The following is a 72,089-nucleotide window of genomic DNA, read 5'->3' as shown; positions in this document are numbered from 1 at the left end:
AAGTTACCATGTCAACCCTTACTTGAGTTATTCACTACTTACCATATTTCTATTTTGACCTTGACCTAGACCATAACTCTCGGGGTCAAAAACACAATCTCAGGAAAGGTCTCTATAAACTCTTCCTATATACCAAATTTGGTACCAGTATGAAGAATCTTACCTAAGTTATTCAAAACCAACCCTTTTTCTATTAATAGCAACCTTGACCTTGATCATAGGGGCCTCAAACGCATTCCCCCAAAAAGGTCTCCTTAAACTCTTTGCATATACCAAGTTTTGTCTCTTTATGTCAAACCTAGCTAAATTATTCGATACATAAGGTGACTTTGACACGCTGCCCTAACACCAGCCCGCCCGAACAATAACACAGGTCATTCAAATAACTTGTTTTCCCTTTATGAAAATGTGGTTAGGAATATAAGAATGTGCCTTTCAAAAGGAATTAAAAGAAGAGTTAAAAAGAAAAAAAACACATTCAAGGTCAATGATTTGTATTTAGGGCTAACATAAAGTTATGTTCCTTGTTGTAAGATGGTTGCCAATAATTCTGCGAAGTATTAAGTGCATTGAATGAAGATATAGACGTTTTTTTATTAAAATCCCAACTTGCCCTTTTACTTTAACTTGCCCTAAAACGTTGACCTAAGTCAATCAGGGGCCATAACTTGTATAAAGGATAATATGGAGTTATGTAACCTCATTGTGTGATGGTCCTGAACAATTGTGTGAAGTATTAAGTTAATTCAATGAAGGGTATAGAAGTTATCAATAAATATCCCAACCTGCCCTAAAACTTTAACCTTAGTTCCATAGTCAAACAGGGGCCATTATTTGTATAAAATATGATATGGAGTTACCTTACCTCATTATGTGATGGAACGGAACAACTGTGTAAAGTATTAAGTCAATTGAATGAAGGGTATTGAACTTATAAGTGAAAATCCCAACTTGTTCTAAAACTTTAACTTGAACTAAACCGTTAACCTAAGTCAATCAGGGGCTATAACTTGTATTAAAGATAATACAGAGTTATGTAACCTCATTGTGAGATGGGCCTGAACAAATGTGTTAAGTATTAAGTTAAATGAACGAATGGTATAGAAGTTATTAATAAATATCCCAACCTGTCCTAAAACTTTAACGTAAGTTTGATAGTCAATCAGGGGCCATAACTTGTATAAAGGAGTTATCTATTCCCATTATATGATTGCCCTGAACAACTGTGTGACGTATTAAGTCAATTGAATGAAGGGTATTGGACTGATAAGTGAAAATCCCAACTTGCCCTAAAACTTTAACCGGACGCCGATGCCAGGGCGAATAGTATAGCCCACCTCATTCTTCAAATAGTTGAGCTAAAAAAACACAAATGTGATAATATATTTATAACATGTGTTTTCTCTTCAAAAACAGTAAAACAATGTTATGACATCACCACAAAATATATGTATCACTTTATCGCAAATACTTAAGGCTTGCTATTTCATCGATGTTATGAATCAAGAGTCATTTTCCTTCTTTTTTTTAGCCAAAATAACCTTGACATTGATCTTACCTACATACACTACACACAATATGAATAGCTTTAACAAATACCCTTTTATTATATGTTCAAATATTCAAGAATATTTTAGGTAACTGATCAAACAACTTGTATTTCTATATTCCCACTCTTGACCAGTGGTTGTGTACAATTTTGATCAGATTCAACATACCGGTCAGGTTGCGAGAAAAACAAATTGCCTTGTGTTGATTTGATGTAGTGTCAGCTAAAGCATTGAGGCAGGTTGTTTCGTTAAGAACCAATTGGTCTTTTCACGCTTGCAATGACAAGTTTTCCATTTTCAAACTTTCCTCTAGCGTTTACAGGGAGGAGCTCTGTGAGGTAGAAGTGAAGCGCAGGATCGTCACCGATTGTTTTCAGTTCAGGAATTGTGATGAGGAGTAACTCAACTGTTGAAGATCAAGTTGGAACAGTTTCCGCATTTTATACCTACTGCTGCGTTTGATAGCAACCTCAGCTGTGCAATAGTAGGCCACTTGTGTAAGGGACTGGCTCTAACATAGAGGACAATTGTCAAGGTCCATTTACTTGTTGCCTCACTCTAAAAAGATATGAAAGGAATTTGTTATGATATCATGATAAGTGAATGTAGCACTGAAGACCTGATAACATGAAACATAAGAAATAAAATAACTCTAAACATTGAACTGAGGTGAAGTTGTTAGGTTTCAAGGTTGATTTCATAAGCTTTATTCGAAATGTGAATTGACAGGTAATTTGCAATTTGATGTCAATTCTGAATCAGATTATACAAATCAAAGATTGATGCATGAATTGCAGAATAATAATAAAGATTAAGTATTTATATACAAGTAATGATTTTATTCATTTATTCAGCCATTGAGTTAAGCAATTTTGTTAGAAAAAGTGAAAAAAATGTTATTAATTTTTAGGAAGGCTTGTTTATAGGTCATGTTTTTTGTGCGAAATAAATATCAAAATGATGTCTAAAAAAAACTTATATTGTGAAATAATGTAAGCCTGTAGAGTTAATTTATTTTAAACATTATATTAAATTGGGAATAATTGTAAATACATTCCATTATTTATTGAAATGCATCGAAACATCCATGTTTTCGTTTAATTAAATGTTGAATGTTAATACCAAAAGCAATGCTATTTAAAGTTGCAGTTAAAAACTTAGCAAAAGATTTGCCTAGCTTTAGTTGTGTTACATAACAACACAAAATGCAGAATGTTTTGGATTTCATGTTCAATATGAATGCTGGCTATTGTTCGGAAACCATAAAGTTAACAGGAAACTAAGAAAGAGAACAAACCAGGTTTTGGGCAGCGGGGCAGTACTGATATTTGTGGGCTGAAGAATACTCATTTCTTGGAACTCCTCAGTCCTGGCCCATCATTGTTGGTGCTGTTTTTTGTCGTCTTGAAGATGAAGCCCTATCTGTTCAATATATAACAACTCTTGTGGTAGAAACTTTAATGTAGGATGATAAATATAAATATACATTGTATTTAGACAGAATCCCGTAAAACATGTTTATTATTTTAAACTAATGCACCAGTCAATTGTAACCACGGCCCCCAAGGTCCGGGGGTATACCGGGGAATGGACCATGTTTTTAACTTTCAGGTGGCCCTGCAGTGCCAGGTGAATGGGATGGTTATGTCTTCGATTAAAATATACCGGGGAATGGGCCTAACCTAGAGTCCCTGGGATGCGGGGGCATTTGGCGAGATTTAACCATCTGTTCATCCCCGCAGGACGGGATTTTAGCCGGGGTTGGCTGGACCTATGGTCAGGGTCCTCGCTAATCCCCGGACCGGGGGGTCGTGGTCTCAATTGACTGATGCATTAGTCTAAAATAATATCTGGTGCATAATGAAAACGATGCAAAAGTTTAATGACTACGCACAAATCACCTTAAACTCGTTACATACAGACTGACATGCAAACTTTGCGCATGCATTACAAAGAGGAGCTTGAAATATCATCCCTACCATTGTGACTCATTGAGTTAGGCGCGTAAATGTCCAAATCGAACGTTTTTTGTTGCGGTATTTCACTTCAAATTACCCTCCCGCAATTTTGACCTTGGCCGCACACTCGCCTATGTCTGAAATGCAAGAAGCGTTTTCATTGGACGGCTATCATCCCTGGTTTAAATGACGCAATCTGGTAAAGCCTTCAAATATTGTCCAAAATGAAAGTAGAAATACCGGAAAAAAACGTGCTACTGTTTAAATCGAAAGACACGAAACCTGCTTGTAAAATGATAATTATAAAAAAACAATGGTTTTTCAGTTCACTATGAAAAAACGAAAATAATAATACCTTTCTCAAACCGCCAGCGTGTTGACCTCGATATCCCTAGTCTACTGGACGCTTGCATCTGACCCGTGTCATAACCGGGTAATCAGATAATAGACTGGTTCACCGATTTTCTAAGATTATTGTAAGATACATTCTGCGCATTCGTGGTTTGTTCTTTTATGTAAAAATATTTAAATAAAAAAAGAGAAGTTTTCTCAACAACCGTGCATTTATGATATTTTTTCTCTAAAAACAGTTATTTAAAAAACTCTCTGGTTTTAATTTCCATTTATTTTCAAAGCTTCACATATTAGAAGATTACCAATCTTTATCTTCTATTGCAAAATTGAACAGGAACTAGTCTAATGGCGAACTGCTTCGGAATTATCCGAGAGCGGACTGTAAGAAACGGCGCATGCGCGATCAAAACAATTAAAACGCCGCATGCGCAAGCCCATTGCACCAGGGACACTTCTAAAACCATCAATATATGCGCCGGGCGCCGATGCGCCCGCGCAATAAATGTTCATTGTAGTATAATGTAGTCTGCATTACTGAAAAAGTTTGATGATAACACAAGAAAGGTGGTGCTCGTATCTTGGCCAAACTTTACTTTTATATTACTGTACATGCATTGCATATGAATTAAATAAACACTATACTCTGATCTGTAGCAAAATAAAAACAAACATGCATAAATCATGAAATCTATATTTTAAGAAAACAAATAATACAAAAAATACATCATATTTGCTATATATACAGCAAAACAACAAAGAAGTTAAAATACACACCTGAAGTTTATACCTGGACAGGTGTAGTGGGTTAAGATGACCGATTGGAAAATGTCTTCACTGTAACGGTCATCCCAATTCCCGTCAAATATGTCCGAACCAAATTCAAACTTTGGATAATCACTGTTATTCACGATAAAATTTAGCACTTTTTGCACAGTATATATATGTTTACTTTTAGCGGGAGCCAATTTAAAACAAACACATTTGTCTAAAATTTAATCAAACTTTAAATGGTGGTAGAATTGTCATTTGTTGACGTAATTTTCAATAATCAGGAAGTGAAATAAATGTTTTCATATTGCCAATTTAGTCTCGATCATCTAGACGCTTGTATCCGGGTCTATATCTTTTATTGACTCTAATTAGAGCGGCTGCATGATTGAGCCGTTGATTTGATAATTGTAACTATCAAAAACGCGGTTATAATGTTAAAGAAAAAAAAACGTAAAAAAACCCAACTTTTTATAGATGTTGCGGGCGCAAGTGATTAAATAAAATATTTATTTTGTTTTGATTTTCTGAAGAAATAGGTTCGGGAAATCCGATGAACAAGTTATTAATTTGGTGTGGCCTAAAGTAGAAATATTTTGTAAAAATCAGCACAATTTACTTGGAGTCTTCACCTGTCATGAATCATGAAGGCAAATTCCAAACCTGAAACAATAACTGACTGATTGACAGCGATAAATAATACAAGGTCTGTATGTTTTCAGTATAGTGGACTTCCCTGGAGTCGCGTTACTGAAAGGCGCGGTGGATTTTCGTAATGATGTTTTACATTGCCAGGTCAATGACCTACTTAGCATTTTTACTTAAACCATTTTAATTTGTATGTGCTTCAAAGTAAAACATATGACCTTCACAGTTGCTTACAATGTTTACATTTTGTATGCCTTACCTTCTAGCTTTTATCCAATTAACATTTGACAAGGAATACTCATGTCCAATATTTTTCTTAGGTTCGACTCTATTTATACTTATTTTCCAGTGAACTGTAGCCAAAGCATATGATAGTAAGTCTGATAGAGGGAACCTCAAAGTGGCCTATAAAGCCATAACAATCTACCACTGAAAATAAGCAGCAAAATATAAAACATTCACCCAATTGCCTGACCTACTTAATTAATATCTTAATTGTGACATAATATGAAACATTGTTTACAGAAAGCAACTAGAAATATGAATATGCCAGACACTATCTATCTGGTCAAACTACAAACAGAAAGTGTTCAGCTTAAAGCAGAATGGGTCAATTGCAAATACTATTATTTTGATACACAATAAGCATACATTGGCGATGAAAAAAATGCAATCTATTTTTATTCTAACTAAGATAGAAAATTCTGAAAGTCTCCTAACACAGTCTAAAGCAGCTTCTGTCTTATAAATGAAACAACAATTTTAAAACTTTAAGAACGGCAGAACATGAACATGCATGGAATCAAAGTTGGAAGGCGCCCATGCATTTAGGAAAGACATTCAAAAGCCCCCTTTCCGCAAAGCAATAATATTTAATATTACGAAATATTTCATGTTGGGAAAGCATCATGCAAAATGAAGCTGTACATAAAAATATTATACATTCAATTTTATTTAGAAAAAGCTTTATATATATATCAAATTTGAAAACATCATATCAAGACGTTCATCAAGAAGGTCAATAACACTAGTCAAAACGTTGATGTATACTGGTATATACAACAATGCAGATGAACAGTGATATCTACCGCCAAGATGAGCCACCCCGAATCACCAGGAGATGCAAATATATGCAGGCCCGTGTATGCGGTAAGTGTAAGCTTTATCATGATCCTCATCCTTGATAAGTACATGATTGTACAATTAGAAAACATAAAAAGCAGTGTCCTTACTTCAGTACATGTTTTCCCAGAGAAGCTAGGGTTAAAACTAATTGCTGGTGTTTCTAATTTTAAATACAATTTAACTATGCTTGCAGGCATCTGATTCGGACGATGAATAGACGAGTCGCCAGCCACCGTTTGGGACCACTTCAAACATTTACATCGTATTACACCCCATCACCACCAGCTTCGCATCGGCCTTGTCAATCCCTCACAATAACAACAGTTCAACAGTATCCACCACCAGCTTTAGCCAGACATTCAGAACACAAAACAACAGCTCCAATCATCTGACCCCAGCTTGAGCCCAACCTTATCAACTCCGCAAAATAGCCCAACACAACCCAACCTCAGTCTCAGCCTATTCCTAAACACAAGCCATAGTCTGACTTCCCCACATAATGACAGCATACCACCAAGTTGCAGTCTGACAGCCCCTGCTATCAGCCCTGATAAATGGCCAGTCGAGGCATCCGCCGAGAACAGATTCAATGGTAAAGAAAAGAAAATATGCATGTAAATGTAGTTCAGAAACTCGAAAGAAAATTATATATGTCATGCGAATGTCACGCCATAGTTTCTCATGCGTATGGATGAAATTTACTGTTATTGTCAAACTTATCATATTATAATAATAGCTGAATTTTGAAGAAGGGAAATATAAAATGTTAGCAATTATAGAAAAAGCAGAACGGCCCTCCTTCGATTTAATCAATAACTCATTTGCAGGAAACATTCTCAGTGGGGGAGATGAACATACCAAAGTTTACACAAGATTCACTGTCTATTACCTTTTATGAAGAGTGGAGTGCAGGAAAACTACTAGATATTCTTATCTCTATGAAGTTCTATTGATTAACCTTTTTATAGACAGTACGTAATGAAAACAAAACGTTGTTGGGAACATTGCAATTTATTCAAACAATTATTAAACATACAGATTTAAGCATAAAGAGGATAATTTATCTACGCTATCAGATTAGACATAATAATGTCCGTGAATAAGGGCAAACTGCAAATTATCATTATATTCTTAGCAAAAAGAAAATTTAAATCTATGATAAGGTAATACTGACACATTATTTTATACTGGCACATGTAAATACACTTAATATATTGTGTGTGTTTTTTATAATTACAGGAAAATGCTTCGGACTGAATTTGAATATGGGTGTACGAGGACACTTCATACCACGAATGTAACGAAAAAAGTCTCAGAGTGAAAAACATAATCTTTATTCACATTGTTTATGAATATAATATATTTATCTATAACATGCTATTTCATTTGTGAGCACTTGAACTGCTTTTTGGAAAATGAAATTTCTCATGACTATGCTATTACTTTTTTATTTTTAACAAAACTGTTCTAATTACATATGCATGCATGCCATCCCAACAGAAATTATTTATTGCTTTTAAGTACCCAACGGACAAAATACAACAGACTTTAGAAATATATTTGCGATGGCAAAGAAGTGTCTATAATTCAATTACTATACACATTGAAATTTGATGAGGAGGATACATTTTCCTTGATAGCTGCTTAGGCACGGTTTACAACAATGATTTATATGCTAATTGTACACTCTTGTTTTAAAATGAATACAACTGCTTGCAAAAATATACTTGCCAAAATTTGTCCAAATATCTTAAATCTGCATTATTATGGGCATGTATCTTTCTTTGATACTGTACAGGAACTGACTTTGTATTGTATGTACACAATATGTTATGTTTTTATATGTCTTCTCACAAAATAAAATATTAAACTGAAGAGAATATTCTGTGTCATTATGATACATTATAACGCCCCTTCCAGTTCATCATGGCATAATTCAAAATTTATTTCAATGAATGCAGCTGTAATATACTTGTATAGCATAAAAGAATTCATTCCGGTTACTTATAATAGCAACACTTTGCTTAAAATCTCTTGCCAAAGCTCACTCCTTTTTGTACATTGATCTGAATGGATGTCTTTCGATACATCTATTGGAGTTATCTTTGGAGATCGTTTAGTAAGCCGGAGCTTTTTACTAGGGATGCAAACGAATGGCAAAAGTGATATTCGAATATTCGGTAATTCTTTCGATCGAATATTCGAATATTCGAACACCAAAATGAACCTTTAAGAATTGTAGTAAACTATTATTATTCACTAAAGTAATAGTGGGGGCCCTGTTACCCTTCCTGGTCGTATTCGGTACACGCGACGGACCCTTATTGTTCCACAAATTAGCCTCTGAATTTCCCATTTACAAAATATATCCCAAGAAAAAGCAATATATCTTTAACAAAAAAACAAACCTCTGCGTTCATTTTTGTAAAAAAATGCAAAATAAGATCAGGGAATTGCGTTTGTCCCGGTTAAATGACGATATGCGCCAACGTGGGACTTGCAGCCTCGTTCTGGGATTGATGTTTACGAAATATATTTATAGAAAACGACACCATGTCTAAACGTCGCTTTTGTCTTAGGTATTGTACAACAATACAGGACATATATCCTTAAACGTTAAACCATACACTTTCAGTTAATTTTTGTACGCAAGAGCGTTATATTGAAAACATGGAAACAGTAACTAGCACATGTCCTTCGTATCATCAAGGCGATTTGAGCAATATCGCCAAGCTTGATTAGCAGTGAAGACAAAACATTGGTATAAAGGCCGATCTCTTAAACCCTTAATTGGCATGGTCATTTAAATGTACCCAAAATAATTGGAATGTGTTTTATGTCACTTATCTAACAGCCAGTAAATGCAAAATTACGGGGACTGTTTATAGTTCCCGGCGATATATCCGATATGACGCGTGTATAGTGTCATCAAGTTCACACCTATGGCATTAGGGGTCGTTGTAAAAACAAGACAGACGAAGATGACAGTTGTAGGCAAAAAGTGTATTAATTTATTATTTCAACAAAAACATCGAATATTCGAATACCTATTTTGACATTCGAATACCAAACGTTCGATCGAATATTCGAATATTCGAATATTCGTTTGCATCCCTACTTTTTACATTATTAATAATACAATCAATAACTGAATATACTAGAATTTAATAAAACATCCTCAAATACTTTTTAATTTTATTATTTAGTATTCTGCTGAGGCTTTTCTAAATTTAAAAAAAAATACTGTCAAGAACTGTTCGTACTAGAACTACATAAACATGTAATAGGGTAGTCTCTTATGGCCACGACTATATTAACGGTCTAACTCAGCAGTTAGGGTTCAGTGTAGTTGGATAACACGTCGGAAGTCTTTAGGGGCTTTTATTACATGTATTATAAATCCACAGCTCTGAAAGTATATAAACATCAACTTAAGCATGTCACACAAGAGTTAACAATTAATTCAGTATATTTTCTATAATACTTTGAGAATCAATATTCCTCATAATTAATACTATTTTCTAGCGGCCACACTATTACATAATATAATTATATTAAAACAATACAAACATCATATACAAAACAGGTACAAACACATTTCACATCATATTACATATAATCTAACTAACCAGCTGTAGGCCAAACTGCCTTTATATTCTTCCTGACACATACATTCAACTGGTGCCGCAATTCTAAAATAAGTGGATTTATTAATATTACTTATAATATTAACAGGCAAGGTTGAATCACTATCTTGACCTTTTAGAAATATTATAACTATCATATTTCCAACTTACTAAATACTTAGATACAACTGATCAAATGTAATTAAAACAATTACACTTCTTAATAAACAATATTCTAGAAATACTAGGTTCTAGAAGTTTAATTAATAGACTAACCTTCAATATCTTTTCCCGCCAATTCCAACAATTACAGACAAAGTAAAATATTATGTGTTCGCCTTGAAAACAAAGAACGGAATGATCCAGTGTTCCCACCAAAAATGTCAATTTAGGGATTATAGTCACAGATGACCACACAGCAATTATATTTTAAAATTACTAAGAAAGACAACTCTGTACATAACATCAAAGCTGATTAGCTTGTTTTCTCCCTTGCATTACATCAAACTCACTTAAAAATAAAATGTAATAATTATGAAACTTGGACTTTGTTACAAACATTCCTCAAATGATATTTAATTTGTTGTGGAAGCTGGAATATTGTACAGTCGAAACTCGTTATGTCGACTTTTCGGGACCTAGTGAAAAAAGACGAGATAAGGAAAATTCGACTCATCAGAATTACAAAAAAACACGTGTGAGTTATTTTGATGTCCGATGTTTACATAAACAATTGATCAATCCTGTAACATATTTCCGTCGTGAAAACAGCAAACGTATTATTGAAAAATGAAGTGAAACAAAAGAAGAATTATTTGTGTCAAATTTATTTCTTTTATGTTTATGGATCACATTGATGTGTGTGTGTGTGTGTGTGTTTTTGTGTGTGTTGTTTGTTTGTTTTTAATTATTATTCTTTCCTTTTTTCCTCTTCATTGTTATCATGGATACTTCGGGGTTTAAAACGTTAAATTATAGAACAACTTATTATTTAGCGATATTTACTAAAATCATAAATAACTCAAAATAAAATCACCAACTTAGAAATTGTTGAAAACATATAGTTGTTTTGTCTATTCTTTGAACTGTACACTGTACATGTATATCTTTAATGACTATAAAATAGACCCTATCATATTTTTTTAAATAACTTGGAATGTATAACTACAATAATGTGTTTACGTATAAATGTTACTTTTGCTTGATCTGTATATACTTTGAACTTACTGTTTGAAGCAAGTGTTTACGTATAAATGTTACTTTTGCTTGATCTGTATATACTTTGTACTTACTGTTAGAAGCAAGTGTTAACGTATACATGTAACTTTTGCTTGATCTGTATATACTTTGTACTTACTGTTTGAAGCAAGTGTTTACGTATACATGTTACTTTGCGTGATCTGAATATACTTAGTACTTACTGTTTGAAGCAAGCGTTAACGTATACATGTTACTTTTGCTTGATCTGTATATAATTTGTACTTACTGTTTGAAGCAGGTGTTTACGTATACATGTTACTTTTACTTGATCTGTATATACTTTGTACTTACTGTTTGAAGCAAGTGTTTACGTATACATGTTGCTTTTGCTTGATCTGTATATACTTTGTACTTACTGTTTGAAGCAAGTGTTTACGTATTCATGTTACTTTGCTTGATCTGTATATACTTTGTACTTAATGTTTGAAGCAAGTGTTTACGTATACATGTTACTTTTGCTTGATATGTATATACTTTGTACTTACTGTTAGAAGCAAGTGTTTACGTATACATATTACTTTGCTTGATCTGTATATACTTTGTACTTATTGTTAGAAGCAAGTGTTTACGTATACATGTTACTTTTGCTTGATCTGTATATACTTTGTACTTACTGTTAGAAGCAAGTGTTAACGTATAAATGTTACTTTGCTTGATCTGTATATACTTTGTCCTTACTGTTTGAAGCAAGTGTTTACGTATACATGTTACTTTGCGTGATATGTTTATACTTTGTACCTACTGTTTGAAGCAAGTGTTTACGTATACATGTTACTTTTGCTTGATCTGTATATACTTTGTCCTTACTGTTTGAAGCAAGTGTTTACGTGTACATGTTACTTTGCGTGATATGTTTATACTTTGTACTTACTGTTTGAAGCAAGTATTTACGAATACATGTTACTTTGCGTGATATGTTTATACTTTGTACTTACTGTTTGAAGCAAGTCTTTTCGTATACATGTTACTTTTGCTTGATCTGTATATACTTTGTACTGAATGTTTGAATAAATGAAATGTCCATGAAAAAAATGTTTGTGGATCACACAAACCACGTATAAAACCACAATCGCATACACTTGTACATTGTAAGAAAACGATATAGCAGATATGACAACAACTTTTATAAAATAGCACATTCATGTTTCGTTTATACACAGCAAGATAGCACGTTTTCAAAAAACATTCAAGTACTATTATTTATTGGTCGCACGGAGCAGTGGAACTAACATTTGACATTATGAAATTATTCTTTCTCTGCCCATTCGGGATTGTTATCAAATAATTATTTTTTTATGTTTTAAACAATACCAAAAAAGCTTGAGCAATAAATGTCGCTTTAATCAAAAACATAAACAAACAACTTTAATTATTCGCACTTACCAATTACATTTTTGTATCCTCCAATTATGACAGATTGTAATATTTACACGCATGATATTTTGCGTCATGCCGCAAACCGTCATGAATATTTTTAACACCTACGACCCGATCTACAGTTCGACAAAAAAATAATAGGAAATGTGTGAAATTTGACAACAGGGACTGAAAAAAGATGTTGACATAGCGAAAAAGTCGAGATTTAAAAATCGACACAAACAAATTTATTTTATATAGAATTTGAAGGAATAAATTGGGGACCGGAAAAAAGTCGACACAAACGGAAAGTCGACATATCCGACGTCGACTTAGCGAGTCTAGAATGTATATAACATTGAGCACTTAGACGTGATTTTAAAATCTCAAATAAAGGTTGTTTATGAAACTTGATTCAAGGCAATGAAACCAAAATACTGTTGAATCTTTTTAAGGTGTCAGTTGATTTCATAATGTAATAATCATATAATCGAATAAGAAGTCCAGTATCGACACATTACGCAATATGGTCAATGTATGCTACGTAGTAACATTATTTGCGTAAATCATGCATGTTTAAAAATTATTCTGAGGTTATTCGCTGAAAGGTGACATTCCAATATAACCAAAGAAAACATGAAATCGTCTAGGAAACACTAATGATTCATGGCCTAATGGAGTCATTGATCGATTGACAGTCACACCACTATGTGTATTAGTATTAAATAATAAACACAAACACTTACCATAAATTTATTTTGGCTTATCTGTTTTGCAGGACTAAAATGACAACTCGCGGTTTGAATAACAGTACAGCATCTTCTTGCATCCTTTACACACACACATTTAATGTCTAATTTTATAGGCAGTTTAGTTGCTAAAGGTCTGGTTGAACTGTTAACGGCAGGAATATGTGCTGAAGAAAACTTGTACTGTCCGGAAGCTCATACGAGCATCTCAAAGATTATATATTTATTACTTTTGTTTTTATAGTCTTTGAATTCATCAGTTTTTCTGAAATACTTATTAAATGTACTATAACCTATATAGTTGTGTGTGCCAGAAATGATTGTTAAGGGTATTTTTCCCTATGCATTTATTAAACAGTAGTAGATGTTAGTTTTCTTTTGTGTAAAACATTGCTTTATGTCATTTTTGCAGGTTCTGATGTGCCAAGAAGCTGCGGTATGGCACTGCCATGAGGTGACACATTCTGAAGCCAGGAGATGCAGCTCTGAATCCCATATCGCAGGAGAATGAAGATGTTAGTCACACCTGTAGGACATACTTATGTGTAAATGATTCAAAAGAATGACATTAACAGCAAATCATTAAAAATAAACCACATATAAACAATCTAAAGTGTTGTTTTCAAAATGTATGCCATATCATGCCCTTAACCAGGTATTTGAAGTGAATTAATATTCAAATCTTGGCATATAATATTTTTAAATCATGAAGCTCATCATATATGAAAAATAAACAATTTTCGAGTGTTTTCTATTTATCTTGTTGCGCCATTTGTCCGGGGAGGGGGGAAGGCATCAATCTGATTTATTTTGCGGTTTTTTTGGCTGTCAGTTCTGTTTATTGGACCAGAAACCGGCAATTTTGCTTCGCTCTGAGTCACATTTTATGTTAAAACTTAGCTGATTCAGAGAAAACATTTTATTTTGTCCCCTTCGGTGCCTTCTTCTATTTTGTCCGGAGAAGAACTCAAAATCTACTTGGCGTTAATTAATTAAAACTTGGAACATAGCTGCCAGGGTGTGCTTCTTGCAAAAGGTAAAACTCTGGGACACGTTTTTGTAAAGTTACCTCCCTTTTCAGAATACAATTTTTTTAAATGCTTCAAAAAAGGATTGAAGCCTTTAAAAATTCGATACCCAGAAAGATAGCAATGTGGAGTTGTGTACTTTGCAATAATTATAGCTCTGTTACTTTTATTGTAGATTAATTCGACGATGTCCATTAATGTGTAAAGAGTCTCCTTGCACTCACTCAAATGCTACTTGGAACAATTTATTGAAATATTGTACATATAAATATAGAAAAGTGAAGTTGTACACTTTTAAGACTAATAAATCAAGGGCACTTTGTTTGGGAGTTATATTCTTTGTTTATTTTTGTATAATGTAAACGTCGTCCTGGCACATACTAAAAAACTAGTTCCAGGAGTTCCAATTCATTTAAATATGGAACAAATCGTTTCAGATTCTCAAAATGACGTTAAACTGTTTGACAATCTCCTTTAATATAATACTTTTTCAAAAAAGCCCCCTCTTAAGGGGAGACAACAGTTATTGAAAGCGGCGCTTTTAAAACAACAGTTATAGCTTTGCTTAGACTTTGTTTAGATACGCCTGTGGAGATCTATATTACGATATGAATTCAAATTAGAAAGCAATATCGCAAGAAGGAATGAACGGCATGGCTACCTGTACGTGTACGTATAACTACATGTAAAAATACATATACTAATTGTGTTTTGCAACCCGCTGCTTATATACCAAAATATCTAAGAAAAGATTCTCGGTGAGAAAAGACGATTTAAATGCAATGATGCAGGACATAACACACGCCGGGTAATCATTGGAGCCATAACATTTTGTTATGTGTTGAAAATGCTCCAACGCGTCTTCCGTTATAGTGCCAATGAGTGGAATATGGATGTAAACAGTGAGTACGGTTTCTTATTTTTCATTTTTAGAGGTGTATACGAGTAAATTTAAAAAAATGAAGAATGTAGTTCCACATAGGAATGGCCATGAGTTGTTCTAAAGGTAAACGTTCTGAATAAAATTTAATATCTGATCGTCTAGAACTTGCATAACTTGCTAGATGTTAGTGTTGACAACGTAAAAATCTGGATTTCCGTGAGAATTGTTCCTATACCTTAGGTTTAAGTATTTTCTCTACATGTGTGTGGCTTTATTATTGACAAAAGGTTGCATATTCAACACATAACAAAATGTTATGGCTCCAATGATTACCCAGCGTGTAACAGAAGGCCGAATATGTTTTAATATGAATATACATTTATCATATTTTAAATAAGGGTAAACAATTATTTATCCATTTTTATTTATTTAAAGGGATTAAAATAAGCAAAAATGACATGAAAAATTTGTAGAGATTTATACTAAGATAGCACCATGTTCTCGAAAACCCGTTAAAGGATAAATAAATCATGTATCCCCCACCTTCCGAACGGCAGCAATAAGTCATTTTGCAGTAAATGTTTCTGAAACACTTTAAGGAGATTCATGTATTTTTAAATATGACACTAAATATGAAATGGTTCATGTCAAAAGTGAGAACTATAATGCAATAAGGCTAGATACAATAATTAAGATGAGTTAACATACTTATGTTTACAGCAATAATTAATATATTTATAAAGATCTTCCCTCGTCCTATATAATGGCTAAATAATGACTTATCTGCGTAATCACCTAGAATGAATAAATAATAAATGCGGTAAACAGCTGAATCCTGTGTTTATTTATGTTAAAATTTCAGACAGGTATACGCGTGAATATATATGTCATCGTCTAAAATGTGTTATGATACTTGGCTTATTCGTAAAGTTTCATTGTCATCTAGATTACGTTTTCAGCTTGACTTGTAAATGTGTTGTGACTTGTTTGTGTATTTACATCGTTATATGTATAATACACTTTGCAGCTTAACCTTCGTTTTGATGTTTTTGATGACGTTAAATAAAGCACACCCCTTATCTCTACAACCCTTTAACAACCTTAACCATGATCACGCTTTTTGCACAAATCAGGACAGCTGTGATCTGCCTTAAATCAACATCGTCGAGAAATTTGACTACTTTTAAACCGTCATCTAGCAGGCCAAAGGTATGGACATTCTTTGTTTGCTTTCAACCAACCTATGAACCATTCAGAATCTCAGAATCTCGACCATTTCGAAGCCATTATCTTTTTTCTGCAGTCAGGGAATGACCCTTTTTCTTTAATATAAAAAAATCATGTCCTTAATTAAAACTTTACCGCTAACGCACCGTTTTTCCGCAAAATTTAGGTCCATATTCAAAGTTATCATCATTTTGAAAAACATTTTTACAAACGTGATACCCGTTTACAAAAGAAAACATCATACATACCTTGAAAATTCGCTCCCAATGGGCTTACGATTTTCAGTGTTCCATTATGGGGGTTGTGTGCTTTTATCTAAACTCAATACTCGATTAACTGGATAGCTACCATTCTGCAGTGCCCTGGTATGAACATTTTTATTCGCGTTCACCCGACGTACGCACCGTTCAGAATCTCGTCCACTACTGGGTCACATTTATCCGAAAGCAGTCCGACCTCTTTCCTATCTTGCTAGGATATTCATCACAACAATTGAAATTTCAGTATTAAAGCCATGTCATTCCGCAATAGTCATGTCCTTTTGAGTACGCCTGAACTTATATTATTTCACTTTCAAACACGCGAAAAGTAGCGAATCAAAATATATTTTATACATGCAACTTGTTTTTGTTGTGCTTTTCTTCAGCTAAACTATCCCGATTTTATTGGATTAAACTACGTCTTGCATCGCAGTGTACCAGCTTTGTTCCGATAAGCTTTCTTTTTAAATCAGAGTACCCCGATTATGCTCAGTCGATCTTCTTTTTACCTTGTAAGGGCTCACAGTGCCCACCGTTTTCATTCGATTAGTCATCTTCTGAAACAAATATTCTTTGCACTTTTAATTTATGATTCAGATATCCGTTTTAACCCCTTGTAAGTTCTAACTTAGTGTTGCCGGACTGTGGCAAGAGGGTTCGACAACCCTTATCAATGACGATATACTGGTAGTATTATAATGTTTGTAGATTTGCTTCATTGTGAAATTTTTTGGTCTAAATCACTATGCCTTCAAATATGATATTGGTTCAAATGTAAGCTACTTGGCCTGGTCGCCTCTGTATATTCCATTGTTTGATCGAATAGTATGGCATACAGAAAAAAACTAACGCGTTAACGGATCTAACACTGTCAATGGTATGACTTTCTGCAAGTCACACAATGTATATCTTAAGTATTCAACGTCTGAAACCAGCTGCAAAAGCTGACATAGAAGATGTGGGGTTGGACTTGGAGTTTTTTATATGACGTATTATCAATTTTACTACATATGGCTAATACCAGCGCGGGATATAAGTTTTAAATTTTTAATTCGAAAGATACGTTAAGCATTTCCATAAACGGAATAATTCATCATTGTTATTATTTCGAAGTGTAACAATACAAAACGCTTCTATCAATTTGTGCCTTATTATGTGTGTTCCATCTGACATCAGGGTAAAATATTATAGCAATGGTCATATGACGGGAAATCCTTATTCAGTATGCTTTAAAAAACGATTGAAGCCCTGCTGTAGTGTACCTTTGCTATTGTCGCTTAGCTACGACTCAAATTAATACATCTGAGTAATTTAAGTAACATTAACCTTGAAATCCCTTGTCTCACTCAAATTAAAAATAAATATATGTTTTCGCTGACCTTGCAATCTTGACTGGATTTGACGGACATCAGATGAAGAAGCAATTCCTATGAGCCACTGCGATGGTGGTTTCTGGGCCATCTATCGTCCGAATGAATGTGTCTTTCCTCAGTGTCTGTGGATGTAGTATTTGTATGAAAAAAGGATTGATGAATATCATTGTGATTAATTGGATGTCCATGCTATATGCAAGAAGGATAATTGCGTCATAAGGCGTTTATGTAGTACGGTGCCAAAAGGGGTGCTGGCCATAGGAATATGACTTCACAACGCTGTGGTTAAATGATGTCAAAGAATGTGTCCTTGTTGACATCTAATTGACAACTGCTTTTTCTCATCTTTGAATGTAAAAGAAAGTACAAATTTAGCAAACATTGGCATTGAAAATTTGGTAGGAATATAACAACATTCAACGTTTATTACCTGAAATTGATAACTGTTCCAAAATCAGTTACGGTATCGTATTAATTAAAATTGAATGGTCACAAAAGGTCAATGTTTTTTATTTGTTAAAAAGCAAAGATTAACCCGATAACTGATAGTGAAATATTATGCTTTAAAATTTAAATTTTGAAATTAAATTAGTGTACCCAAAAACGTATTCGCCGTCGACATTAAAGAGTAGGATATTTAGAGATAGAATATGAACACCTTATAATAATACTAGCAACAAGTTGTCGGGCTTTAGCACATAGAAAGGTAGGTCATATTTACGCCATTCCAGTTGATGTATAAATATCACACCTAATAAAAAGCTTCTATGAAACGCTCTGCATACTCGTATGTAAAACAAAGTGTGTTTTTATTATAGCGCCATCCATTTCAAGAAAGGATCAATACGCTATGAGAAAGAGACTTATGAGACAGTTTGGGCAGCATCAACATATTTCTGAATTCCATTCTATATATCGCAACCTGGCAGGACGAAAAAAAGATTAACTAGCTGCTGGATCTGTAATCGGCCTTATCATAAAAAGTACCGTGTGTTGCTCGAGTCCCGTCGGTCGCTAGGCAACGAATACGGTATAATGTTTTTTTTGTCATATTTAGAAATCATTAGGCAAAACTACATGAATCATTAGGCATCCAAATTTAACATTACCTTGAATAACTAAATAAAGCCACACGATTATTTGTTCATCGAATACATTGAGATTTATAGAACAATATTGACATCAAGCTAACCGTCTAAAGTGCCTGTCTGGTAAACATGGACCAATGTATGAGGCTAAGTGCTATGAGCTATTATACTTGCGCAGAACAAACTTAAATACCCGTCAGACAATACCTTTTCATTCATCTCGCAGTTTTGAAAAGCCTTTTCAATATTCAACCTCTCCATAAGCAATCGTATTGTTGCAATGCATTAAACTGCATTTTTATTGCAGATAAAAATAAGTATAAAATAGAAAGCCTGTGTTTGTTCACGCCACTAACTTCGTGTGATTTGTTTGCTCAAACTTTTTTTGATTTTGAAAAGCAGTTTGGTATTGATAATAATCATATAGCACATTCAATATTTGATCTACAATAATTCTCACTCAGTTTACAGTGGTGACGACTTCATTTATTTGTCTCTATAGTAAACTGTATGTGTCTTCTAAAATGGTAAATTCGGACATCATTTTACTATGTAAGTGTTTAGCGCTATTATTTTGTAACTGTTCCATATGAACCTATGTGTATGTTAGAGTTCATTTTGGCGTTCTACAGAAAATGGAACAGGCCAAGCGAGGCTGCAGGCTGAGAAAAAAAATCACCCCATTTGCTGTAGAACGCGAAGATGGTTAAGAATGATTAACAACGAAAAAACAAACATTCTGGTACTGACTTGTGCCTACTTCGTTGTATATTAGAAAGTTAATACTATTAAAAGTAGAAGATCTAACTAACTAACTTTATTTTTGCCAAATAAGTTACTTCGCGCATGTGCAGAGGGAACAGCGAACCATGGAACATGGAGACCATAAAATACTATCTACGAAAATAAATGTTTGTTTACAACAAGATGACATAACCACAACGTTTCAGTATTGAATAAACATGATAAACACACATGCAACATAAATATTTAAACAAAAATATGGAATTTGAAAAAAAACACACACTTGTAAACAGTACAATTTTGCAATACAATTTACTTTACTACATAAGGAATATTATGATATAACGCTTTCCTGGTGAGCTCTATCACGTCGAGTTCGGTGTGTAAACACGTATCCCTCGAGACGGCAGGAGTATAAACAAATCGTCATTTCCTGAAGACGTAACGCGGCGATTTTAACAAAAGTGAATGTTCGAAGGATTTTTTGAAGACCATTATATTCAGAACTGAGGGAAGTTCGTGAGTTATTCGCTTTCACTATTTGCGACGCGCTTTTTGGTATTGGCGAGCTGCCCATGTTTATGATTATGTTACAATTTATGATCTTCGAATTGGTAAACAACTAGTTGTCTGGATAAATCAGAAGTGTTCTCTGCTTCGTGCTTATCCACATGTTTCTTTGAATACCATGTTTCTGAATATGTACATGCTACTTTAGCGACGCGAAGGTAGCTCCTAGACTACACACGGTACTAGCATGAGACGGAATCAGAAAACGACATGTATGGTGATTCGGATGTTTTAATACGGCGTTCTGTATTTTCACTGTTGGATATTGAAAAGAACATTGATAGGCATATAATAAAAGGATGAACTAGTTTCAGGCAAGATTCGAAAAATGCACAAACAATACGCAAATTGATAATCAGATTATTTCACAATCGGAAATAAATATTAGCATTTAATTATGGGATAAATACTAACACATCTAAAACGGCCGTATTTGCTTAACTAATTCTTTATACAAAGGTTTTCGTTTGAGAGATGAGTATGTCATGGTATAATTTGATAGTTAGTGTTAGTATTTATCCCATAATTAAATGCTAATATTTATTTCCGATTCTGTTACAAACTTTCGTTAAGTATGAATATATTATACTTTTTACATATGTTTAATAGTCTATGCCGTCTGTTATTGACATGATTGCATACGGTTATTTGACATGATTGCATACGGTTATTTGACATGATTTCATACGGTTATTTGACATGATTTCATACGGTTATTTGACATGATTGCATTAAATAGTTGAACGCTATTAAACGATTCTAGCCTTTGAGCAACAAAACTTTCTCTCCTTATTTCATAGTAAAGTGGACAAATTAACAGAAAGTGAAATTCGTCCTCAACAGTGTATATATTACGACTTAAACAATATGGACAAAACCTGTATTCTCTCTATATATTCATTTGTCGACCTTTTTCTATCAGCCTTTTTTGGCCTGCATAACGAAAGCTTGATAGAGCCTTTTAATGTTAACATGGCATACTCATGGAAAGGCACTTAACAATGACTTAAATTCTCTATAATATTTGTTTTGGCAGATGAGTTTATATCAGCACTAAATTTCTGTAAGGCTCAATCTTTAAGTCTAAGTCTTAAGTAAATGATTTCATGAAAACGTTAACATCCCAAATCTCGTCTGCAATCCATGCATATCAAATGCCGAAAAAAATAAAATTATTTTAACTCGGGTTCTCCAGTGCATTTGTCCGGCTTCTTCTTGTCCGCGGAACATCAAATAACACTGCCGTTGATAATGTTGTGATGGCATTTGAAGAAGTTTTGTCTAATATTTCACACATCTTGTCATATAAATTACCGATAGCGGCATTCGTTGGCATGCACTGAGAGCAAATAAATTGGCAACATTGGTATTGAACGCACATATTCCCTTGCAAAATTTGATTAATTTTGTACTTTTCTGTGTTTTCTGAAAGTTCATATCCCCATATTTCAGACGCGTAACACAGTATTGGTACCACCATAGCGCCAAACAGTTTGAACGCTTGGTTTGGTTATTAATAGCTGAAGTAGTGTTCATGTTTATATATAGTTTCAAGTGTTTTTGAAGTTTGTGTTTATGGCATGTCTTTTCACATCGACCAGCTCAGTAATTGGGAAAAATACGTTCCTACGTATAATAAAATTACACGACCTTTTTCTCGTTTGTAATACCAATGTTAATTCGTTCTAAACGGACCGCCATTTCTAAATACCAATATTTTCGATTTTAAATATCAGTATTAACTTTCACACCAACTTCGTCACAAAAAAGTGAAATGCTGTTAAAAAGTCTCTGAATAACCTATGGCCGTTTTAAAAAAAGATACGCCGTCATAAACGCGTGTACTTGACCTGTATCGTTTGTAATAACTGATCTATCTGTTCGTTTAACTCTTTTGAGGGTTATCAAATCATTCACAAAAAGAGAAATAAATTATCTAGGTAGCTTTAACATCCCTGCTCTGTCCCGACTTCACATTGAAAAATGTTTGTGAGCCCATTCTTTAGTTTGACACTCGCTTTCGGTTTGCTGAACATTGAGCGAGTATTTTCCTCGTATTTTTCAGTAAGACAGTCCCAGATCATTCAGTGCTGGAACCTTTTATAGGTCTTAAAGAAATATACATAGAATACATAGAACCGTTCGCGTTTTCGAGTAGTGTTTTTCTGAACGACAGATTGTAAATTTAAAACATTATCAATCGTTGAATAGCCCTTTCTGAATCCTGCGTGCGTTTCGTCTGTAATAGTGTTGTTGTCGGACCAGTTCATGAGTATTTTTAAGAAAATCTGTATAAATATTTTACTGTAATTGCTCTTTAAAGTTATTACGCTGTATTTATTTGGCTGTAATTTTGACTCTTTTTGTGAATCGGAATAACCACCCAATGCGTCCATAATAGTATTACTTTCAAATATTGAATTAAACAGTTTTGTCTAAAAAGGTACTGTTTTATTCACGGTATCTTTAAACATCTCCATACAAAGTTCATCTACACCTGATGCATAGTTTCCTTTCAAATGTGTTTTACTATCAGGTACTCCCGGTTGCTGTTCAGTTACATACTCCTTTAAATGTGCATCTACATTTTCGGCTCCTTGGTTAGAAAACAAGTCTTTAAAAAGGTAAACTGCTATTTAGTATATATAAGATGACAAGTATCCGATTGGTTTTGTTCTGCATTGTAAGTTTACTTGACAGAACTGTCTAGGATCATTACGGACAGTTTACAAGATCTTTTCGGCGATTTATCTCCATTATATGTTGTTGATTTGAAGTGCCTTAACAGCCTTTGTTTTTTACATTATATTTATTCAGGTCACATCTAGTATTGGTAAAACTTTATTATCGTAGGCTATCACGTTTTCAATATTAAAAGTGCTTACACTCATTATCCGATCATATTCTACTTGAGTCGACCGCACGTGCTTGCTAGCAGGGCCATAGTGCACTTTCTTTAACAATCTCCTGATTGCTGAAAAAACATGGCAAATTGACCGACTGTAATCATTAAGGATAATTGTCTGGTCGAATTGTTCGAAACTTTTCTCAAACACTCTGCCAAATGAATTTTTATAGTCATTGTTCCATAGATAATGTTACGCCGTGCGTAAGATGTCATCATTTTGAGCAGTGTTTAATGCACATAAAAAAATTTGGACCTCGGCCTTACCCCTATTTAGGGCACAAAAAAGGTTTCTTAGCAACAAAATCATAAATGAATTCTCACAGTATGAACATAAAAGTTTTAAAAGTACCAATAACAGACGGCATAGACTATTGAACATATGTAAAAAGTATAATATATTCATACTTAACGAAAGTTTGTAACAGATAAAGGCGTTGGTGATTTCACTTTTTAAACTTGGTGTGTGACTGTTGGGCAGAACGTTCACCTGTAAAAGATAATATTAAGATAATCGGCGATGAGTCAAAGCATATTCTTAGGATTTGTCCTAAATGGCATAACGATAAAAAAGAGATGTTTTGTTATAAAATTGAACAAAAACACCTAGGTGTTCTAATACAAATGAATCAATGAATTCTCAAACATGAAAAGAAGAATTAAATGTAGTAGTTGATGAAATTAGTAACTTATTTATTAATAGTTTTAAAAAGTGTTGAAAACAAAAAAAAACACTGTGACGTCAATAATAATAATAAACCTTTGTGGTTGGTCCAGAATGTCATAAAACACGATGTATATATTTTTTTGCTTAATAAAAATATAAAAGAAGTCGGTATTTAAATAATAAACTATCCTGAGGAAATGCTAGTTGCGCTTATAAAAGTACGATGAATAAATTTAAAGAAATAATGGCGCATAAATTTGTAATTTTAAAGCCCATGAACCAATGAGTTCGGGCTATATTTTAACAGAGTGAATAAAAACATTCGCATTGCCATAACCCCCTTAACAGGTTTGTATGACCATTTCAAAAAATCTAAATGATAGCAACAACCAAGAAGTGTTTTAGTTGGCCCCCTAAGACCGCACTGTGAATAATGATTATCTTAATCACCCGTTCACCTGTTTTGAAATGGTCAAATGTATCAATCATTTAAATGACGACAAATGTCCGTCACAATTTGATTGTATCCCTTAGGAACACATTCAAGCTTCGTTCTCATCATTTATGCCAATTTATGTAAAATTCAACAATATTATCTTGGAGACTGATCATATACCCAAAGTTTGGTCATGTTTCGGTCCATTTACAAAAATAAAGGAAGTCCGCAATATTGTAAAAAAAATATACCAATAACAACTAACAACAATAAGTCATCTTGTAAAATTATTCACATCATTGTTAAAAATCATATTAAAGAATTATTTGGAAGAAATAACTATGCTTGAAGAAAAAGCAAGCTGGTTTAAGGGCAAACAACGCAATGACTGAAGATCATATTTTGGTTTTTAATAAGCTTATAGATCTATTACGGGCTAGGAAGAAAGAATATATTCTTCTGTTATGTCCAGCTTCTCTGCATCAAAAAAATATATTCCTGTTATGTCCAGCTTCTCTGCATTTAAATAATATATACTCCTGTTATGTCCAGCTTCTCTGCATTTAAAAAATATATACTCCTGTTATGTCCAGCTTCTCTGCATTTAAAAAATATATACTCCTGTTATGTCCAGCTTCTCTGCATTAAAAATATATAAACTTCTGTTATGTCCAGCTTCTTTGCATTTAAAAAATATATACTTTTGTTATGTCCAGCGTTTATCCAGAGTTTATCTTCCAGAGAAAACTATTCCAGTATGGTATATCAGGCAAGATAATATGCAATTTGTTTAGCGGTATTAAAACCTGTGCTTCTGGTGATAACTTAACACTATTATCATTCTTTAAAAGTAAAAAGTGGTACCCCTTATTCAAAATAAGTAGGGGGGACAATACATGAGTCGAACATTGTGTTCGCAACGAACAAAATTTGATTAGCTATCTGAAAATACACGCCCTACTCTACGATGAATACCACTATTTACTAGTTTGCCTATCCTTTCCAATTGTTAAAAAATACCTTCCAACCTATTACGTAAGTAGGCCAAATACTAATAAATACAAGGAACTGTTTACAAATGCAAACGGTAAACTAATGAAAAAGTAGCTTTATTTGTGAAACAATTAATACCTAACGCCAATCAACCAGTGTAAATTTATCTCATTTTGTTTAATTAATGCATTTATATGATTTATGTTATGATTGGTTATTTATTGATGCGTAATGTGTGTACAAGTCACTGTGTTTGTAATCCGTCAATCCATTGTATATTCCTTTCATTCAGCAATACTATTTAAAATGACTATATCCCTCTATTCCATAGTTAGAGACATACTTCATGCATAGATTCGACTTTATAAAATACAGAACCATTTAATGTCATCAACCCCAGACAAAGTAATCCTACTTCGTATTAGTATTATGAAGCTCTTGTTGACTATGTTGTCCAATTCGATATGTCCTCATGTTGTCATGTATGTATGACCTTAATGTAATACAGATATTTGAATTTGTATTGTATTTGAATTGTATTTGTGGTAATGGGCATTGTGGTGATAATGGTCGCCGCCTGCATGATTAGGAATATTAGCGGGGAGAATATAAAATATACATTGTTAGAATTTCACCTGATACATGAAGTGTCTGGAGAATGTTGACAAAATAACAAGCTTTTTTATAACGTATATTTAGGAGCCCAATAAACTTGATCATATTTGGATGCTGCCGTGTAATGAAGTTTTATTTTTTATCTTAGATAGTTTTGCATTATTGAATGTAATGACAGCTGTCGACAATGTCTGACTGATAAAGCGAACTAGGCCTATGTGTGTACTCTATTCTAGAGTTTCAATTGGAAATTTAAAGTTACATGATCTTAGTTTATATACATTTAATGCGAGATTAAAAGAAACGGTTGTTAAATAATGCTCAAGTTTTGTTTAAAAAATTATTGTAAAATCTTCCTTTTTGGGACGATTCCAATATTCATCCTGAGAAAATTAAAAGTTCCGTCCCTTCAATGATCTCGAAATACTCTAACTTCCGAACTTAACATCCTAATGAAATTTATTTTCAAAGAAAATTGAATTACCAGTGGAGTCGAAAATATGCTTTATATACTTAAGTCATTTGAAATTTAGATTGCTTTGTCACATCGAACGATATACAATTGAGGCATATAAGTCTTCACAATGAACTCCAATAAGCAATCATTATTTTGCGAATTATAATTTAGAGTTACTCTTTTATGGCTAATACTTGAGTGTGTATAAAAAAGAAAACCTTACTTTTTCATTTCACCAACTGTTCTATTTCGCTTTTAAACTTATAAGTGAAACGAGAAATGAGAAATAAATGGAAATAAAAAAGAATACAATGAGACATTTTCATTAACTTTGTTTTACGCAAAATATAAGTTTTGCTAATGCGATTAATAATCCTCTTAAAACTGTTAAGATATAGCGTTAATACACTATGTTATCAATTGTAATTTAGCGATAGTATCTGCTTATTATATCTAAAATAAAGTCAAGATGTTCGATGATTACATAATGTTTGCTCCATAGTTTGTAATACAGAGAGTTACTTCTTGTAAACGAATATTTTCAAAATGAAATCGTCAATTTCTGGGAAAGCTACCCTAATAGTGCGAGATTTCTTCACGTTAGGATGGTATGTGGTAACCCTAACTGTCAGATATGAAGATAAGATCATACTATTTCATTTCACAATTCACTTCAATTCATCATAGTTTTTCTGTGATCACGTGTTAAATTTAATATGATTATACACTGAAATCAACAAAGTTTCTGTTTCTTTATGCTTATTATCGGAGTTTTATTAGTATTTTAATTTATGATCCTTAATATCCCCTTTTTAAAAAGAGTGTTTTTGCGCCACTACCCATGGGACGCAAAATTATAGCTGATGAAGTAGCTCTCACTTTTCCATTACAAGTTCTTTGAGAAGAAGTTCTCAGTTGTATTTGTAAAGTGTATAATTTACTTATTTTAAGGACAAACATTTTATGAACATGAGTCAATGAAGTTGATGCAATTAGTGCATCTATGTTCCAAAAAATAACGAAAGCACTTATAAATTAATCAGGGCATGAATCAATTTGAAAGTTCGAACGTTTTAGCAGAACAAATGCGGATAATCATTGGAAAAAATACATAATGTCTTAGTTTTAGAGTTTGTTTCATGACCCATGGGTATTCAGTCCTCCCTCAAAGTCAGCGGCTAGTCTGATATTATTGAAGACAAGTCGATTCTATGTAAAGTAGGAATACCTTGCTAGGTCGTTGTTTGAGGCGTGGTTGGGCTAAAAGGAATCATCAGTTAATCTGCCAATTGTTGTGTAAATTTTTCGGAAAGTTCGTATTTGTATTACAAAGACAAACAGTTCAAAAATGTATTTGAGCGATGATTTAACATACTATGTTCGAGCAGTTGTTTTTCGTCTGTGATATGTTTGGTATAAAAGCAAACGTTCAAACATTTAGCTCCAAAATTCAAGAAAACGTTTGATAAAACAGAATTACCATTTTTCTAATAAACGGTAAGTTATTTAATTCCAAATTCATATATTTTTTAAACTTATGCAACCCCTCTTTAATATTTTATTTTTTGGCAATGTTTTCTGGTTTAAAGTGACGTGTTTAGTGTTGGCAAAGAGGAAGTAACAAAAATGGATATTAAAAGAAGTTATAAAAGATGATAATTTTACTCCTTATTTTTGCCGTGAAAATATCAAATTGATATATTAAATTTTGTTATTTTACTGATAAAACTCCATAATTAGTCAACAACCATGAAAGAAAATGATTTATTATAAGTACTTTTCCATTTTAATATTAAATTCTGTTTTAATGTAGAAGCAAACAATACGATCCCTTTGATGTATTGTTTTTTTTCGATCTGCATGATTTAAATTATGAAAACCCATCTTTAGGTTCAGAATAATGTTTATTTATACATCTAAGGGCATTTGAATTTTGCTACCTCTTGTAGTTTATGTTTTTTTCAAGATGTTCTCAGGATTGTCTTTAATGGGACAAAACTGCGCCCCTACAGGTTATATTCTTGTTACAATGTTTTATTTCAGACAATATCATCGCAGCGCCATTCGTTGTGCAAGGGCTTGTAGGAAGTCAACCCAGTGTTTGTCCTTCTTCTTCGCCGATGCTGATATGGACTGCCAATTACATGCAGACGTCCTTGACCCTGGAGGAACCTTTACTGGAGAAACGGAAATAGTCGACAAGACGTTGTATTATGTACTTAGGGTTTATGGTACGTTTGATACGGTGTTTTGCATTGATAATGCAATGTACTTTTTGGCAAGATTGGCAATGTTATTTATCATGTTTCTTTGAAAGGTATCGTCGTGAAAAAATGACATAATGAATATTTTGCAATGTTGTATATTGATCAATTCTCGGATCATCACAAATATTAAACTGTCAAAATATTAAGACAATATGAATATGTAGTATGCATATTTTGTTAAGAAAGTAAATCACACATATCTCTCAAAATACACTTTAAAGCTATATGTATAATATGTTCGATGTTGCGAGGCATCCACTTGCCAATGATGCTTGATGACGTCATAAAATAAGTGTAATTGACATTTTTAAAGTTTACATGTATATAATCTCAATTCTTACGGAAAGAAATACGCAAACAGCTGTTATAAAAACACAGGTTATTTTGTAAACTCAACCTTTTTGTCAAACATCTTAAGAATATCTGGAAAAAATACTTCGTCTGTTTGCGAATTTTTGGGACATTTTGTTCTTTATTGTTACATACTTTGAAATCATTTTTATTATCAAATGTTTACAAAATGGTAAAACACATTTTATATACAATTCAATTATGTTTGGCTCAAGTTTCAAAAATATTATTTAATACCGACATTTTTCCGAGTACCTTTTTTGTTTATTCAATGTTATGTTTGGTTCGATCACGTCACCATACGATCTTTGAGATCAAAGGTTTATTCATTTTCAAACAGTAATTATTGAGCTAAGGGTTTGTCCATGATGTAAGCTTTAATTTGATTCGTATCCATTTACGTTTATTTTAGCACCGTCCTCAACCACGACGACAAAAACACCAACAATCACGAACCAAACACCAACCACCATGACCCAAATACCAACAACCACTACCCAAACACCAACCACCACGACCCAAACACCAACCAACACCACCCAAACATCAACCACCACGACCCAAACACCAACCACCACCACCCAAAAACCAACCACCACGACCCAAACACCAACCACCACCACCCAAACACCAACCACCACGACACAAATACCGACGACCAACACCCAAGCACCGACGACGACGACAGCGTATCAGTTTCAGTTGCAGCATCTTTTCTGAATGGACTAAAGCCAGGCCATCTGATGGATACACATTTTATGTGCGGTAAGCCAGACCATACTTGATCAGTTGAAATCATGAGTGGTACCATTCACCGTTCCGAGGTGGTACCTAAATACCTTTCAATAGACAGCTTGTTACATTGTTGTTCCTTTGTAGTACGTGTTTGTTCTTTAATATGTCTTTCTTTGTGACCGTTTAATCTATGCGAACATGCTTGGGCTATGAATATATTAATTTTCTGCTTCTTCGGAACCATTATTAGCTACATGTATTTGAAAAAAAAGCCTTTGCTTAAATCAGTGCTAAGAGGCATACACAATTAAGAACGATAATACAACATGACATTGTATAATTTAATGCCATTTTACTCAAAGATAAATAATAAAACGTATCGCTAGTTTCCCATTTTAGAAGAACTTATGTCTTAATTTGTGTTTACTATAATTAAATATAAGTGTTATGAAACGGAAAACATGCATAAACACTAAGAAGGGATAAGCGTTTCTTTATTTTACCTCAAGGAGCTTGTTGGCGTTCACAATTAAACTAATTCTTGTATATACTTTTGATGGCAACATTTCCGGGCTGGGTCGAGGAAATGGGTGAAACAAAACGGCCAGCAAATGGATAAGCAAAAGGTTGGGGCAGGTTAAGGGAAATGGGTGGAACAAAAGAAAAAGGCAGTTGGATGGAACAATTGGGCGGGGCAATGTGGGATGGAATTAAAGTGCGGGCAAGATGAAGGAAAATGAATGGGAAGAGTGCAGACAGGTGGAAGGCAGAAATGCCCGTGTATGTTGATGGAACTTGGTGGAAGAAAAGGGCAGGGCAGGTTTGGCAAAGGGATGGAACAAAAGGGAAGGGCAGGGTAGAGAAATAAACAAAATAAATGGGCGGGGCAGGGTATGGGAAATTGATGTGACAAAGAGGCGGGTAGATGGATGAATGGAATAAAAAGGGAGTGGCAGAGTGGGGGTAAATGGAAGGAATAAAAGTACGGGCAAGATGAAATAAATAAATGGAAAAAATGAGCAGGTAGGATGGGCAAATGGATGTTGAGGTTAGTTGGGCAGGTTTGATTCTATATTTGATAAACTGACCTAGCGTTTTTATATTTGAATAGAAAATTTAAAAATTACTAATTTAAACGAGATTATGGCAATAAATTGAGAGGTAAATGTTGGATGAAATACCTGAAAATATGATGACGTTCAAACGTTTACATTATTGATTTATTCGGGATTGTTGGGATAAGAGTGAGGTTGTGCACACAAACTGGTTTAAACCCCCAGTAAATTTACATTTTACTGACCGTTCCAAATCGGTACCTAACAATCCTTGATAAACCTACCCAGTTTTGTATATATAGTATGAATGCACTGTGCTGTTTGTAGAGTTTTGTGCTGTTCTTCCATGTTTCTTGTTTGTGATGTTTTGTGTTTATGTTCTATGTCTTTGGCGTTTACCCAGTGCCATTAAACCGGGTTTATGTTTAAACTTTTTGCTGCTGAGCTTGTTTCTGTAGCTTTTCGCATAAATATTGGGAAATATATCGAACGGATTGGCTGTGCAGGGTGGGAGAAATGGATGAAAGATTCGTGGCAAATATGATCTTATATAACTACAGAATCGTCAACAACAACACCTTTACCAAGAACCATTCTGGCGTTCTATGCACGAATCAGGACATCAGTGAGCTGCCTAAAATCATCACTGTCGAGAAACTGAACTTCTACCGAACCGTTATTTTGCAGTGCCCAGGTATTTTTCATTGCTTTCACCAAACGTATCCGCCCTTGATAAACTCGACCACTACTGGGTTGTTCTAATCTAACAGCATTCCGGGAAAACCCTTATCCTTTCTCGCTGAAATATTAATCACTTTTATTGAAACCTGACTATAAACGCACCGTCATTTTGCAGAAATGTAAGTTAAGGCTTACTCCTCAAAATTGTACTTGAATGTTCCACAACTATCGCAACAAAATATTAATTGATTTATGTACCTTATTTTTTTTTTTACCTAAACGAAATTCCCGAAAACTGAGTAACTCTTTTTTGACGCCCGAGGACCTAATGTTTTGTAGAGCATAGATTACCGAACCATCATTTTGCATATATATTCACAGATGTTGTGCTCACTTTTCCAAAAAAAAAATATCAGGACTTGGGGAAATTTGCTACCACTTGACCGATTCCTTTCTTTACCCACGAATTGAGTTTTTGCTTGTTATATTATGGGTTAATAAATATTGTTATATTTTACCTGAACTAGTGATTTGTATTAGCAGAACTCCCTTAAATTGTCCGTTATCTGATGCTGTTCAATTAATCTACTTTTTGCATCAAAGTGATTCGACCAATCTTCCTGTCATTTCGATTTGGTTTGATAAGTTTTTTCTTGCATCATTGTGACCGATAGTGCCCCGTTTTCAATCGGTTGGTCTTTTTTCTGAAAGTTAAACTTATATGAGTTATTTATCCGTTTTTAACAACTAGTGAGTACTCATTAAGTGATCACTGAATGTGCCGAAGCGGTCTTGTAGACATTTACCAATACTGATATAATGACAGATGTGTAATGTGTGTTGTCTTTAATCTATTTAAGTAATTGTTTGGCACTGATCATCAAGCCTTTTTAACTCGATGTTGGATGATATTTAGACAACTTGACTCGCTCGTTCTTGTAGTTCCATTGTTTTATCACACATCATAGCACACTGATTTGACGCTTTTTTAACATTCTGGTAAATTATTTATAACGTTTCGTATTTTAGTTCAACTTAAAGTAACTACAGCAAAAAGTAATTGAAAGAGAGTTACGCTTGTCACAATCAACGCAACGGGCAAACGACCACTATGTTAAGGTTTATTTTGTACATTTGCTATCTTTACAGGTGTCTTAGGAAAGGACTACTGGGTTGACGGATCCAACACTGTCAATGGTATGTTATTTTGCAATAAATAAAATGTGTTGATATCTGAGAGCTGAAATCTACTAGCTGACATTAAAGGTGTGTGTGGGGGGGGGGGGCATCGGTTGGGGTGGGGGAGGGCGGGGTACTTATCTCCTCAAAGTATTCAAATAAATCCCCCTCTTGGAAGAAGTTATAGATTATGATCGCTTATAAAGCTTAAAAATCGTCTCAATACGCGTGGGAACTCACTGAATCCCTATAAATACAATATCATACACGCAGGGTGACGTTCATAAGCTTGCAACAAGGCTACTTGAGTGATAGGTGTTGGATTTACAGATTTAACCACAAGATCACATACGTTATACGTTTTCTTTTGTTTAACCAATTATGACGTAACATGAAAATTTATAGTTTGACTACTATGTGCATGCGTTTGGTGATGTCAAACTGTCTAGCCCTTATTATACGTCGGGTATCTGATATGCTATAATGCGCCCTAAGTCGTGTTGTCATTCCTCATTTTGGCAATGGACGCCTGATTACGAGAAGGATTCAATTTAGAAATTGAGAATGCCTTTGTCCGTCCAAAATTAAATTAAAACAAAGTAGACGCTGACAATACGATTTGTGTCTGGGAAATTATACCAAAACGTGTTTTTTGCATATTTTTGCGTTGTTAATTATAATAATTATACGTGTATGTGAACTACTTCAGGCGACTGGATCTGGCGGACGTCAGATGAAGTTGAAATTCCAATGAGCCAAGGCGAAGGTGGACTCTGGATGACCGGTCGTCCGGAAACACCCCTCAGTGCCTGTTTATGTGGTATACGAATGAGTATAGGTTTGACGACCGGCTGTGTGATGAATTGAACACCCATGCCATCTGCGAGAGGGAGAAAATACCATAATAAAATTGGCATCTTAAAGTTGTGGATCGGTTGAAGTGACAAGATAAACAAGACATTTGAAAATGAGCATTTTAATGTATTAAACGCTAAACAATATCATTCTGTGACACCAAAACAATCCTGAGTAATCATCGTTGTGATGTGAATTCCGGACAGAAATGTTTGAAAACAATTCGTTATCTCTTTAGGATTGATGACCACAAAACAATACTAATCCATATCAAATGAAAGTAGAAACGACTATCAGGCGTTTTGTCCTCTTAAATTTTATTGTTTAAATGTTGTTTAAACTAGCCGGTATTTATAATGTCATATGACCCTCAGTTGTGTGTAATATTTCTGAAACCTTGACCTATGATGAGATTTAATAAAACAAGAGAGCCATGATGACCCTTTATCGCTCACATGAGAAGTATTCATGGTCTTTATTAAATTGCTCTTCAAAGACAAGATATATTATTCGAACAATCTTTGTACAGGACCAGTAGACAATGTTACACACAAACTATCTAAGATTAAGACTTACATAATGGGTTGTGTTTTTTTCTCAAAAAGATTTAAAAAGCTTAATCTTTCGGTTGAAATGGCAAACCGGCGACATAAGGGGGAGTTTAATTTTGAAACAAGGGCATTTGTTTTTAAATATTGGGATGGGACAACTGTTTGTCATAGTCAAATGAAGAGAAATGTATAAGTGTTTTTAAAATGAAAGTATGTTGTTTTCAATAGGGTCAATATAAACAATGTTTTTTTATAAAAATTCTCCATTTTTATTTCTTTTTAATTTCATATCACTCAAGAGATAAAAAAATAAGGAAAGTGCCTTTAGTTAAGAAAATGACTTAAGAAGTTTTATGAATACAGCCCCTGGGCTGTAGGCCTTTTGTGTTGTTTTTTATACATCTCTATGTCAAACAGGGGACCCCCGGGGCTGGGCAAATTTTGAATAATTTTGGTAGAGGACAACTAATAGATAATGTCTTTTCACCAAATATCTAAGGGCACCACCCAAAGATCATCCCGGTGAAGTTTCACCTAAATTTGTCAGTCGGTGTAGGAGGAAATGTCGTTTAATGCTATTGTTGACGGTTGAACGACAGACGGGCGACCGACGGAAGGACGGACGTCGGATAGTTGGCGATGGGAAAAGCTTGCCCTGAGCTCTACTCGCTCATGTGAGCTAAAAACAAATGCCACTTGTCCCTTCCGCTTTATAAATCCACATGAACATTTTTTGTTTTGCTTTTAATATATTTGTTTTAGTGAAATGATTTATGAATGATGAAACATCAAACGCATGCTCATTATTCATAATACAGTTGCTGGGATGGTGCAGTAAGTCTCAAGGTTACTCCATGATTGTCATGAACTAAATACTCCATCGATTAGAGTGAAGATTCGACATAATTGCTTTGAAGAGTTTTAATATTTTAAATGTCACAAAAATGATCCTTTCTGCTTACATGCTTATGTTTGAACTATGTTGAAAATCGATAACAATCAGTCAAAAGCTGACAGTTAAAAGTAAAAGACGAACAAAACTTGTCTGCATTACTTTTACCTACCACTATAACGGGAACTAGGAATTTATTTCCAAACAATTGTCAACATTCATGGCATCATGTGGTAAAACAGTATTATACTGATAAGCTGTGAAATACGCTTGTCATAAAGAACGTAGATTAGTATTGACTTCAGCAGCGTTATCCTTTTTTCGTAGCTTTTATCCCTAGCACAAACTAGTCTATCGTTATGCTAAAATAAAAAAAATATATATAAATAACTATGAAGAATAATTATACAAGTATAGACTATTATGTATGTAAACAATGTAATGCTTAACTGTATGAATGTATTCCTGCAGAAATAATTATCATTAAAAAGTGTTTGATACGCTGATACCTGTGAAACACCCTCACGCAAAAGCTTGAAGACTGATGACGTAGCTGTCATTTCTACGCCGGCTCGTGGAGAAAATTTGTATAAGAGTTTGTTTTTTTAGTTTATTATGTACTTGTGTTTCAGTGCAAACATTTAATGAACATTCTTTAATATGGAGTTTCATTAATGCATCTTACACTTGTGTTACTGTTTGAACATTTGAAAGGTCGAACGATTGAACAAAACAAATATGTAGTAACCGAGTGTAGTTTACATTTTTCCGCTTAGCCACCGCTAGGTTTTACAAAAATTGATATAAAAATAACACACTTACAACGATAATCCTTTTTGAATCGAGCGGTATTTTACTTCACCTTATAACAAAATGCGACGTCACAAACCACGTGGTATGTCCACACTGTAGTAAGTTCACATTGAATCAAAAACATTTCCCGGTCATTATACATGGCAATTCAATCACTCCCTCACTGTCAGAGATTAATTGGATTTCGTTGAAGACAGGTCGTATTCCAGAAAAAGAGTGAGGACCACGCTACTTTGTTTACAAATTTTGAGGCGTGATGGGGTATAAAAATATCAGTTTATTGTTGTGTGAATCTTTCCAAGTTCGTATTACAAAGCCAAATAGTTTAAAAAGATATTTGCTATATGATACAAAATCGTTATGATTAAGCATTTCTTTTCTTTTTTATTTGTTTTGTACGAAAGCAAATATTTGAACATTCATTTTCAAGAGGACGTTTAAAAAACAGGTGTACCATTTTTCTAATAAAATTAATATGGTTAAATTGTTTATTGAAATAAATATCTTTATTTTAACATATGCAAACCTTTTTAGTACTATATAATTTTTATATAGTATAAATAATGTTTTTGCAACAATTTTCGGTCCAAAAGTGATGTATTTCGTGTTGATCAAGGGAAGGTAAGTATATTTAGTTTAAAAGTAGTTCTTTAGTTTCATGTTTTCACTGCTAAGTTTACAGTTATAATATCGCTTTTGTAATTCCACTGACAAAACTCCATCCCTCGTCGAAAAGCATGAAAGAAATAAGTGTTATCGGGGACCGTGTTGTACACTTTTACCGGAAGTTAATATCCGTTAAAGGTCACGAGCAGTGACAGGCAAGCATTTTGTTGAAAGCCTTTGTTTTATTTCTTTTATTTTGTTTAAGTGCCTGTCACTAAATTAACAAGTATCAAGTGTTTAAGTGCATAGAGGGTAAGTACCATGCGATGACAACGGCGAATTGATTCGTCAAAAGTACAAGGAGGTCATAGGCGACAACCAAGCCATTCGGCATAGCCGATAAACTAGACGAACAACAATTTCTTCTGTTGAGAAACGTTAATTGATTCTAGCAAAATAGCTAGGATTATTGAAGCATATTTCATTTCATTGGCCCTAGCTGAGTATTAAAGCATCTGATGTTAACAAGAACTATATAAGGTACGGATTATATTGATGTTTAATGCAATCAGACATCCTGCATGCAAATTAGGGAAGCTGGATTTGTCGGTCATAATAATAATTTTTCCCGTATCCGCTCCCCTTTTTTTATTAGTTTATTTGTTTGTCAACCATATGTCAAAATTTTCTTCTTATTCAAAGCTATTTAACAGGTTTAAAGATTTCCACATTCTCAGAATAAAAATATTTCAAAGTTCCTTGATCTGTTTAAAAATCACAAAGACATTTCTCACAATTCGTCCCTATAGGCAAATGGGTAATACAAATAACAGAAAAGAACTGAAAAATCATTTGTGACTTTAGCATTAACAGCTCATCGTCTCATTACACCATTCCAGAAACACATAAGACAAAATTAAAAGTAAACAATATTCACCGCCGGTGTCCTGCTAAAAGCCACTCAGAGCTACCAAACATTTGTAAAATAAAACACACAATACAGTCCAAAGAAAAGCATACTGAATTAATTTTTAACTTCCTGTTAAATATTGAACGACCGGATGCAAATGAAAGAATCAATCATTGACTGTTAGTTTAACAGTTTTACAAACACAGATTTGAATTGTTTCCCAAGTGTTTTCACACAATTCTTTTGTATATTTATTTCGTTCAACGTGTTTTTAATCATTGCATTTACTGTTACATGGATTTTAAGAGCTTCATAAATAAAATAATCAGGGAAGCGTTTGTTATACAAAGAATGCATCCGATCAAGTAATAGATTGAAAATGAGTATATATATATGCATTGTTATTGTTTACATATTCTTTTCACAACTATATGTAGTAAACAGTGGACCCGTTGTTCAACTGAGTCGAGCTGATGGAATAGTTTTTCATGGCAAAATTAATATCCCAAATCTGACAGTTCGGGTAGAAGATGTCAGTTTTGAAGGATGTGTGGATGAATGTACTGTTCGCCCCTCTTGCAAGGCTGTGAATTACCGCGGATCGTATAACCTGTGCGAACTACACTTAGACCCTAGTCCTGAAGTTGTATCTACGACAGGTAGAGGTGTACTGTACTGGATAAAAGAAACGCAAGAGGTATTAAGCTTTCTGGGGTTTTTAACTGAAATTTTATATCCGCTGTAGGTAACCTAAATATGAGAAAAGTAGCATAATCTACACAAACAATTTTAGCTGTTATTATGATGCGAGGTAATATTCAACAAATTTTAATAGAGCACCTTTTAAGATTTAGTGATCGATAACCACGCTGAATATAGGAGGGCGATTTCCAACGATAACACTAATGAAAAAAGCAAACATAGCGGAATTTACATTGTTTATTCTGTGCACGCATTTTTGATTATTTTAATGGGGACACAATATGGATTTATTTAAATATTGTCTTTTTATTTTTGATGCATCGATGTGTTTTATTTTTACATATATACAGCCACAACATGCAATGGAGTTAGAAACAATGTCTTGCTAAAACAAACAATAATCTGAAACGTTCTGGTGCACTTAGTTTCATTCAGGTTATGATGTTGAAAGGCAAACAACTGTTGACACTTAAAACATAATATATTGAAATTGGCAGGATACTGTAAAGTGCGGCACATTTTCCTGTACGCTTGGCCAAGTATGCAATTATCAGAAGACCAGATGTGAAGTTAGAGGTAAGGTTATCGATGTCATGTAAATGTACTTCAATTAAACATAGTTTGATATTTATACTTGGAGAAATGACTGAAAATTAAAATTGAAATAATCCAAATATAATTTACACTGTTACTATTTCACACACACAAACACACACACACACACACACACAAGCGCGCGCGCACACACGCACATACACACCCACCCACACACACACGCACACACACACACAAGCGCACGCACGCACGCACGCACGCACATACACACACACACCCACCCACACACACACACACACATTTTTGTTTGCCTGTACTGGCATTGTTATAATTTTAATCAGCTTATATTGTTTATCAAAAATTCTTATTAGTCTTAATTAAATAAAAAAAACATTATATTATTGTTCAAGGCGGCTGTAATCCAGCGAATTAAAAAAGCATCTAAGGTATGCTTCTGTCCAAATCCCATCGCTTTAACATTTAGTTGGTGCGCACATCGTTTCGGATTCAGTATTCAATGTAACAAAGTGATTAAGTTTTCTTGCACAAATTTTGTACTGTTTCGTCGAATAACTAAGACAAATACATTCTTATTCAGAATGTTCCCCCTTATCGATTTTGAATAGCACGGACATTATCGGTAACGTCAACGCAATCGGAAGCAAGGTAGAGATGCGGTGTAAAGCAGGATTTATTGCACAAGGACTATCAACCATCAACGTAACGTGTGGAACGGATGGAGTTTGGAGATCAGAACCATTAAATTGCATGGCAGGTATTACATAACGAATCATTTTTTCAGTTCAAAAGTATATCGTCATAAAAGTCCTTGTGCATGTAAATTAATCAATATTTTGTGTGGACTAAAGCACATACACAAACAGTTGATATCATCCATGTTGCAATCTGGAGAGGCCTGCGTAATTTCGTAAAGTATTTCCGATTGAGCCTTCAGACGATATTGACTTTCAGCAAACAAAAAAGTAAACCTATTATTCATTCTCCGACAGAAACGATGGAGAAATTTTGGTAGCAGAGTGAGATCGTACTGTTTTCACCCATAATTACTAAAAACTAAAAGCCAACATTTACTCGTGGCTGCCCACCTTGTGAATTATTGTTTCTTATGACAAAACTCGTTAAGTGAAAACTAATTCAGTTGCTAATAAAGCTGTTAGGTGTTTGAGTATTCAATATCATGTTTGTATCTTTGTTTCTAAACAAAATTCAACTGGTATTGTCTCTGTATTTCCCATTGTATTACGTGTGCTGTGATACTGGTATTGTCTCTGTATTTCCCATTGTATTACGTGTGCTGTGATACTGGTATTGTCTCTGTATTTCCCATTGTATTACGTGTGCTGTGATACTGGTATTGTCTCTGTATTTTCCATTGTATTACGTGTGCTGTGATACTGGGATTGGCACTGTAGTTTTCATTGCATTGAATGTATTTTGATACTGGGTTGTTCGTGAAGGTCCAAGTTCATATTAATATATATTTTATCTTTAGCTTGGCTTGTGTCTTCAATATTTGTTAATTTTGTTTGTTTTTCAGCACATCCCTCAACCACCACAGATGAAGCAACCATTACAACAAGTCATACATTGACGACGACAACCGAAGCACCAACCACAACAACACAAACACCAACCACGACGACTCAGGCATCTATACCAACACCACAAACAACAAATACAACAAAACAAAAACCGACGACGACAACCCAAGCACTAACTACAACAACACAAACATCGACAACAACAACCCAAGTACCAACTACAACAACACAAACACCGACGACGGCAATTAAACCACCAACTGCAACAACTCCTACACCGACGACGACAACCAATGCACAAACGATAACAAATCATACACCGACTACGACAACGCAAGCACAAGCTACAACAACACAAACACTATCTACAACAACACAAACACCGACCACGACGGCAACCCAAGCACCAACTTCAACAACCAAACGCCGGCGAGGACGAACCCATCACCGACAACCACGACACCGTTTCAGTTTGATTGCAACAGCATCTACTCTAAATGGACTGAAGCGATGCCCTTTGATGGACCCAAGTTTTATGTGTTGTAAGTCGAACAATGGTCGCTCAGTTAATTAAGACTCATGAGTGATTTAATTCAACGTTACAATATGATACCTCAATAGTTGTTAACAGACATATTATATCATTGTAACTTATTGTTGTTTCTTCTTTTTTACGAGCTTGTTAATCGTGGTGTCCTGGTTTGTAACCATTTAATCGTACATGTAAACACTTTGCTAATAAACTTCTGGGCAATTATGAGGTTAAGTTACCAGTTCGTCCTCAGTTGTGAATGTATCGTTTTGCCTTGGAATCATAAATTACTGCTTGAACATACATGTATAACCTTGCTTAGTACACTTATTATAAATTTATAACCATAACCAGTTTAATGCTTACCGAGACTGCTATAATTTGGTAAAATATAGACAACAAAAGGATGCCTCTTTTTTGACGGTTAAGACTTATTCATTGCGAACGACTATATCAACAGGCATAATAGCATTTAATAATTATTCTACTGGAATATAAGTAATAAAACGGCCTTTTTTTCCGAGTTATATAAATATTCTGACTTAAAGTTAATTGTGTTTATTATAGGTGACGTACGTTTGAAAAGGAAAACATGTGTTTCACAAGCATCGTTATTTAATGTTACTTAGGACTTGTATGCGTCCACCGCTGTGTTAATTCGTATATACGGGGCGGGATTGGATTGATAGCACAACAATTGGGAAGGGTGGAGGACATGTATAGAACAAAACAAGGCGAATTGGATCGGGGAAATATACGAAACAAAAGGATATATTGTGCAGAACAGTTGGAAATACAAGGGCGGGGCAGTTTTGGGAAATGGATTACTCAAAAGGGCGGGTTGGTTGGGTGGAATGGATAACAAAAAAGATGGGGCTTTGATGGGGAAAAAAGATGGTGCAAAAACGGGACAGACTTTGAGAAATTGATAACACAAACTCAAAATTTTAAAATATGATGGTATGTATTTTTATATCTACAGCATCAACGATAACAACACACTTTCCAATGACGCTGCTGACGATTTATGCTCAAGCCAGATCAGCGAGTTGCCTAAAATTCGCACCGTTGAGAAACTGGACTACTACCGCAACGTCATTCTGCAGTGCCCAGGTACGGGCTTTCTTTGTTCGCTTTTACTCACAGTTTGAAACCATTTAGGGCCATTTTTCTTTTAGCAGTGAGGGATAGACCTTTTCTCTATCCCCAAAAGCATTCATTTCCCTGCAGTTTTCGGCTGCTTTTATACGGGTTTATTAAACACAGTTATACGTGTTCCTTGCTTTTAATGGATAATTATATTTTACCCTATTTAAATGCTCGACAGTACATGGGTTATGATATTGTGTTAAGTTACCTTTTCTTAAAAGTTGTTCCCCAAATATTGTTCGATTCATTAACTTATTGCAGCGCAGTACCCCGATTTTGTTTCATAAACTACTTAGTGCAACGCAGTACCCCGATTTTGTTTCATAAACTTCTTATTGCAGCGCAGTACCCCGATTTTGTTTCATAAACTACTTATTGCAGCGCAGTACCCTGATTTTGTTTCATAAACTACGTATTGCAGCGCAGTTCCCCGATTTTGTTTCATAAACTACTTATTGCAGCGTAGTTCCCCGACTTTGTTCGACTACTTTACTTATTGCATTGTATTGCCCCGATTTGTTTCGACTAATTCACGTATTTGATCACAGTGCCCCTGATTTTATTCGTACAGTCTAGGTTGGAAAAACAATCTTGCACTTTTAACTACTTTTTCAGATTTAAACTGCCAGTGAGTAGGGCTTGTGCGTTACAGAACTTTTATTGTTCATTCACATATTAAAGCACATTGATTCAGCGCAATTTCAACGTCCTAGTGTATTCTTTATAAATGGTCATATTCAAGCTAAACGTAAAGATAACTGTCGAAGAAAGACTCTCAGTAGCCCCTTACTAAATTGCGATATTGCGCGAAATACCTCTACGTTATGTTCCTTTTGTACATGTGATATCTTTACAGGTGTCGTCGGAAAAACCTACTGGGTTGATGGATATAACACAGTCTATGGTATGTTTTATTTAAAACAGCTTCAAGCATAGTATTTCTACATTATGTTACACTGCAGTGAGTACATGAAGATGAATGAAAAAAAAGACTGTGTTTTTTAAGTATCCGGTTTAATTCAACATGTTTTTTTTCTTCCAAAAATCCGGATTTAAACATGTATTAAAGAATATTATTTTGCGTTTTAATTATTCGTTTATATTGATGGTTACTACTTCAGGAGATGGGATTTGGCGGACCTCAGACGGAGTAGAAATTCCTTTGAGCCAGGGAGAAGGTGGACTCTGGGTCACTAGTCGTCCAAATGATGGGGACACTAGTCTATGCCTGCGGGTGTGGCATGAGAATGAGTATAGGCTTGATGATTTTGATTGCAATCAATCGGGCGTTTATGCCATCTGCGAGCGGGAGACATTGCCCTAACGCTGCGATTTATATGACGGCATAAAAAGTGTCTGGGATTACATTAGAGGCCTTCCACCTATGTTTATGACGTCATAAACTTATGGTTTATATGGCGTCATGACGGGCCACAATAATATATTGTGGACGAAATAGTGACAAATAATATTTCTCAAATTTGAAAGTTAAAGAAACTAATGATTATAATCACGAAATACACTGTGAACTTATTGTATGGATATATATATATATATATGTGTGTGTTATCTGATGTAATAATAGTTTTGAAATAATTTCAACGTTTGTAACGGCAGAGTTTTCAACAAATGAGTTATGTGTGGCAACAACGAAATGAAAGCGTAAAGGGTCATTTGAATATACACAAAAACAATCAAAATAAAAGAACAAACCCCGTCATGAAAAATCATCAACAATCAAATAAATGTTGAAGGCATGTTTGTATTCATTCCGTTATCATTTACGATGACACAACTCAACACAGTCGTCACTTTATATAGCAATAGGAGTTACGCCATTTTTTAGCTGAACCCTCGATAACTAATGTCAAGGGGGTAGCCATGTGTATTTATTATTGTGCTGGGGGCATGTACCCTCGGACAATTTTGAAAACCATAGTGCAATCTTGTGCATTCTGGGAGTTCTTAGTTTATTTATTTAGTACTGGAAAATGGACGGTTTTAGGATCATGAATTATAGTACGCAAACTGCAACTTTGGGTGTTTTTTCCCAGAATCATGCGTAATGGCGGCTACGCGTCTGAATGTATCCATTCGTCTGAAGTGAAATGTATTCTTTTTGCCATACTTCTCTGTCCGTCGATCAATCGGTATGGCTGCCTGTTCGTCACGCGCATAAATCCAAAGTTATATAAGCCGGAGTGGTTACATGTTACAGGAATGTTAAGCAACATGTCAAATTGTGCTCATCTGCATACTTATTGTCCCTTGTTCTTTTACTAACCTCCAGCCCGTGCATTCTTTTGTAGAGCTAATCTCCAATAGAACATAGGCCAAAGTCACACATCTTTTCATGCTTTCCAAGATCAAATCTGTATTGCTTTGAAAGTTTCACGGATACGCTTATGATCTGCAGTATTCCTTACAAGATTTGAGACAACTGTTTATTGTTATTGTAGCTGTAATTGTTTTATCTAATCATAGGAATATATAATATGTTATCTTTTTATACTTAACAACGATACGTTAATAACGTTTTTTTATACTTTAACGAAGTTCTGAACAATCGGTCATGGTCTTAAAACAAATTAACATTAACTTGAAGATAGCTATCTATAATTCACGGCCCGACAATTAATTGTAATTATTTCCCTTTGAATAACTACCGTTAATAATACGTTTTCAAATACTTGTTTTAATTACTTGAAGACAAAGGGGGCTTTTAAAGTCTTATTGTTTCGTTGTTACTATTGCAATATTTTGAGTGTAGGCTGCTATTTATCTGAATTGTTATTGTGATTGAGTTGAAATGTCCACAAGTGACTTCAGGTCATGGTGCAATCATGTTGCGTAACGCTTGGTTGAATTCAATTTATTTTTTACCTTTTTGAAAGTAGTAATAAGGTTAAAGTTGTTTGCAAACCATTGGCATGAACGACTAAGAAATTACTCTGAGTACTTGTGTTCGAATAGGAATTTCTTTTGAAAAAACTTAATTGTCAAGTTGGTGTGTATTTTGCTGTTCTACAGACATTATTGATTATTTCTATTCGATATCGTTCAATGTATTTATTTACCATCTCCCTGAAAAGCCGCATCCGGTTAAAAATAAACATGTGGTGAACAACCTATGATGTGCATTTAAATGAAACACTTCTCCAATGAAGAAACTTTCCAACATACCTTTTTATAACATTGAATCAGGTAGATGTTACCAGTCGTTATCATTGTGTAGAAATATTAAAATGAAAAACTACAGAAACAAGCTCAGTAGCCGAAAGTTTAAGCATTAATCCCGTTTAATTGCAAAGGGTAAACGCCAAAAATATAAAACACAAACACAAGAATTCTCAAACCAGAAACATGGAACAACAGCACAAAACTCAACAAACAACACAGTACAAATTTACTATATGAAAATAGGTGTGTGAATCAAGGATAGTACCGCCTTGGAACGGTCAGTAAAATGTAAATTAACTGCGGGCTTAAACCAGTTTGTGTGTAAGTTAAAGTCTTAAAATTGAAAGAATTAAGAAATGTAAATAGTTAGTGGTGTTTGTGTCACTTTGTGTTCAAAATGCTTTCTTAAAGGTCGTTGTTACACTCGTAACATACACGTGCCCCATCTTTAATGTTGACATCTATCTTTACACGGTCGAGTCATGAATCGAACCAGCCGACAGCCACATTGCAATGATCGCTGTCTAATTTTCCTTCAGCAGTCTTATATGACTGGTTGTCATGCATTTTTGCATAAATTGGCTCGTTCTAAGACAAAAAAAAATAAAACAAAGTTGTCAAAACGTTCAAACTGTGGGAGTGCAGCTTTTAAAATGAAAGCGCTGAAAGCTCCTGGATATTCACTATATTACAAATCAACCGATCACTCGTTTGAAGGTCAAGCCGTTATCCCATGCATGTATTTCTTTCCGCATCCGACGTCAGCATATTTTTGAAACGTATATTTTTAAACCGACCCCTAGTTCACGTGCCCGCAAAGAACTAGGACAACTATATTTCCAGGTAGAAATGTCACCTGCTTTCATATTATATGTCGCAAAGGTCACTTCTTTTACCGTTATGAATTCTTGTTATACAGTATAAAATAGAAATTAAATAGAATAACTCATGAAGGATAAACGTTAAAATTGAATAGAGATAAATGGAAACGTTTAACATGACATAACAACATGATTTGCCTTAAAATAAATAAAACATTAGTACTGTAACATAGAAATAAAAATAAAAAATAGTATAAAATACATTGACAACCTTAGCATGCCCGTGAAATTAGATCAACTTAACAAAAGGATTGATGATGTCAAAGGCACATGTAACTGTCAGTCTGTTCATTTACAACATGATATATTTTTCGTACGTATTATTTTGTACCTCAAAAATAAAAACAGTTTTCAAACATTTGACGGTTCTGCTTTCATTGATTAGCTGCGATTACCTCATTTCAAATTCAAACAACATTTAAATAAAAATATAAAAAAAAACTTTTATATAAATAAGGATTACAGATATATTGATAGTTTTATAAGTAAGCCACAATTAAGACATCCCAAGTTTACATATCTGTTGGTTCAGTCAGTTTTTTTAGTTCAATTCCACCGATGTTAAATTAACGCTGCGACTACAGTTTGTCTAGTTGATGGAGGGTTCCGAATCGGCCGTTGTGTGAGGTTGTTTCTTCTCTTTCGTTGTATCTGCAATGCACGAACACATTTTAATACATTTATTTCATAAAAAGTGAATTTTAAACAAATGCCTTAGATGTTTTATGATTTGCCTGAACAGACAGTACATAAAAGGATTTTGTTTCAGGTACCCTAGTTGTATAGTTCTTCTAATGCACTCATATCAAATTCACAGATTATGTTAAGGGAGTGGACGACAGTCATTATTATCTAGATGCAATAATATTTGAATCGTTAATACGGTTTAGTTCCAACCGGCTATTGCACAAGTGAAATCGATAGATGAAAAACACTTAAAATAAACGTCATGCAAGTAACATCAGTGTTAACAAAAAAGTTCGACGACTTTCAAACTTATTATTTTCTGAACAGGTTCAACACATATGACTATGTTTCATTTATTCTTATGTTACTCAAGATACTTGTTATCACAAATGTGCTTATTCACCATCATCTGTGCCACTCCTCACCCACCATACGAGAAATACTACGGCCCCAATAACAATAAGACTTCCGACGCAAATCAGAACGATTCCCCATGGTGGTATTCCATCGGGGGAAGCGGAGTTACCCCCAACGTCTACGAACGATCCTCCCACTCCAACGACTTCAACTGCCGCGTCGCCTGCTTGAGAACTAAATAAAAGAAAATGTTAAGGAGGTCTCATCATCATCATCATCATCATCATCATCATCATTAATGGAAGGGTATTAAGGCAAACATTACACATTTCTTTCTGACTTGTCCATCTTGCTTTATTCGATACTTGAGCAACTTTAGAGATAGCTTTGCGAAGGTGGTACTTCAAATATACATCTTTCATTACATTGTGTTTTTTTTTAATTCGCGATATTTCATCGATTATTAGTTCAAAACAGAGCATGTAAGCAAACAATTTGCAACATGCCACAAAGAGACACGCAAACAGCTCGGTTTACTAACTGACGGGAGTCTTGATAATTTACGAGTAGTGCTGCTTTGTCAATCAATTATTCCCTTGATTAAAATTGCACCATTTGTGTATAGACTAGTACCCTTCCTTACCCTTCGTTAAATAAACAAAGTGCATGTTTGAAATAAAACATCCGATTTGTTGTCCAATGCTAGACACTTGAATGTTGATACATGGAGCGCATGTTTGGACCCCGCATTGCCACGAAAACTAATCGTCTTCAAGGAGGAATGTAAACAAGAGGTACGTATGACAATGCACTACCATTTTGCGTTTATGAACAAACAATCGCTGCAATACAGGAGGCGACCAGTATATAGAGAGCTATCTAATTTCTTATGCATTTATCAGCACATCTTTATAATAACGATTAATCTGGCATGGCATTGTATGACTTAAATAGATATATGGACGAACAATGTGACAATGCACGTATTGTCCGAGCTATCAAAATGCATGTTTTTAATTAGAACATTTAAGAACGTTTTTTGTCAAATCGCAATATATACATACGAGGTGTTTGTAATGTTTTGAAAATGTGTTTATATATGGAAAGGTTCTCACGCGAAGTTAGACACGCGATATATGCATTTATTGTAGAATGTTTGTGATGTATACTACAATGATGGATACTTTGACATCATTTCAGTATACCACATATGGGTTTGACAGCGCAGTTGGTTTAAAAACGACGTAATGTCAATCATATTTGCCCTAATCCCCACTTCACTGTGTGGGAATGGACACCGGATATAGCTCGAAAATGATAAGTAAACAGACAATTATGCAGTTGTTTTTCTTTACCAGAGGTAGGATCTTGCAGTATTAACGCATATCTACCATATCCACAAAATAAGCAAGTGTCTGAACTAATAGCTGAATGCTAAATTTGGCCTATGGTATTTTTTTAAAGTGTTTACGAATAAGCAGACCTCAAAAAATGTTTCCTCAAATCAATATGATCACGTTAAAACTTACAGAATTTAGACAAATATTGTTATTTTTAGGAAATATATCGAATAAATAAGAAATCTGAATCGAAGGATTTCACAAGCATCAGCTCAACTATTTTTATTGTAAGAAACAGCAATGTAACTTTTAAACTGTTAAAGATATGCCCTTAGAAATGTTCACAGTACTGTATTGGGGATAGCCTTATTATTAATCAGGGATAGTTTAAAAATTAATTATGTGTCCTGGTGATAACATGTAAAATGGGACAAAAATTGACAGAAACACTGTTAATATATAATATACTTTCAAATAATCTGCAAAAAGTGAGAGCACAAAATTGTAAGAAATTATTGAGCAAACTTTAGTTAACAATGAATTTGATCCATTCTCTCTTAGATGAACGTATATATGCAAGCTGCTTAAATATCAGGATTGGACACAATACATACTTTCTCACTGAAGTGAACGAGCAGAGACCATTATTCTGTTCTATGTATTAGCAACATCGACCCAAGCTTAGAAAAATTTGATCGCAATATCTCATTCCCTACTGATGACTTTCTGTTTGCAAAAACGTACCTACTTGATTGAAAAAGCAGTAATATATATATATATATGAATAGACCTTGACCTTTATTTGCTTAAACTATCCCCAGTACACTGCCAGGTCAGTAAAAGGTATGGATATCTCCATAATAACATAATATATCGTATTGATATCTTTCACATAAATATATAATATAATTACAATGAAATCTCTCGATTCAGTTTTTATTCTTATTTTCAATTTGCTGATTTATGTTTGAAATCGTACCACATAAATGAACATTTGTGAGCGATCATGCAACTTTCGGCGAGAATTGGGCTATTATACAAAAGAGGAGACACATTTCCATCTTATTCGTATATTGCACAGTATCAAGTTATTCAAAACTCTTCGATTTTGATAAATATATCACCATAAATTACAACAAATGATAGAAAAATTTCCATGTGTCAAAGTCAAACGCTTATCGATTTATCACTTGTTGAGCTATATCCGGTGTCCGTTCCTTCACAATGCACTTGTGCATATCTTCATCACTGTTGTTATAATGTGAGCAAAACATTGAAGCGATGACCATGACAACCATACCGTAATGGGGTAAATCACTTATATAGAATTGTCTGACAGGCCTTTTGGTATGGTAATTTGAATGAGGAATGTATTGCATGATATATCCTGGCACATATTAAAGAACCAGGATAGCTATAACCATGGTTACAATCTGTCGGTGCACTATGTTGCACGGTGCAAATTTTTACAAGACCGATACTGGTGAAGTTCAAAGTGCATTACACCTGCTTTATTCGGATATGCTCCATTCAATACTTTTTTTGTAAAAATGCTTTGTCTTATTCTAATATGGCAACTTAACTAACTTAAAATGTTAGACTTAGACCAAAACTACCAACTTAAATAACGTAAAATGTTAGACTTAGACCAAAACTGTAACTCAGAGAAACATGGAAATGGGTTTTATATAATTTAAGAAATAGAGAATGGATATGGGTTTCGTGAGTGATTTTGACTTTGTTTTACCTCATTGTAAAAGCTCTAAAACCAGTTTTTCAATAATATAAATAAATTTAGAGTCAGAAAACATTAGTGGAATTTTGATTTTAATGGGAAGCAGAATTCACAACATTCAAGACATTCAAAATATCCATGTCCTTCGAAACATTCACGACATTGACAACATTTGCAATATACAGAGCATCAATAAAACTCATAAAGGTTGTATTTGGCAAACCAAGCATACTTACGGAGGCCGTTTGGCGTCACATCTTGCAACCGGACCTTCACATAGAATAAAAAGAAATAAGAAGTATTAAAGTGGTAATGCAAGAGTCAGTTGAATTAACTGTTTAAATATGCATGTACATATTACTATCACAGTCATCGGGACTACACCCGTAAGCTAACTTTTCGAATAGCGATTTGTGACTGTCAGATAATTAAAAAACAAACAAATTCTATTTAAGGATACGAAACGAAAGCATAGGTAACAGTACGTCCGTCTGAAAACGTCCAAAGGAAATTTAATGTATGTATATAATGGGTACATCGTTGATGACTGATCTATGCCAAATAGTGCAAAATAGTGAACCGTTACTCGGGAAACATACCCTTTTAAGAGCATGGCGATACTATTAGAGAAGCAGCGTTTAAGCTCAGTTTGTTAGCTTGCTTTACGAGCCATCACTTGCTTTGATTGTAATAAAAATAGAGGCTTTAATACCACTTTTTGGCGGAAGCGGAAACTCTCAAAGGGGTTTCGAAAGTTTGGGTTGGGGAAGGAGAATTACAGAGGATAGAAGTTAAGAAAAAAATCATCGCCCAGTACAGCTATAGGAAAATCATTTACGCCTTTCGACTAAAACCGAATGCAACGTTATAAAATTTCAAGCGGTATGAAAACGGTCCAACAGACGTCCGCAAAGTAAAGCAGCGGTTGGACAGAGAAACTGTAAAGATCCGTGAGGCTATGCAGAAAAATTCATTTCTAGGTACTACTTTGGGAAAACGCCAATAGCAAAGGGGAGTTTGTCAAGCTCAACTAACAATAATTCATTCTTAAGTCTTGTACTACTATTCATCATGATTATCTCTTCCGAGTCTGACACTGTCAATGTCAACCAAACATATGTCTTAGTGAGCTACTAATCGTGTTTATTTCTGAAGTATTTACAAGAAAGAATTGTAGAATAGCTCGTGTTCACCACATGTGCATACATAACTATGATAACATAAAAAATATTTTAATTTTAATGGAATAATATAGTTACTATTTAACTGCTATGACCCATGTTTTGCTCTGCTTGTAATTGTGCGTGCTACAATTTATTAAGTCAATCCATTGAAAACTGTAGACGTTGTTTTGGTAGACATATGACGGATTGACGAACAGAGGGCCATACAGCCACAGTGCCTCCTAAATATTTCGTTTTGCAGGGAAAGAGTTATTGAGAATAACAACTGTCTTTGTCATTAGAACATAAGATATGCTTCTTTCATACAAATTATTATTAAACATTTTGATCTGATTACTTGATTATATTGATCGTGTCTTATTTTAGTATATGCGAGCGCATTTATTAAACAGTATTTGCTATTAATCTATTAAACATAAACATTGGCTAAATATGTAATATTTGACAAGAAGTAGTATTATGAATACTCTAAAATGTATTCAAAGAGACACAGTAGATATGTCTTCTACGAATTCTAAGTCAGGGAAGATCACATCTAATTTTAAATATCTTTTCATTATAATTATGAACAATGGTGATGGCAACAAAAATGCGACACTATAGGTTTAATCGTTTTGTAAGGATTTGGATGCTAAGAATAAATAAGCAGTGTCCACAAAACGAAAGGATCCCCCTTGTATACATTTGATCAACATAAAGGCTTTGTCTGTATTGTACGGTATGGGTGATTGTAGGAGCCGTTTTCGAATTTATTTAAAAATTAAATATCTGTACTTCCTCGTCTTAGAGACTTTTGGCTATCACAAAATCCCGGTCCGCCATATTCCGTACAATGATTTGTTTGCCTATTTCAGGATGTTTGAACGTGCAAAAAGTGGTTTTAACGGTCAAAACACAAATCGTACATATAGTAAAGGAATAAATATTGTTCAGGTTCATTAAACAACATTATATCAATCACTCTCGTTGGCACGATTTTTCAATGTAGTATTGTGGGGAAAGCCGGAGTACCCGGTGGAAACCCACTTGTCTGGCTTGGTGACCACAAACCAAACTCACCTGCGCCCAGACTGGGATTCGAACCCGGGTCGCCTAGGTGAGAAGCAAATGTGCTAACCTTGCAAACCGGACATAACTTGACCCTTTAACAATACCAAATATTGTTTTATTCTTAGATATTCGCATTTATCGGTTTATTAAAACCAGTATTAATTTATTTTTCACTGTTTCAGACACACCTGTAGCATCAAGTAAGTGATATTTCAAACCGAACTCATTCTTTGTCAAATAAAACCCTTTAATGAACATAAACCTGCATTGACTTTGAAAAGATAGGACGCATATTTAATTGTTTGTCAATTCGTTTCGTTTTACAAATCTGTTTAGAGGCTAATTATTAGAGCAAATGATGAAACAAAACATACAACATACACCTTAATATGTTCAGCTGCCAGTTTAGTTAATGGTTTGGTCAAAATCTTCTTAAATGTATATTGATTGGTCATTATTCATCCGATAATAACCACTAGCCAAACAAATCGTTTTAAAGCGACTGTCCGCAAATCGGGCAAATTAGCCATGAAAAAAAAAAAATTCATCTATGTGTTGATAAGCATTCCTGACTGACGAATCCAAAAAAAAATTGGTTCAAATCGACCTAGAAATGAGTTTTTCGTGTCATTTTCAATATCTCTTCTTAACAATCGGCCCCCGAGAGTTAACGGTTATATAAATAGAAAAAACAGTGGGATTCCAAAGTTCTTGCGCATGCGCAGGGCGATACTATTTCCCGGTCTCTCCTCGTAAAATCCGGTCTCATCCGGTCTCATAATTCCCGGTTCATAACTTATGGCCCCAGGCAACGGATTGTGTTGCTGATGTTTATAACACGATTTTGACAATCTTATTTGTTTTTATATGTAACAAAATGGTATAAAATATATAAACATTATGTCTTAATTTATGCAATTTGTTATAGGTATACACTATTTATGCAATTCGTGTTAAAGGTGTAGAGAAAGATGCGATGCAGTACAAATGCTCATGTTTTTTGCATAAAAGATTGAGGACGGCTAGAGTATGAAGTAACTTAGAATTGCACCTTTTAAATTATGTTATGTTATGTTATTGTTCTTCCTTTTATGTTTACCCCCCCCCCCCCCCCGACATAAAAATTTTTAAGCATAAATGATTACAATTGAAAAATTCCATGTTTGCATATCCGACTCATATCTGATTTACATGTAGTCAAGCATTGTTATTTTTTGTATTACTATTATCAATAGTATACTTATAACTGAATTTAATATGAAAAAAACACACACTCAATGTGTTTGTTATTCATTACATTAATTTCAGTACATGTGCATATTTCATGTTTTTATCTTTGCCTAAATTTATTTTATGTTTTATTGATATAAAATTTGAAATAAATAGTGACATAATTATCATCTATTATCTAATGTTTTAATCAACTGTATTCTTTTGTTATCCTATTACCCCCCGCGGTCATTAACACCTTTTTGATCACGCCCGATAGCTACTATAAAACAGAGACCGGAGGAGACCGGGACCGGATGAGACCGGGACCGGGAAATAGTATCGCCCCCAAGAGTAGTCGGAAAAACCGTAGACCTACTTTCTCTTTTGCCGTCTAAAAATAGCAACTTTCGGCAATTTTCAATTTGTTAAATCTAAGTTATTAAAGCGATTTTTTAAAAAATAATTGCGGTTCAGTCGGTCTGAAACAATGTGGAACTTATTAAAAACTTTTGAAATACGGTTACTTTTGCGGACTGTCGCTTTAATGAGTCAACCAGCCAGAAGATAAAATAAACTTATAAATGATATACAGTTGGCTGCAGGTTTATTTGGGCAAGAGTTTAAAAGGTTTAAGAGACTTCGCACATGTTTGCGTATACTAATAAAGCCATCTATGGCAAAATTATGGCTTATTGCAACATAGATTATTTGTACGATTATTCATATCTAAGTTTTATGAAAGATTATTATTGAAGCACGCGTTTAGATATTGCCAAAAACAAGTTATTAATATTGTGTATGCTATGTTTTAAAATTATAATTCCAACTTAATATATGTGTATATTGGTTGCTTCAAAGACTGTTCAGGACTTGATCGCCCCCTTAACGGTGACGTTACATACAGCAATAGAACAAACATTGGAAGTATAGCAGCGTTTGCCTGTGCGTTAGGGTACAAAGTGCAGGGGCCGAAACTAAGAAATTGCTCCATTAGCGGACAGTGGCTGCCCGAAAACGGTACAACTTGTGAACGTCGAGGTAATTGTTTTTGAACTATTTAATAAAGCATTGACAGTCTTTTATCTGACCTATTAAACCGAGACAATAGTAGAAGCCTACAATATGACACATACATTTACAATACAGTTTATTACCCAATGCCCTATATAAATGTAATTCACTATTTCGAATGTTTTACAAATAGTTATCAACATTACAATGTTTTGAACTGTTGACCGGTAAACACTATGAACTGTTACCAGCGCGTGTGGCTATACCATAGGTACGTCATGGGTTTTACCGACACTCTTAAAATAAACCGCAAATCGTTTAAACTCGTGAATTTCCGGTATTGGTTTTGTATTTTTAATTGGTTCAAGGAAAAGCGATCAATCGTCTATATGATCAAGATCATTACCAGATGTAAACAAATCAATATCAGACGTAAACAAACAATGTCGCGATTTGAAGAAATGCACAAAAATATAAATAATCAGGTAATAAAACAGTTGTTGCACGGGCATATGTGTAACAGTCAAACTGTTGTCCCGAGTTGGAGGGAATGATATCCATACTGTTGCCCTCGGCATATCGGCCACGGGGCAACAGTTCAGATGTCATCCTCTCTACCTCGAGACCACAGTTTTGACTGTTACACAAATGTCCATGCAAAAATTGTATATTGTTATACGACAATAATAAAAATGCTTCCGCTTTATTTGCAAATGCCTCTATTCTTAGGATGCGGGCAGCCTGAATATCTCAATTACGGAAGCTTTGCTTTGTCTAATGGAACTTTATTTGGAGACAAAGTCGGCTACCTGTGCGACATTGGTTATACGCTTCAAGGCCCAGCTGTCAAAACGTGTACAGACAACGAGAAATGGGAACCAGTTCAGCCTAACCAATGTGAAATACAAGGTACAAACAGGAACGGACAGAAGTTATTTCTAATTTATTGAATGAAATTTGAAACACCCAAGGCTAATATATCTACTCTAATCAGATCTACTGTGGTCATGTAACCCCTGCCAAAGTCAACCAGACAATCAATAATATATCTGAAACAACTTGAATCTTTATTATATATTTAAGCGCTTGAATATCATATTAAATGTTCAGACAATATAAAGGACCTTGATCACATGACTTCGCCAAAATAAAGCATAAACAATAAAGTTCAAAAAAGTAATCTTATACTTACGTTAAGTATTCTTTCCATGATTCAAAACTTCAAATTCTAATAAAAATGGAATAACTGTATTTTTAATATTCATTTCAATTTTAGTCAAATTAACCTCATTTACGATTAAGTGCTGTTCTTTTAAATAACATGGTTCTTCCTGTGCAAAACGAAACACATTTACACTAAAGCTGCATATATTTAAACATATTTCGTAAAAAAATCATTTATTTTTGCAATCTGTCATAACAACATTATATTGTTTATCTTACTAAATGGTATAAACTTTTTATGGTCATGTTAATATTACTCATTGGTATACACCTTCCACGGTCATTCATATCTTACTCATTGGTATACACCTTCCATGGCCATGTATATCTTACTCATTGGTGTATGCTTTCCATGGCAATGTATATCTCACTCATCGGTATAAACCTTCAATGGTAATTTATATCTCACTCCTTGGTATGAACCTTCCATGGCCATGTATATGTGACTCATTGGTATAAACTTGGATATACTTATATGTCTGGCTCATTTTTTAAACCTTCCACAGTCATATATATCTTACTCATTGGTAAGAATCTTCCATTGTCATGTATATCTCGGTGTTTTTAGGAAAAATAGCACGTGGCAAGTATTTATTAAAAGTGCTATAGAATTAAATATGTTACATAATAATACTGTTTCACAAACTTTCAACTGAAGTCAATGATCTACATTTTTATACTTATATAATATGCGTCCTCAGATTCCTCTGCATTTGACAATAGACATAATATTTATTTGAATGTGTTTGATGGAATAAGTTAGCAATCAGGTTCACTGAATTGATATTTAAAACTAAACATGTGTCTATTTGTATATACAAGATAGCTCTCTTATTCGCTGTATACATACGCTTTATTTGCGGTCTGATTGACCTATATCGATATTAACAAAACTTAAGGTGGATTCTCTCTCTAGTATAAACCTTCCATTGTCATATATATCTCACTCCTTGGTATAAACATTCCATGACCATGTATTTTACTGATTAGAATAAACCTACCATGGTCATGTATATCTCACTCATTGGTATGTACCTTTCATGGCCATGTATACCTTTCTCATTGGTATAGACCTTCCATGGCCATGTATATCTGATTCATTGGTATATACCTTCTGAGGGCTAGTATATCTTACTCATTGGTATAACCCTTTAACGGGCATGTGTATCTTACTCATTGATATACACATTCCATTGTCATGTATATCTTATTCATTAGTATAAACCTTCCATGGTCGTTTATACCTCACTCACTGGTATATACCTTCTATAGGCTGGTATACCTTACTCATTGGTATAAACCTTTAATGGTCACGTGTATCTTACTCATTGGAATAAACCTTCCATTGTCATGTATATCTTACTCATTGGTATAAAATTTTCATGGTCATGTATATCTTACTCATTGGTATAAACCTTGCAGGGTCATGTATATTTCACTCATTGGTATAAGCTTTCCATTGTCGTGTATATCTCACTCATTGGTATAAAAATTCCATGGCCATGTATGTCTTACTCATTGGTATAAACCTTCCATGGTCATGTATATCTTACTCATTGGTATAAACCTTCCAACGTCATGTATATCTTACTCATTGATATAAATCATCCATGGTCATCTTAACTACATTTTAATACTTATATGATATGCGTCCTCAGATTCCTCTGCATTTCAAAGTAGACATAATCTTTATTTGAATGATTTTGATAGAATATCATAGTAATCAGATACACTGAATTAATATTTAAAACTAAACATCTGTCTATTTGTATATACATGATAGCTCTCTAATTCGCTGTATACAGCCGCTGTATTTGCGGTCTGATTGACCTCCATCGATATTTACAAAACTTAAGGTGGATTCTCTCCATATTGTTTTATTGTGTACAACCCCAAATTTGGCTAGCGTAAATATTATTTAAGATTAAACCTATAAAATGAGTTAAATTATTGTAGTGCAATCTGAGAAAGTATGTCATACGAATTGCCATTGATTGTTGATATATACAATGCTTGAAAAGCCTCGTCCCTTAATATGATTAATCCCCAAAAACAGACTAATGTAGTTCAATACAATGTCTTAGAAGTTAAAGTGGAGGATATGCGTCATTATAGAACCAAATATGGTTTGACCTTACTGAATGTATTAAATTCTTAACCCGATATGTCCATTATATAACATGTATTAGCAATTGCAAATTGCTCTTTTCCATCTGAAACAGACTGTGGAAGTCCTCCAGAAATTAGCAATGGAAACATGAAATTTAGTAATGGAACTGTTTTCGGGAGCAGTGTGACGTTTCAGTGTCAAAACGGGTACACGCTAGTTGGGACACAGGAAAAGAAGTGCTCGAGCCTTGGCATATGGCTACCGGAAAGGGAAACACAGTGCAACGTCTGCGGTATAATAGTTGTGTTGATAACCACCACACTACAGCTATCTACTTATTTTATTACTATAAAGAATTCGTACAGAGACAATGAAAACTACAGCGACAAGCCCTATTTTCAAACCTATTATCCCAGTTTCATAAACCCTGTCAAGAGGCAAGGGGTAAGGTCCAATTCAATCCTAAACGAGATATACACATCTAAAACAGACCACAAACGCATCGAAATAGCTATATCAATAAATGATGGTGCCACCGCCTTTAACCGCTTTGTGACTCCATTGTAATATGACTTTACGGGAGTTTTGAATTAGTTTACATGCTTTTAAACATACAAATAGCATGCATAAACACTCGCTGACATTTACCTGTTTGAATATTAAGTTTTTTTATTTGTGTTTTTATAGAGATTGATGACCTCTGCTCCGATATTAGATAGATTTATTTCGGCATAGGAAGCATATACATAGTTAACAACATAACATAGGATAAAATAATGAGCATTATTAAATACTATATCACATACGAGAAAACTATGACATACTGAATTAATATTTAAAACTAAACATCTGTCTATTTGTATATACATGATAGCTCTCTAATTCGCTGTATACAGCCGCTGTATTTGCGGTCTGATTGACCTCCATCGATATTTACAAAACTTAAGGTGGATTCTCTCCATATTGTTTTATTGTGTACAACCCCAAATTTGGCTAGCGTAAATATTATTTAAGATTAAACCTATAAAATGAGTTAAATTATTGTAGTGCAATCTGAGACGCTTCAGAGATTGATAATCTTCAATTACGGCTGATTGGTTATAACTTAACGTCGGATGAAAAACCGCTGTGTGACTACTATTTACAAGTTGGCTGGTATTCTATGCAGGATTACGTTGTTACGGAATCAGATATGAACTGTGGAACGGTACAACCATGGTGGAGATTAGGTTAATAATTTTAAACCATATAGTGATGGAGATGGTTTGTTTTAAAACCATTTTATTTAATTGTGAATGCAGTTATGGTAGTTTAATATGATCATGTTGGTTGTTTGTTGATTTATTGCTAAGTACTTACAGATTTATAAAGATATTTCTTTAAATTGTTGTACATTTAAGCTGTACGACGTTACACTATTCGCGTCTTGATTGTCAATTGTTCGTGTATTTCGATGCGATTATGCGATGAGACGTGTTACTGTATGTCTCTTGCTATCAGGTGAACTTCCATTAGATATTGGCACAATTGAGGTGTTAACAATGTGCAGAAGTACAGAGAACGGATCATGCGATGCCACAATGACAGCCCGAACGACTCGATGCAATGACGGAAACTACCTGTTCGAACTACAAGACACAAATGGGTGTCCAGAAGCCTATTGCTTGGGTATATGTTAATTTCAATATGCCATTCATACATTGAACGCCGGAGATATATATATATATTATGACTTTGTTGTATTGTGCATTCGTTCATTAAGCGCACAGCAGTAACGAATAATTTTATTCTGTTGCAGAAAAACGATCAACAACTGGAAAAAGTAAATACTTAACTTTTTTCATTATTTAATTTATGATACTCGTAAAACAAAAAATATTGTTTTTCTGTTACCTATTTATACCTGTAAATATAGTCCACAAACTTTTTCCTGTTAATTCACTTTTTATAGTGTTGCGTTTTTCATTTTTCCATGTTATTGTTAGTTACAGTAATGTGCCATGCATAGTAATGGTGTATTTGTCTATAATGGTGTACATGTTTTTCAGATTGCGACAATCTGAATGATCTGAGAGACGGGAAGATAGTTTATACCAATGGAACTATGTTTGAAAAGGTCGCATATTATAAATGTAACCCAGGTTATGAACCGGTTGGCACCCCTATAAGAACCTGTTCGGAGTTTGGTATTTGGCAACCACTTGAACAAGCGTTCTGTTTCCCGATAGGTCAGCTCAGTTTTGTGTTAGGATTTTAATCGAACCATTTCCCATCGATGTTTTTCGTTAGCAGTAATAGGTTTTCCAAAGTTAAACTAAACGTATAATACAATTTGGTAAAAAAAACATTTGAAATTTTGAGATTTTTTCTGTTTTATTTTATGTTAGAATGTGAAGAACTTAAACCACTTCACAACGGGTTTGTGAAACTTTCGAACGGGCGATCCTTCGGAAGCATTGCCACATCGATTTGTGAAAAGGGCTTTAAACTTTCAAATGCCGAATATAGGACTTGCTCTACAAATGGATCGTGGCAACCAGAACATGCTCCAGAATGTTTCCCTATAGGTATTTCTGGTTCAAATATATACATATATTGCAAATGCGTACTATGACATAACAGTTTTGCCATTTTCATATGAAAGAAATTTATTTTTCAAATTAAACGGCAAGACACATTCATGTTATATTATCAAATACTTCAGACTGTGGAAATGTAACATTCGTTGCCGGTGGCGTAGTGCACTATAATACGGGCACTTTGGTTGGAGACACCGTGTCATTTACCTGTGACACTGGTTATGATTGAATAGGCCCTTCAACAAAACAATGCGATTTCATCGGTTTATGGAAACCATTGGAAAAAGTCTCCTGCAGTCGTACACGTAATTTTGCTTCTTTTTTTCTTTTCTTTTTCTTTTTTGGAGGGAAGGACTTTAAAAAGGACATTGATTATTAATCAAGGACAAGTTTTCTTTTGCAATATTCTTTCTTAAGCAATAATAAAAGTTACATTTATCCAAACCTATGCTACGCGTTAATAGTGGGGGGTTTTCTTCATTCATGAACAATTTTTCATTTCAATAATTAAAACGCAAGTGCATATTCTTATATCATCTAAATGGCATGGTGTAAATGAAAAAAATCTCAATTTGTTTTCATACCTATACATCTGTTTATGAAATTAGTACAATATTACACTTTATGAAGCATTTATGTTATAAAAATGCCTCAAAAGTAATTAAATATAACCTAATACATTAAATATATACGTATCAAACATGTATTTTCCTGTCACTTGCATACAAAACGGTCCTTTCACAAGGTGCTATATAAATGGTAGTTTATAAGGATTGTTGGCCACGTGATCTTGATCAAAAGTCATTTGTTTATGTAGCGTTAAAAGCTGACTTATTTTCTATTCTGAAATGTCAGAGGAAAAGCACGAATAATGCTTCAAAATTCTATCAATATTCATCCCACAACCGACCTCAAAAATCCAACACCAGACAGTTAAATCACTCTGCATGATAATGACACTGGCCAGAAAATCTTCTTTTTCACTTATCCACCCGCAAATTCTAAACATGTGCAGCATTGAAAGGTTGTTAATCCCATTTCTGTGGTGAATGACACAAAATCAAACTTGCAACATAAATAAATTCTCCCTTTGCCGGTGCAGTTCTGAACATCTAACCCTTTATTATTTGATGTTACCATAAATCAAATCAATTGAACATGTGGCGATTGTTTTAAACACTTGATCTGTAACCATGACCTGTGTAGTTTGTGACTTTCCGAATAAATGTTACATGATTAGATACTGTTTGGTGACTGATCCACGTTTATGCACTTTGAATGTTTTGAATTGATAATAATGTATACAAATGCACATAGATCTACTTTGACTATAACCTTGTTGAATTAAATTGAATTAAATTGAACAGTTTTGAAAACTATTTTGGGCACATTTTAACTTGGGTAAAATAGTGTGCCAATGTCAACAGAGAAGAACAGCGGTCCCTCTTTCTTAAAGCAACAGGATAAATATGCACTAGGTTAATGCCGTGGAGAGACAATGTCAATCTGGTTCAGTTACGGAATTCATCCGCCTTGACAGATAACCTTTCTCCACCCCCGGCACTAAGCTAGTATTCTCAAATTATAAACCCCACTCATACTAAAACACAATATTAATTAAATAGCATTGGAAAAGACTGTTTAACCAGCGATACACTTTTTCCCCAGTCAGCAAGTTTTAACCATTGAGTATTGATTCATATGCACACAAATAAAATGTTGTTTTTTTTTTTGTTGTTTTTTTTTTGGGGGGGGGGGGTTAAAATAGCCAAACCCGTAGTATCAAAAGATAAGTTCACAAATTAAGTGTTGTGATGATATAGTACAGCTGTTTACAAACCCCTTCATGATGTACGGAGGGGGAAACGGTGTTGAATTAATTACAAATGAATTCATTTAAATCATATGTTAAAAATGTCATAGAGAGTTCTAATTCAACAAGATTTTTTTAAGAATTGAAAATATTGGATAACTGTATTTATTTTACAAATGTAATAAATGTATTTGATTTATAACGATGATATTTACGAAAGGCAAATTCACATAGATATTGTTCGAATTCCTTCTTCGTATTATATACTTGCTCATCGGACTTCATATTCCAGCTTAATTATATGTCTTTATTCATTTGATCTCTTTCCAGAATGCGCTCAGTTGCCAGTTTTGCCTAATGGAACTATCTCATTTTCAAACCAGGAATATTATGGAAGCATTGCAAGTTTCATGTGTGAAACAGGGTTTCTTCTTGTGGGAGTTGCTACACGAAAGTGTAATATAAAGGGACAATGGATACCAAACAACGTCTCCCAGTGTATTTCCAATTGTACGTAGATCTATTAGTTTTGACTTCTTATTTCGTATTTATTCCATACTAAGCAATCATAAATATACAATACAGGTCATGGCCATGTTTTTGCCCAGATGATTTTCATGTATAAATATATGATGAAAACTGAACTCTTTGAAATGACCATTTACAGCGAGAAGGTAAGGCCCCTACTCTCAATATCTTATTATGATACAAATTATAATGTATACTTATTTTGAGAATGAATTCAGTTGCCGAACAAACACAGTAACATCCACTGATATGAGAGTGAATTGTAGAAAATTGCAATTATTAAAAAGAAAACGTGCTTCCGACTGACTTTTTCTCCCACCTCAGATAAGTAGATCCATTAATTTAACTATGCTAGAAATTCTTATCTTGCCCACGGGCGAAGATAAAATGCCCGTATGGAACTTCTTTTAATGGTCACCACATTGTAATTACCTCCCTTGTTGAAGACTGTCGTCTGTAGCGCATCATGGAAACCTTGTCCGATGGCAATATTTAGAACGCTAGTTAATTATTTCTCGCTTCAAATGTCACCAGAAAACAGTTTTCACGCACCTATTAAGAAATAATGCTTCACTCTTCTTAGAACTATATAAAGACCGATCAGACCATTTACATACTCTGAATCACTGCGCGAATATCCATGACAACCACGAATCATTGCATATACGTACGCAATTATTTTCAATACGCACCAAAGAGTTCCGGCGAAAAAATACATTTTTACTTAATTTTGTTTAACTGAGGTGGGAGAAAAAGCATCTACCATAGGCGCTCGTGTAAGATAGGTTCATCCCGACCCACGCGCAGGGTGTTTTGCGGTAACTCGGTAAACCTCGTTTCCGCAAAACACCCTACGATTGGGTGGGAATGAACCTATCCTACACTCTCGGCCATGGAAGATACTTATAATCTTTATCTGTTGTCGATACAACTGAATTTGTTGCTCTGCGTTAACGTTTTGTTAGAAGCGAACGCTCCTATTTTTCATAGAAAAATCGTAGAAATACCCGATAACACTTTCTAATGAAGTCATGCTACATATAGCAACTCAAAAGCCTGCTTGTCATGAATATGACAACTTTCGGAAGACTGAAACAGGTATGTAAATTAGATCTAATTTTCGTGGATGCTTTCCTTACACTTGCATTAAGAATGAATGGTTAATATTGTTGTATCTTTATTCGGACGTTCGTCCAAATTGTTTGTAACGAATATATGTTGAACAATCATTAGATTATTGCGGCCTGAAGATGGAATTGAATTTCTGTTTCGCTTACCTTTCAAAGGCTTTAGCCCCCAAAAATATTTAAAAAAGTTTGATGCGTGTGTAGTATGTCTGTATTTAATCAATATCACTGCGATATCATTAAGTATAGTAGAAGTAGTAGTAGAATGTGTTATCAACTCAATAAATTATGCACATTATATGCATGTCGTAAAGTGTATATCATTGATTTTTATACAAGTTTGTCTTATTGATTTTCAGATTCATATGCGTCCCACCCTGGTATTGCATCTGTTCATCCACAAATTGCCTTTGAAGTGGAAAGTATTAAAGGAAGTCAGATGTTCAACTGTTTCTGTGATTTTATGCCAGCTGGACCAAACTACTACTATATTGTTACATGGTTCGTAACAAAAGAATCCCTTTTGACTAAATCAATTCACACGTCAGAGCCAATGCAAAATGCCTCTCAGTCTGATTTTCGATCTCATTCTCGACTCACGGAATATATGCTTGTCGCTGACAACGAGTGGAAACTTGGAACATCAGTGAGTTTTTTAACCGATAAATCATATTGGTATTGAGTATAACGTTTTTATAAACTGTTTAAATTAGAGTCGTTCAAATGATAAATGGTTTCTGCTTGTTTGAACATAGTATAATCACGTTCTGCAGATTGCTTGTTCAGTCACGGCGCGATTTACCCAATCAGGTCAAGATAGCCTGCCTGCAATTAGTCCTGAACGATGGACGGGAATCGAAGTAAGTTGCAGGGTGCTTATAACGTGTTTATAACTGAAGGGCGTGTCCATTTGAAATATACATCTTGATAAGCCCAGGTTTTGTCAATTTTCTTTATTAAACAAAGGTATATACTCTGTAACATTGTTGACCAGTGTGAACTATCAGTAATGATTTCAATTATGCTATCAATTTAATGTTATACGACTGTAAATGAAAAACTAAAATCCCCCACCATAGTCTAGTACTTTCGAAAATGTAGGGTTTACCCATTGAGAAATCATATATAAAGGTAATTATTTTTACCTGACTTTTTTATTTTTAGTCATATACATTTATTATTCTTGAAAGACCGATGTCAAACCTCGTTGATGTCTTTTTATTCGTATTTATATAAGATGTTCTGCAACTTTGTTTAAAGCAAATTTAACGTGATAGGCAAATTCTCACTTTGTCCCGTGTTTGTCTACATTAAAACGGCTGCCATCTTGTATTTCTTGATAAGTTCACTTCGGTCGACCGATGTCGAAGCTTAAAAATATCACTGGATCTAAAGTATAGTGAAATATTAATATTCTTGAAACATAAACAGTGATTTCATTATGACCTTTTGTTTTAGGTATTAGACAAAACAATATTACTTAGAGACTTGGAATATGTTGATGTTACTGTTCGGCTTATGATCCCGTTCACTTGCAACAATGAGGAACATGATTGTGATCTTCCACTTAAAATATTGATATCCGGGAATACCGACTCTTGCCAAATGCCAAATGTTGTGCAATTGAAGACTGAAAAGCTCGGATGCCGGTTGAATTTGAAAAACAGCGACATTAACAAACCACGGCGATTGAGATTTGCATTGCACCTTGGCAATAGCATTTATCCAATGCAACAAAATGCCATCATAAATTTTTACGTTGACTCTGCGGTATCCCAAATGCTTTTTAGAAACTACACTCTGGATCCTGTTCGGGTGCGTATACTTTATACAATAGATGACATACACCTGGATCATAAAAAACAAGAGTATAAGTATCTTCCACGGCCGCTCCTACAAGATAGGTTCATCCCAACCGAGTTACCGAGATTCAACAGAATACCTTGTTCAAGGGCTGGGATGATCCTACTTTACACGAGCGGCAATGTTCGTATCGATATGCGATAATTCATGGTTGTCATGGATATGCGCGCAGACTAGTATTTCACACCTATATCTATCCTTATTTCGAACTCGGTCATCTCATCATTTTTCAAACCATACGCCGAATGCACTATAGCATCGGCTTCAGGTGACAATGGAGCACAATTGGCGCTTGTTAAAGAATCAAATTGAACATGCGTATGTTACAAACATCGATGTCACAAAATAAGCGATCGATTTGGGTGATGTAGTGATGTATATAATTGCTGGTTAACACAACCTGAATATCGTTTGAAAATGTCACATCAGATTCGATCTCTGCATTGCTCACTCGACCCGATACCGAACAATCTGGAGAGTGGCCCGGTAAACAAACCGGGAAGATACGATTTGCATACATGTGCTGTCATTTTGTTTCAAATGTTTAAAGTTACTTTAATCAAGAAGTATAATTAGTAATTATTTGTCATTTACTAAACAATAATTTAACAAACATGTATACGAAAGATCCCTCAAACCAAATGTATCGCATTGGTAACGTGTAACCGACATTGCAATCTTCACGACTTAATGTTTTACGTTATCTATAATGCTGTCATTTTCTGAAAATTGTTAGTACGAAATATCGCTATTCCGAAATAAATGTTTGAGTCCCTACGATTTTGGATTTAAGGTGATCAACTGTATTCATAAAATATGTGTTAGCTGTACATCACGAGTGTTAGTAGAACTGTAACACATTTAAACGTGAAATCACCCGGAAAACATACCTTCAGAGGAGTAAATGTTCCTCTGTATTTACATGAGTTTTTAGGGGCTCGACCATATCGTCACCCTAGTGCAATAAATCAATAATTGCATATACCCCTTCGTGTGTGTCTGATTATTAAGTATTGTTATTACACACTGCATAAAGCGGTCTACACAATTTGGTGTTTTTTCAGGTTATTTTATCATCAGACTCCTCTATTCTGCAACAGAAGCAGTGTTACTCAAACAATGACCCACACATGAAAACGTTTGACGGGATGTAAGTAAAGTTAATTCAAATTCGTAACAAATACGCTTTTAACGTTAAAATGGATGACATAAAAACAATGACGCAAAATGAATAAAGAAATAAATGTTTTTTATGCTATAAAGTATTGTAATTTCATCAAATTCGCCTAACATGAAATATATATATAAAATATTGTCTGCACCTGTTTATAAAAACCGATCGTTTTGTGCACATCAATATAATGTTGTTGTTTTTTCTGTTGTAAGAATGTGAAAGTTTAAACCGAACAAAGTTAAATACATCAAACAATATCCGACAAATTGCAGAACGTACGAAAACCAGAACGAAGACCGATTTTTGTTATACAAGAATCAGGCTTTCCAACAACAAGTATGTATAGGTATATTCGTCTCATAACAAAACAGACAACCTTCTTGTTTATAGTCCCTACCTTACTTTCATTTGATACCATTTCTAAAAAAGTGTCTGACCGTTTCTTTTTTGATTGTACATGTCTTATTCCGTTAAACTGTTCATTTGAACTTATCAAGCAGAACGATACACGACCGGTATGTGCATTGTATTTCTAAATGATAAAATATTGAGTTCATTTAGTACTAAGGTAACATTAAGAGTCTCATAAAGCAGATCATTTTTAAACAAACAACAACAGATCTAGTGTCTGATACTATAGAAACTAAGGGTATAAAGAACGAAGTACTTGAATAAAAGTTTGAAAACTACATTGAACAAAGTTTGCTTGCTACAAAATTCAGATGTAACTATTTAAATCTGATATTTCATAGCCTGAAGACTTATTAAAACATTGTACACAGTTTGAATTTGTTCATAAACTTGGGAAGAAATTTATAAGGGAGGGGCGAAATCAGCATTAATAACATAACATAATAACAACAATTATTTGGATGTTGCCTACAGATTCAAATTCAAACAACTCACTGCCTTGGAAGTGACGTGCCCGTGTTTTGTAACTGCGGCGTTATGATAAGTTCTGGGCGGGACATTTTCGTCGTTAACAATTGCGGAGGAAATGGAATCTGGGACGTTAGATTCCGGTCGTGTGTGGATGGTGTTCTTTACAACCGTGTAAACAAGTTATCTATATTCCATTTCCAGGTAAAATATAAAACAAATCATTGATTTATCAAACACCCGGTACCATAGAGAAAAAACACATACACAATGGAACAGTAACTGAGTTGATGAATTGAGTTTTACATGTGTAATGAGGCTACTGCACAGTAAAAAACTAACTTTATTTATTATATCGGTGCAGGTTACTTTTCCGTCGGGCACAATAGTGGACCTCTCATTACAAGAGAAGTTTGTTAACGTCGCAGTGTTTCCTTCATTGGCTGATCTCAACAATACTGAAGGATTATGTGGCCGGTTTGACGGTGACACGGTTAATGATCGTAACAAGCGGCCAGGATCTGTTGAAAATGACCCGGCGCTTAGTTGGAGGTAAGTGATATGAACATAAAGTTTGATTCTGTTATACGAATACGAATATGTAGCAATACTAGCAATTTTAATTTTACTGCAGACTCCTTGAGCATGAAGACCTGTTTGGTGAAAAGTATATTCTTGAACATGTTAACGAATCAATGAAACGGTGTTCATGCAATACGGAAGAGCCCGGTTTGAATTCTTGCACGCATGGTTCTGTGAAACTTTGCCAGTTTGAGCCATCATTTACTCAAAGTTGCAATTTTGCAATACGAAAAAGAAGATCGGTTTTGAACCATCAAATTGGCGATTACCATGGTTCATTGGGCGTTGGTTCTGTGAAACGAAACACAGGGAGTGGGCCATTAGCGAGACGTTTAGAAAAGGTTTGTTATACAATTTTTAAATACGCAAGTTCTAAATAATTTTCTTGTAGACAATAATTGGTATGCGTGCAATCGTTTAAAATAAAAAAAAAACGACATGGACACTTAGTTAATGTATAATTGCACCGTAGGAGAAATTTACGCAACAAACAAGAAACGATGCAAAACTACTTATCGTGTCTATATCTTTACGCAGTCTAGATATGAAATTACATTTGACCTTTTGACATACATAAGCTGTTTTGCTGGAATATTTATGTTGTTCTGCGTGCCATTTATTATGTTCGATGTGCCTAATTTCAGAGAAGCAGCCTACAAATTGTTAATTACGATCACGTCAGAGCAAGAGATCAGTGTTTGAAAGTGATTAACACGACCGCTTTTAGATTGTGTAAACAAGTTCCTGGAATGAACGTCGAAACCTTTATTGGCGATTGTGTATTAGATGTTGTGGTAAAGAAACATTTGAATTTACGGCTGTTTCGTATATCTATCAATTTGAAGGTTAAATACTGTCTTGTTCAAGTGATAACTTTTTTACCATTTACATAATTTTATTTCGTTTCAGAATACTAATAATGTTGAATGGGCCTTGATTCATCTCGAGTTAATAAAACAGAAATGCTTGTTTGACGTAAAGGTAAAACAACTTCCTCCGCAGTCCGCACTGGAGAACCTTACCATCGTACTGAATGATACGTTCATCGATTACACAGATAATCAGACATTGGCTGTTCATGAAGCATTCACCGAGGAATTTCTCAAAGAAATAATGGATGCAAGTTGTCCCTTGGAGTGTAATCAAAGAGGAATTTGCAATGAAGGTTAATATTTACTCCGTTATAAGTATGTTTTCAACCTGCAGAGAAATAACAATTACTTCGAATTAGAACTATATTCTTAGAAAATTTCGATTTTTTTATATTATATTAAATTGTCTAGGTAATACATCTTTAAAGGGTCTTACTCATGTTCTACAGGGTCTGACATCGAATATTCAAATTGAGTATAAAATGATAACAAAATGTTTGTTTCAAAGGTAAAATATTACAAAAAAAACAATTAGAGCTTTACGGTTAATAATTATTGAAAATTGTGACTCTATTATATTATAAATATGCTCTATTTCGCCGAACACTTTCGGAACTTGAATGCTTTTAGGCTTTGATAAACATAACACTTTTATAAGTAATAAGTTATAATCTCTTTGATGTAAGTTTATAAAAGTAAGATTTTTTTTTATTTCTTCAGCATTTGAATTTCCATTACCAAATATAATGTGAACCAGACCTGTTGACGACATCGAGATAAAATCTACGAAAACAGTCACACAAAATCATTATAAATAGTCATGAATTTCTTTTCAGGTAAATGTGTTTGTGAAACTGGATTTACGGGTTTAGACTGTTCAACAATTACTTCCCTACCTCCGGATATTCTTGGTCTTCCGGATGATGGCCTGTGTGATGTGAGAAGAAGACGGTGTGAAAGAACGTCCGTGTTTGGCAATAACCTTGCTGATGGTATAAACTTCACATGCAGATTTAAGACCGTCAAAGTAAGTAAGCATTGTTGTTTACGACAAGACCAAAATGTTGACAGGTCCAGATGGTTATACATCTAGCTTATAAAGCGACAGTCGTTGGTTGAAGCCCCATATCAGGCGAAGTTTTCCTTGATTGTTCACCGTTACAAAAATGAAACCCAATTTAAATTTAAATGCACTTTTACATGGATTGGGCCAAAAAGAAAGAACTTTGAAGGGAATTCCACTGCTTATTTTGACAATATACATACGAAAGCCGATTTCGTGAGACTTTATCTAGAATAACATGAACTTGTCAGTATTTTAGACGTAGTGACTTTTTAAACGTTATTTTCAGTAATTTGTTTTGTTCCAGTTTTATTTATTTTGAAATTTAAAGGAAAGTACACTGATTAAAAGTTAATCTTTAAAATTCAAACTATGATTTTGAAAACAAACCATATTTTCTCCAAATTCAAAAATTGATATAATGTTCGGCCATCTTTTTTCGATTGTACGAGACTATATAACGAACTTAAGTGGAATTCGAAAAAAGAGCGTTAATTCAGTAGCATCCAACTGAAATATAATTCACTGCTTACAGTTCAGGAACACAGGTACCATAATATCGACAGAAAGTGTCTTCTTAACTAAGGCAAAGCTAAACACTTTTATGGAAGCCGAGTGTGGTGTAGATTCACGTTCCCTGCGGAAGAGAGAAGTTGAAAACGCAGACGAAGAACAAGAAGACATTCCTGCTCATGGTGTTCAAATATCATTAAGCAACGACGGACAGAGTTTCAGTGAGGACACTATGTTCATAACCTACGATTCGCGCTGCGTCGACTGTACTTTTCAAAATGGAGAAATCATGTGTTTGCCTAAGGTTTGTCATATCAGACATGATTCATCAAATATAACATGGAGTTTTGACTACCGGGCTTGTCCCTGTAACTGTCACTGTATTATGATAAGATTAAAATGTAGTTTGTTAACAATTAAAATTGTTCAAGGTGACCCAAACACTTATTCATACAGATGTGGATGCATGTGTGGTATGTCTATAGTGTTATGTGTGCGCGTTCTTGGGTGCGTTCGTGCGTGCATGTGTACGTGCGTTTGTGCATGCGTATTAAGTCTCATGTGTCTTTAACATGATCTTTGTTCTTGATGTTGTTTTGCAAAAGGGCATATTCCTGTGGTTTCCCTTGAATTAGCATTGTTTGGAATCGCATGCAACATTTTATAAAAAATAGGCATATTATCAAGTAATGCGACATGACATTTATTTTCAGCTTGGTTATTGTGTGCTGAACGGTAACTGTTATACAGATAGTGACATCATTAACTGTAGAAAATGTATTATTTATGAAGATGGAACATTTGCCTGGAAAACTACAGAAGGTAATTAAAACAAACTATAATGAGATGAGATACACGTCATATATATTGTACAATAGGTTATGTTCATATTAATAAATAAAGAAATATGATTGACGAATGAACAAGGTATTTATCCTTCATTGAAAAAATATTCTATCTATCAAGACATATTGACTTTATTTGATTGCACAAACTTGTTTGCACACGGATACAGAAACAGAAATTTACATTTTCCAACCTCTAAACCTCGATCCAATTTGCTGACGTCATTACATTTACGAAGGTACAA

The 72,089-nt window shown here is 34.3% G+C and overlaps 1 protein-coding gene and 1 long non-coding RNA gene across 2 annotated transcripts; one reads left to right on the top strand and one right to left on the bottom strand.

The window, feature by feature from the left end:
- Positions 1-45,312: 45,312 nt before the first annotated feature.
- Positions 45,313-50,484, bottom strand: LOC128220756 (uncharacterized). The gene is made up of 3 exons (XR_008258848.1): positions 50,452-50,484; positions 47,187-47,374; positions 45,313-46,747 (listed from the first exon to the last, which is right to left on the bottom strand). It is a non-coding gene; the product is annotated as an uncharacterized LOC128220756 (long non-coding RNA).
- Positions 50,485-65,642: 15,158 nt separating this feature from the next.
- On the top strand, positions 65,643-68,197 carry LOC128219466 (von Willebrand factor D and EGF domain-containing protein-like). Its single transcript, XM_052927277.1, has 4 exons — positions 65,643-65,868; positions 66,981-67,066; positions 67,363-67,426; positions 67,976-68,197. The coding sequence occupies exons 1-4, from the start codon at positions 65,659-65,661 to the stop codon at positions 68,195-68,197; spliced, it is 582 nt and encodes a 193-aa protein (XP_052783237.1). The 5' UTR covers positions 65,643-65,658.
- Positions 68,198-72,089: the final 3,892 nt, after the last annotated feature.

The sequence above is a fragment of the Mya arenaria genome, chromosome 15 (genome assembly GCF_026914265.1).
Source record: "Mya arenaria isolate MELC-2E11 chromosome 15, ASM2691426v1".
Classification (NCBI taxonomy): Eukaryota; Metazoa; Mollusca; class Bivalvia; order Myida; family Myidae; genus Mya; species Mya arenaria.
Note: the sequence above shows the minus strand (reverse complement) of the source record. Positions and strands in the feature narration are given on the sequence as shown.

Bases quoted from the DNA above. Each gene is read 5' to 3' on its own strand.
- LOC128219466 (XM_052927277.1), top strand. From the start codon at position 65,659: ATGCCAAATGTTGTGCAATTGAAGACTGAAAAGCTCGGATGCCGGTTG. The intron at 65,869-66,980 runs GTGCGTATACTT...GTGTTTTTTCAG, and splicing joins ACACTCTGGATCCTGTTCGG to GTTATTTTATCATCAGACTC. The intron at 67,427-67,975 runs GTATGTATAGGT...TGTTGCCTACAG, and splicing joins ATCAGGCTTTCCAACAACAA to ATTCAAATTCAAACAACTCA.